Source organism: Lygodium microphyllum, chromosome 11 (assembly GCF_053477565.2).
Source record: "Lygodium microphyllum isolate KBCC chromosome 11, Lygodium_microphyllum_v1.1.10, whole genome shotgun sequence".
Taxonomy (NCBI): domain Eukaryota; kingdom Viridiplantae; phylum Streptophyta; class Polypodiopsida; order Schizaeales; family Lygodiaceae; genus Lygodium; species Lygodium microphyllum.
Genome location: NC_141145.1, coordinates 161,672,527 through 161,744,615, shown reverse-complemented (window position 1 = coordinate 161,744,615; position 72,089 = coordinate 161,672,527).

Below are 72,089 nucleotides of genomic sequence, written 5' to 3'. Positions count from 1 at the left end.
GGTAGTAGATGATCCCATTTCTGACTTCATACATTCCCCATGGAGTGGAGCCTGCTTCAATGTCCTTCAGAAGTTGCTGTGCTTCTTCATTCCCATCCATTTTCTCCCGCACCTGGGCCCCAAATCTGCCTTCGGCGACGGTGATAGCCTGTAGTTCAGCTTGTCGACTCAAAGCATCCGGCATTTTATTGGAAGAGCCGGGCTTGTGGATAATCTGTATGTCAAATTCTGCCAAAAAATCCTGCCATCGGGCCTGCTTTGGTAATAGCTTTGGTTGAGTTTGGAAATACTTGAGGGAAATATTATCTGTATAGACCTTCGTTGGCTTGTCCTGCACATAATGCCGCCACTTCCTCAAGCAATGCACTACTGCATACATCTCTTTCTCATGAGTAGCCCACCTTCTCTCCATTGGGTCGAGCTTCTTTGATTCATAACATACTGGATGACCGTCCTGCATGAGCACACCACCTATGGCATAACTTGACGCATCAGTATGGACCTCAAAAGGTCGTGAGAAATCTGCCATCTTTAAAACTGGGGCTTGGATCATCATACTCTTTAGCTGCTCAAAAGCTTGCTGCTCCCGATCCGTCCACTAAAAAGTAGTTGTGTTAGAGGTCAGATCTGTCAGCGGGGCAGTAATCTTACTATATCCTTGAATGAATCTTCGACAGAAGACTGTAAATCCCAAAAATTCCCGCACCTGACTTACCTTGCGGGGAGCCTCCCAATTCTTCACTACCTGAACCTTCTTCGGATCTATAGCAATACCATTTTCTTTGACTAAATAGCCCAAAAATTTTATCTCTTGTATAGCAAACTCACACTTTTCTGGCTTCACGAACAATTGATTCTCCCGGAGTCGGGTAAAGACCTTCTCCAGGTGCTGTACATGATCTTCCAGGGTTCTACTGTAAATTAACACATCATCAATATAGATGATCACAAAATCATCAAGATAGTCGATGAAGATCTTGTCCATGAGCTCACAAAAGGTAGCTGGTGCATTAGTGAGCCCTTCTGGTATGACCAACCATTCATAGCTCCCGTATCGGCTTCTGAACGCCGTCTTCACCTCGTCCCCTTCTGCTATTCTAATTTGGTGATACCCTGACCTCAAGTCGATTCTGCTGAAGTAGCGTGCTCCTTGCAGCCGATCCAGCAGTTCATCTACCACTGGCACAGGGTACCTGTTCCTCACTGTAGCTTTATTGAGAGCTCTATAGTCTGTACACAGACGAAGAGACCCATCCTTTTTCTTGACAAATAGGACTGGAGCTCCGTAGGGTGATCTACTAGGCTGAATGTGGCCTGACGCCTCCATTTCTCCTAGTTGTTTCTTCAATTCCACTAGCTCTGTTCCCGTCATCCTCTAAGCTGGCCTGGCTGGTGGTTGCACTCCTGGTAAGAGCTTGATTCGGTGATCAACACTCCTGCGAGGTGGCAACCCGATAGGCAGCTTGTCGAGCATGACATCTTGGAACTTGTCCAGAACTTCCCTGACCCTTTCATCACCTATTGTCCAGATGATTTGTTGAATCACTGGTTCTTCTTCAATGAGCCTCATCATACATAGCCTCAACTGTCCCCCATGCTTCAGTTCTTTTTCTAGCTGCTTGGTAGTAATCTCCATAGGTCCTGGGGCTCCCTCTTGTGTTCCTGGACTCTTTTCTATGGCTTGTTCTGCCACTGTTTCCATTCCCTTTGCTCTCTCCGATTGTACTTCTTCTGGTTGCTCCTTTGTTGATGCTTTTTGTACCCACACCTTTGCAGGACTCTCTTTCTCTGAGCTATTTGCATTCTGCACCTTAGTCACCACCAATCTAGCGTCCACTGCGTTTCCAGCCGGTGACTTGTTGTGACTCTTGCTTTTAGTGTGAAAGTATGGCACCCAGACCACCGACTGCGGTGCCTGCAAGTAAATTTTATTCTTTTTCATGCCCAGTATTTGCACAACATGGTTGTCTATCCAATCCATGCCTAAGATACCTTCAAAGTCGTCCATAGGCACCACTATAAAATCCAGATTTGCCTGCCATTGCCCAATTTGAACTGGGACGCCTTTGGCTAACTCGCAGTACTTGTACTTTCCTTGCACAAATGATACCTCAAGACCTTCGGCTCTTACTGGCTTCACACCTAGCCGAGATGCTACTTGAGGAGATATGAAGTTATGAGTGGCTCCTATGTCCACCATCATCACCTGGGGATGGTTCCCCAACTCAGCCTGAACAAACATGTTGCAGATGCTAGGAATAAAGGTTGGCATAGTTGCTAGAGGCTTGGCCCCCACTGCTCCTGCCTTTGCCTTAGATTCCCACTCCTTCTCTTCCTCTTCTATCTCAGTTATCTGGACTGTCGATCTCGATCCTTCTGCTTCCGCTTGAGCATACGCAAATCTGGAGCCACTTGAAGAAGCTGCTCCCCTCGGACAATCCCTTGCGAAGTGAGGACCTCCGCAATTATGACAAGCTAAAGGGCCTCCTCTCCCTTGCCCTATTCTACCTCCTCCTCCGTATCCTCCTCTATTTGAGTTGTTCCCTCGGCCGACCCCAGACATGGTTGGTCTGGAACTAGCAGAACTATTGGCTGAGGTTGTCTCGGACCGAGTCTCCGTGTACTGCAGTCGGAGGGGTTGCTTGCCACTCCATCCACTGTTCCCTTGCGTGTTGTTCTGGTAAGATCCCTGGTTTTGCCTATTTCCCCATGTCGAGTTGGATTGAGCGGTGTTGCCTCCTTGCGAAGCCATAGTCATAGCCTCCAGCACACTTCCCGGTTCCTGCTTTTCTATTTCTCTTCTAGCCCATGGTTGCATTCCATACAGAAAACCATGCAGTTTGGTGGTTACATCCATGTCGGGTAGCTACAGCATTAGAGACCTATATTTTTGCACATAGTCTCTCATTCGGCCCGCATTCTGCCTCAAGTTTCTCCATTTGTCTCTGACTTTGAATGGTTCATTCTTTGGCACGAAGTATTCCTTCATGCTTCTCTGCAACTCCTCCCATGTCAGTTTCCTGCCAAACTGCTCTTCCTCATACATCAGCCACTTCGAGGCATCACCCTCTAGTAACTGTGCTACCACCAATCCTCTTCTTTTGCTTGACACCTTGAGTAACTTCATGTAGCCGTCCACCTCTCTTATCCATCGGTTTAGGCTGACTGAGTCCCTCTCACCTTTATATTTCTCTGGTGCTTGAGGCTTGTACTTTCCCATATCATCGGATGAGGAGTCATCCCATTCCTTCTTTTCTTTCCTTCTGCGTCTCCGATGAATCTCTCCATCATTGTCCATCTCGACTTGAGCCTTCCCTAGTGCTTTGGGTAGCATGGTAGCCAGCAAGTCCTTCATCATTTCTCGCATGGCATCCATTGGGTCAGGTTCGTGCCGTGGCTCCTCTTCTTCGTGCATAGCAGCATCTATTTCATTCTCATGCTCTGTTGCGTATCCTTCCCCAATCACCAGTTGAGGTCTACTTGCTCCGATTCCAAGGGCCACTGAGATTTCGTCTCGGTCATCTCGAATTCCACTCTTGTTCTTGTTGCGTCCACCCATGTTGATGAACCGCAACTTTGCTAGCTTTCCAAAATCGCCCTCACACCTGTTGAAGGACTAGCCCTCGCGTGAGTTGAGCTTTGATACCAAGTGTGATGCACAATGCGTGCGTAGCATGCAACTCCCAACTTTGCGTTCGTCACCCACGGTTCTCACTGTGATCCCCCGCGGTCTTTCCCACCTTTAGCTTACAAGAAGGCACTTTGCTTAGCAAGAAAGTAGATTGCAAGAAGACTTTGCGATTGCAAGAAATAACACTCGTGTTATGTTGGCGCAAGGCCCGGGTGGAGGGGGAACACCCAGGCAATGCGAGAAGAAAATGTTGGTTACAATGGTTTGTGCGCTTATCCCCACTCATAGGTGTTTTCGGCTCCAACGGCAAGGCATACCTACAAAGCCCGAAATTTCTTTGTGGGGGGAGGGGGTGGCGCGTCGCGATATGGCGTGTTGAGGGGGGAAGGGGGGGCCGAATTTTGAAGGGGGGGGGGGGATTTTGAAGCGGGGGGGGGGCAGAAGGGGGGAGGGGGGGGGATTTTGAAGCGGGGGGGGGGCCGAATTTTGAAGGGGGGGTGGGGGGGGGGGGCGAATTTTGAAGGGCGGGTGGGGGGGGAGGGGGGGGGGGGGGGGGGGGGGGGGTGCTGCACGTCGCGACATGGTGTGGTGTGTGTGGAGGGGGGAAGGGGGGGTTGGGGCGGCACGTCGCGACATGGTGTGGTGTGTGTGGCGGGGGGAAGGGGGGGCGCGTCGCGTCGTGTCGTGTCATGGGGGCTGGGGGGGTGCGTCACGTCATGTCGTGTCATGGGTGGGGGGTGGTGGGGTGGGGATGTCATGGGGGGGGGGGGGGGGGGGAGGGGGGGCGGCACGTCGCGACATGGTGTGGTGTGTGTGGAGGGGGGAGGGGGGGCGCGTCGTGTCGTGTCATGGGCGTTGGGAGGGGCACATCACGTCGTGTCCTATCATGGGTGGGGGGGTGGGGTGGGGATGTCATGGTGAGGGGGGGGCGGCACATCGCGACATGGTGTGGTGTGTATTGAGGGGGGGAAGGCGGGGGCCGAATTTTGGAGGTGGGGGGGAGGGCGCGTCGCGACATGGTGTGGTGTGTGTTGGGGGGGGGGGGGGGGGGGGGGGGTCGCGACATGTTGTGGTGTGTGTTGAGGGGGGGAGGGCGTGTCATGTCATGGGGTGGGATGTCATGCGGGGGGGGGGGGGGGGGGAGGAAGAATTTTTGAGGGGGCATCACGGTGGGTGTGTGTGTGTGTTAAGGGGAGGGGAGCACATTGCGTCGTGTCATGTCATGGGGCGGGGGAGAGGGGGGCATCGCGACATCGTGTGGTGTGTGTTGGGGGGGGGGGGGGGGGGGGTCATGGTGGGTGGATGTGTGTGTTAAGGGGAGGGGGGCACGTCGCGTCGTGTAATGTCATGGGGGGGCGGGGAGGGGGGGATGCCATTGGGGGGGGGGGGGGGGGCGCATCGCGTCGTGTTGTGTCATGGGGGTTGGGGGGGCGCGTCACGTTGTGTTGTGTCATGGGGGTTGGGGGGGCGCGTCACGTCGTGTCGTATCATGGGTGGGGGGGTGGGGTGGGGATGTCATGGTGAGGGGAGGGGGGGCACGTCGCGACATGGTGTGGTGTGTATTGAGGGGGGAAAGGGGGGGGCGGAATTTTGGAGGTGGGGGGGAGGGCGCATCGCGACATGGTGTGGTGTGTGTTGGGGGGGGGGGGGGGGGAGGGGTGTCATGGTGGGTCGATGTGTGTGTTAACGGGAGGGGGGCACGTCGCGTCGTGTCATGTCATGGGGGGGCGGGGAGGGGGGGATGTCATTGGGGGGGGGGGGGGCACATCGCGACATGGTGTGGTGTGTGTGGAGGGGGGAAGGGGGGGGTGGGGCGGCACGTCGCGACATGGTGTGGTGTGTGTGGCTGGGGGAAGGGGGGCGCGTCGCGTCATGTCGTGTCATGGGGGCTGGGGGGGTGCGTCACGTCGTGTCGTGTCATGGGTGGGGGGTGGTGGGGTGGGGATGTCATGGGGGGGGGGGGGAGGGGGGGGCGGCACGTCGCGACATGGTGTGGTGTGTGTGGAGGGGGGAGGGGGGGCACGTCGCGTCGTGTCGTGTCATGGGCGTTGGGAGGGGCGCGTCACGTCGTGTCCTGTCATGGGTGGGGGGGTGGGGTGGGGATGTCATGGTGAGGGGGGGGAGGCACATAGCGACATGGTGTGGTGTGTATTGAGGGGGGGAAAGGGGGGGCCGAATTTTGGAGGTGGGGGGGAGGGCGCGTCGCGACATGGTGTGGTGTGTGTTGGGGGGGGGAGGGCGTGTCATGTCATGGGGTGGGATGTCATGGGGGGGGGGGGGGGGGGGGGGAATTTTTGAGGGGGCGTCATGGTGGGTGGGTGTGTGGGTTAAGGGGACGGGAGCACATTGCGTCGCGTCATGTCATGGGGCGGGGGGCATCGCGACATCGTGTGGTGTGTGTTGGGGGGGGGGGGGGGGCGTCGCGTCATGTCGTGTCATTGGGGGGGGGGGCGCATCGCGTCGTGTCGTGTCATTTGGGGGGGGGGGGGGGGGGGGTGGCGCATCGCGTCGTGTCATGTCATGGGGGTTAGGAGGGCGCGTCACGTCATGTCGTGTCATGGGGGGGGAGATGTCATGGTGGGGGGGGGTGGGAGCGGCACGTCGCGACATGGTGTGGTGTGTGTGGAAGGGGGGGCGGCGCGTCGCGTCGTGTCGTGTCATGGGGGTTAGGGGGGCACGTCACGTCGTGTCGTGTCATGGGTGGGGGGTGGGGTGGGGATGTCATGGTGGGGGGGGGGGGGGGGGGGGGGGGGGGCACGTCGCAACATGGTGTGGTGTGTATTGAGGGGGGGGCCGAATTTTGGAGGTGGGGGGGAGGGCGCATCGCGACATGGTGTGGTGTGTGTTGGGGGGGGGGGGGGGGGGGGTGGGGGGGCGTCGCGTCGTGTCGTGTCATGTCAGGGGGGGGGGGTCGCGACATATTGTGGTGTGTGTTGAGGGGGGAAGGGGGGGGGAGGGCGTGTCACGTCATGGGGTGGGATGTCATGGGAGGGGGGGAGGGGGGTGTGTTGAGGGAGGGGGGGGGGAGGGGTGGTGTGGTGTGGTGTGTGTTTAGGGGGGGGGAGGGGGGGTAGAATTTTTGAGGGGGCGTCACGGTGGGTGGGTGTGTGTGTTGAGGGGAGGGGAGCACGTTGCGTCGTGTCATCTCATGGGGCGGGGGGGAGCATCATGGTGGGTGGGTGTGTGTGTTAAGGCGAGGGGGGCACCTCACGTCGTGTCATGTCATGGGGGAGCGGGGAGGGGGGGGATGCCATTGGGGGGGGGATGTCAGGGGGGGGGGGGGGGGGCAGGTCGCAACATGGTGTGGTGTGTGTGGAGGGGGGAAGCGGGGGGGCGCATTGCGTCGTGTCGTGTCATGAGGGTTGCGGGAGGCACGTTACGTCGTGTCGTGTCATGGGTGGGGGGGGAGGGGGGGACACGTTACGTCGTGTCGTGTCATGGGTGGGGGGGGAGGAGGGGCGGCACGTCACGACATGGTGTGGTGTGTGTGGAGTGGGGAGGGGGGCGTGTCGCATCGTGTCGTGTCATGGGGGTTGGGGGGGCGCATGACGTCGTGTCATGCCATGGGTGGGGGGTGGGGTGGGGATGTCATGTTGAGGGGGAGGGGGGGGGGGGGGGTCGCGACATGGTGTGGTGTGTGTGGAGGGGGGAGGGGGGGCGCGTCGCGTCGTGTCGTGTCGTGTCATGGGGGTTGGGGGGCGCATCACATCGTGTCGTGTCATGGGTGGGGGGTGGGGTGGGGATGTCATGGTGAGGGGGGGGTGGGGATGTCATGGTGTGGTGTGTATTGAGGGGGGGAAGGGGGGGGTCCAAATTTTGGAGGTGGGGGAGGGCGCGTCGCGACATGGTGTGGTGTGTGTTGGGGGGAGCGTCGCGTCGTGTCGTGTCGTGTCATGGGGGGGGCATCGCGTCGTGTCGTGTCGTGTCATGGGGGGGGCGTCGCGACATGTTGTGGTGTGTGTTGAGGGGGGAAGGGGGGGGGAGGGCGTGTCCTGTCATGGGGGGGAGGGGGAGGTGGTGGGGCACAATTTTTGAGGGGGCGTCACGGTGGGTGGGTGTGTGTGTTAAGGGGAGGGGAGCACGTTGCGTCGTGTCATGTCATGGGGCGGGGGTGTTGAGATATCGAACTCCACTCGTGATACGCCAGGGTGACCGTTGTATATTTATGTCACCGACTTGTCAGTTGCAGACGCGGTTGGTACACCGCCCATGAATAATAGCTACATGATAGCTATCCTTATCTACTCTAGTTCGTGGCTCAGTTAGTATGCCACCTTAGTTAGTTGAGTTTGGTTTGAGACCCATATATAGGGTTCTTCTATTTCTTTGTACTAGAGTTCTTTTGGCTTACACAACTAAGAAGAGGAAAACTGTTTTCAGCCTCCACCCTTGTGTGTCTTCCCCCATTGTGCAAGCAAGAAAGCTTCAAGCGAGACTCCTTCCTTCTCTCCCACAATCTTGACATGGTATCAGAGCCTTGTTCGTGGTAAGGAGCTCAAGAAAGCAAGCCAAGCTCGCGGTGGTCTGGTAAGAGGAGCAGTGTTGCTTTCATTTCCTGTTTTGGGAGCAGATCTCTGCAGGTAGCACAGCCGGAAATTGCAGGAGTGCATTGTCTCAGGTTGAGACGCCCTTCGCGGTGAAGCAAGAGGGCAGTATATGCTGCGGGTAAGGGCTTTAGCCCTTGGCGACCTTGTTTTTTTGATTTGAGGCCATTTCGGGGCCTGTTTTGCAGACGGAAGTTTTCTGCACGCACTCAGGAAAAGGCTCAGTTTTATGCTGTGCGACCACTGTTCTACAGGTCGGTGAAAAGTTACTGTAGAAATTGCATCGTATGCTTGTGCGCAGAGACATTGGGAGTTTCAGAATCATCCTTGGTCCTGTTTATGCAAAATCGTCACTAGGAAGTGACTGTGTGGTCAAATACCACTTTCGCCAGTTTTGCAGATTTGCCCTTGTGAGGGTGAAGCTGTGTTTTTTGCAGTGACAGAATTTCTTGCAGTATTCTGTAATGGCCTCTGATTCTCTTTCACAGATTGTCACTGAAAAGCTTGACAAGAACAACTTCCAGGCATGGAAGTTTAGAATGACGAATTTCCTTATGGGAAAAGGATATTGGGAATTTGTTGCAGGAAATGAAGAAGAACCAGTTCTTCCTAATGTTCCCAATCAACAACAAATGCAGGCATTTAAAACATGGCATGAGAGAGCCAGGAAAGTTATGTATTGGCTGTCTATCAGTATTTCAGACTCTATGATTGTGCATATTCAGGATGCAAGTACGCCAAAGGAGGCATGGGATACTTTGTCAAAAATGTATAGCACAAATACGCAAGCCAGGAAAATGCAGCTCAAGCAAGAGTTGCATAATGTGCAAAGAGAAAGTATGAGCATCAACGACTACCACATGAAGGTGAAGAAGATTGCAGATGCACTTGCTTCCATTGGGTCGCCAGTGGAAGATGATGATTTAGTTTCCGTGACCTTGAATGGTCTAGGAAAGGATTATGCACAGTTTCGGACATCCATTTCAGTTCGTGAAAGATTTCCTGATTTTGAGGAGTTGATTGCTCTTCTAATTTCTGAGGAACAGAGAAATGGTGGTGCATCTTCTTCAGGAGGAACTTCAAAAGAAGCTGTCTTCTACTCAAATGCTGGAAGAGGTAGAGGCAGAGGTAGAGGAGGCCGATTTGGAGGCCGTGGCAGAAATCAGAGTATGCAGCAAACTCAAGAAAACCAGTCCTATGGAGGAGGACGTGGTAACTCTAGAGGCAGGGGGAGCCAAAGAGGTCGTGGTGGATGGCAAAGAGGCCAAAATGCAAACAGTAATGTTGAATGCTACTACTGTGGTAAAATGGGTCATATGGCTAAAGACTGCTATAAAAAGCAGAATGACATCATGAATGGAAAACTGCAACAAGGGAATTATGCATCTTCTAGTAGACAGGGTGATGACAGAAATGAGCATTTGTTCATGGTGCAGCACATGAACAATTCTATGACAAGTGCAGAAGAAAGCAATGATGTATGGTATGTTGACTCAGGTGCATCAAACCACATGACAGGTCATGCAGAATGGATGGAGGATGCAAGGAAAATGGAAAAACCAGGATTTGTGGAGACTGGTGATGATACTGCACATCCTATTGCGCAGATTGGAAAAATTCCCTTGTCTATGCAGGGTGGGAAAAAGAAATACCTGTCCGATGTATTTCATGTCCCGAATATCACCAAGAATCTGGTTTCAGTTGGTCAAATGGTTGAACAGGGCTTGCAGGTCAGATTTAATCCTCATGGATGCTTTGTTGAGGATATGAAAAATAAAGGTCGCTTGATAGCAAAAGGAAAGAAGAAGGGCAGAATGTTTACATTGGATGCAGACATGTCTGAATTGAGTGCAGCAATGTTTGCACATGGGACCGGTGTAGTTGCAGATATTGATATCTGGCATAAACGCATTGGTCATGTTAATGTACAACGACTTAAATCAATGCAGGCCCAAAATATTGTTGCAGGATTGCCCAAATTCAAGGTTGCAGAAATGCATAAGGTATGTGAAGCCTGTCAGTTTGGAAAACAGGCAAGGAAACCATTTCCTAGACATGTTCAAGAGAGTGAGAAGCCATTGGAATTAATTCACTCTGATGTGTGGACAACTAAAGCTGCATCTCTTGGAGGCTGTCATTATTTTGTCAGTTTTATTGATGACTATAGCAGAAAAGTTTGGGTGTATTTTATGAAAAAGAAAAGTGAAGTTTTTGGGCATTTCAAAACTCTTAAAGCTATGGTTGAAAAAGAAACAGGCTTGCAGATAAAATGCCTAAGGTCAGATGGAGGGGGAGAGTACCTCTCAAATGAGTTTGCAAAGTTCTTGCAGGAGCATGGCATAAAGCAGCAATATTCATGCAGTTATACCCCACAACAAAATGGAATTGCAGAAAGGAAAAACAGGCATATTGGAGAGGTATCTCGTGCCATGCTCAATGAAAAAGACTTGCCAGATTTTTATTGGGCTGAAGCAGTTGCTACAACAGTCTACATAATGAACAGGACTCCCACTGCAGCAATACATGGAATGACTCCAGAGGAGAGGTATACTGGTAGGAAACCAGATATTTCTCATTTGAAAATTTTTGGTTGCATTGCCTATGTACATGTGCCAGATGAGCTGAGATCCAAGTTGGATCCAAAAGCTGAGAAGTGCATCTTTATTGGTTACTCTCTGCAGCAAAAAGGGTATAGATGCTATAACCCTTCTACTCGTAAGTTTACAGTGAGCAGAGATGTTGTTTTTGATGAGATGAGTAGCTGGTATAAACCAGTAAATGTGATTGATGATGAAGATGCACAAAATGGTAATGCTACACAGAATTCACAGCAGCAGTCACAAAATATTAGTGGACCTGGAGCGTCCTCTACCAGTGGTTCACATTCTTCGCCATGGACAGGCAGATTGAGATCAGGAGAATCTTCTCAAAGCAATGCAGATAGTGGTATGCAGGTATCACGAAAAGGAAAAGAGAAGGTTGATCAGCCCATGTTTGATGTGAATGCAGGTCACTCTTATGTGGATGGTGAATCCAGTGGCTCAGAACAGAGCATTGATGATGAGTTGGGTATTCCTTCTATTGTTACACCTGGAGTAAGGAAGACCAGGGATGTTTTGAGAGCACCTGGGAGTGAACCTACTTTGCGCAGGTCTACAAGAGCTAGGTATCCTGTGGATAGGCTGAAATATGATGGATTTACAGCCATTCACTATGCATATATGGTCAAAGTGATACAGGAACCAGAACCCACATCTTTTGAGCAAGCCATGGGAAAAGAAAAATGGGAGAAAGCCATGGATGAAGAAATGGATGCCTTGGAAGCAAATGCTACATGGGATTTAGTACCTTTGCCTAAAGGTAAGAATGCAATTGGCTGTAAGTGGGTTTATAAGGTGAAGCACAATGCTGATGGTTCTGTGAACAGATACAAGGCAAGATTAGTAGTCAAGGGGTATGCACAAACATATGGCATTGACTATGAAGAAACATTTAGTCCGGTTGCAAGGATGGCAACCGTAAGAGCAGTCATTGCTATGGCTGCATCAAAGGGATGGTCTTTACATCAGATGGATGTAAAGAATGCCTTCTTGCATGGTGATTTGCAAGAAGAGGTCTATATGGAGCAGCCACCAGGTTATGTGCATGCTGTTCATCCTGAGTTTGTTTGCAGGTTGAAGAAAGCCTTGTATGGCTTGAAGCAAGCACCTAGAGCATGGTCTGACAAGATAGGACAGTATCTTGTCACTATTGGCTTTCAGATTTCCAAGGCAGATTTCTCACTTTATGTGAGAAAAACAGAGAAAGGTATTATGCTACTTGTAATTTATGTTGATGATTTGATTATGACAGGTGACAGTGATGAAGATATCCTTCATGTGAAAATGCTATTGAAGCAGAAGTTTGAGATGAAGGATTTGGGAGAGCTGCGTTATTTCTTGGGCATTGAGGTGATTAGATCACCAAGTGGGATACAGCTCTTGCAGAGGCAGTATGGATTGGACATGCTGTCCAAATATGGGATGACAGGCTGTAAGCCTATTTCACTTCCTTTGGAGCAAAATGTGAAGCTGAGCACAGATGCAGGTGAGCTTCTAGAAGACCCTACTATGTACAGACGCATAGTAGGAAGTTTGATTTATATGACTATTACCAGGCCAGATTTGAGCTATGCTGTTGGATTGGTAAGTCAATTTATGCAGGCTCCAAGGAAACCACATTTGGATGCGGCTAGACGCATACTTAGGTATGTGAAGTCCACATTGCAGTATGGACTATTTTATGAGACTGGGGTTCAGATACAGTTGCATGGATACACTGATGCTGATTGGGCTGGTAGTATTTCTGATAGACGATCTACCAGTGGATATGTATTCTCTTTTGGGAGTGCTGCAGTCACTTGGAGCAGCAAGAAACAGCCTACAGTTGCCTTGTCGAGCACAGAGGCTGAGTACAGGGGTGCAGCAATGGCTGCATGTGAGGTAGCTTGGTTGCATAAGCTACTTTATGATATGCATCAGTCTACAGATGGGCCAGTTGTCATTTATTGTGACAACATGAGTAGTATACACTTGGCAAATAACCCAGTCTATCATGCTAGAACAAAGCACATTGAGGTGCATTATCACTATGTGCGAGAGAGGGTTTTACTAGGTCTTATTGATCTAGTTTATGTCAGCACAGAGGATCAGGTAGCTGACATATTCACGAAGGCATTGGGCGCAGAGAAGCTGCGCAAGTTCAGAGACCTGCTTGGTGTGCAGGAATTGGGATTGAGCTCGAGGGGGAGTGTTGAGATATCGAGCTCCACTCGTGATACGCCAGGGTGACCGTTGTATATTTATGTCACCGACTTGTCAGTTGCAGACGCGGTTGGTACACCGCCCATGAATAATAGCTACATGATAGCTATCCTTATCTACTCTAGTTCGTGGCTCAGTTAGTATGCCACCTTAGTTAGTTGAGTTTGGTTTGAGACCCATATATAGGGTTCTTCTATTTCTTTGTACTAGAGTTCTTTTGGCTTACACAACTAAGAAGAGGAAAACTGTTTTCAGCCTCCACCCTTGTGTGTCTTCCCCCATTGTGCAAGCAAGAAAGCTTCAAGCGAGACTCCTTCCTTCTCTCCCACAATCTTGACAGGGGGGGGGGAAGGGGGGCATCATGGTGGGTGGGTGTGTGTGATAAGGGGAGGGGGGCACGTCGCGTCGTGTCATGTCATGGGGGGGCGGGGAGCAGGGGGATGCCATGGGGGGGGGGGGGGGGGGGGGCACGTCGCAACATGGTGTGGTGTGTGTGGAGGGGGGAAGAGGGGGGGGGGGGCATTGCGTCGTGTCGTGTCATGGGGGTTGGGGGGCGCGTCACGTCGTGTCGTGTCATGGGTGGGGGGGGATGTCATGGTGAGGGGGGGGGGGGGGGGGGGGGGGGGGCAGCACGTCGCAACATGGTGTGGTGTGTGTGGAGGGGGGAGGTGGGGGGCGCGTCGCGTCGTGTCGTGTCATGGGGGTTGGGGGGCGCGTCACGTCGTGTCGTGTCATGGGTGGGGGGTGGGGTGGGGATGTCATGGTGAGGGGGGGGCGGCACGTCGCGACATGGTGTGGTGTGTATTGAGGGGGAGAAGGGGGGGGCCAAATTTTGGAGGTGGGGGGGAGGGCGCATCGCGACATGGTGTGGTGTCTGTTGGGGGGGGGAGTCGCGTCGTGTCATGTCATGTCATGGGGGGGGTCGTCGCAACATGTTGTGGTTTGTGTTGAGGGGGGAAGGGGGGGGAGGGCGTGTCATGTCATGGGGTGGGATGTCATGGGGGGGGGGGGGGGGGGGGGGGGGGGGGCGTCGCGACATGGTGTGGTGTCATGTCATGGGGCGGGGGGAGGGAGATGTCATGGGGGAGGGGGGGGTGCATCGCCTCGTGTCGTGTCATGGGGGGGGGGGGGGGGGGGGGAGGAGGGGGGGTTGGCCGGCGGCGGCGTGTCGCGACATGGGGTGGTGTGTGTCCAGGGGTCATCGTGTCATGTCATGGGGCGGGGGGGATGTCATGGGGGGGCGCGTCGCGTCGTGTCGTGTCATGGGGGGGTGCGTCGTGTCGCATCGTGTCGTGTCATGGGGGGTGGGGGGGAATTTTGAAGGGGGGGACGAATTTTGGAGGGGGTGGGGGGGGGGGGAGAAGGGGGGAGGGGGGGGGCGAATTTTGAAGGGGGGGTGGGGGCCGAATTTTGGAGGGGGGGGGGAGTGGGGCGGTGGTGTGTGTTGGGGGGGGAGGGTCGGGTGGTGTGTGTTGAGGGGGGAAGCGGGGGGGGTGGAGGGGTGGTGTGTGTTGAGGGGGGAGGGGGGGTGGTATGTGTTGAGGGGGGAAGGGGGGGGGTGGAATTTTTGAGGGGGCATCCTGGTGGGGGGGGGGAGGGGGGCGGGGGGGCGAAATTTTTGAGGGGGCGTCATGGTGGGTGGGTGTGTGGGGGAGGGGTGGGGTGGTGTGTGTTTGGGGGGGCCGGGGGGGGGGGGGGGGGGGGGGGGGCAGAATTTTTGAGGGGGTGTCATGGTGGGTGGGTGGGTGTGTTCAGGGGAGGGGAGCACGTGGCGTCGTGTCATGTCATGGGGAGGGGGGGGCGTCGCGACATGGTGTGGTGTGTGTTGGGGGGCGGGGGGGGGGGTCATGGTGGGTGGATGTGTGTGTTAAGGGGAGGGGGGCACGTTGAGTCGTGTCATGTCATGGGGGGGCGGGGAGAGGGGGATGCCATTTGGGGGGGGGATGTCATGGGGAGGGGGGGGCGGCACGTCGCGACATGGTGTGGCGTGTGTGGAGGGGGGAAGGGGGGGGTTGGGGATGTCATAGGGAGGGGGGGGAGGCGCGTCGCGTCATGTCGTGCGGGAGGGGGGTGGGGCGGCACGTCGCGACATGGTGTGGTGTGTGTGGAGGGGGGAAGGGGGGGGCGCGTCACGTCGTGTAGTGTCGTGGGGGTTGGGGGGGCGCATCACGTCGTGTCGTATCATGGGTGGGGGGTGGGGTGGGGATGTCATGGGGGGGGGGGGGCAACACGTCACGACATGGTGTGATGTGTGTGGAGGGGGGAAAGGGGGGGCGCATCGCGTCGTGTCGTGTCATGGGGGTTGGGGGGGCGCGTCACCTCGTGTCATGTCATGGGTGGGGGGTGGGGTGGGGATGTCATGGTGAGGAGGGGGGCGGCACATCGCAACATGGTGTGGTGTGTATTGAGGGGGGGAAGGGGGGGGCCAAATTTTGGAGGTGGGGGGGAGGGCGCACCGCGACATGGTGTGGTGTGTGTTGGGGGGAAGGGGGGCGCGTCGCGTCGTGTCGTGTCATGGGGGTTGGGGGGGGCGCGTCACGTCGTGTCGTGTCATGGGTGGGGGTGGGGTGGTGATGTCATGGTGAGGGGGGAGCGGCACGTCGCGACATGGTGTGGTGTGTGTGGAAAGTAAGAAGAAACAACAAACAAGAAGAGAATAAATTAAACAACAACAACAACTATTATCACTACCACTACCACTACTACTACTACGACTACCACAATAACAACAAATAATAAAATAAGAAATTAAACAACAACTACCACTACCACTACCACTACCACTACTACCACTACCACAACAACAATAAATAAGAAAAAAAGAAAATAATAAATAAAATAACAACAACAATAACAACCACCTCTTCCTCCCTCTCTCTCTCCCCGGTGCACAGATCGAATGCTGTATGCGCACGTAGTGAGCGTCGGAAGGTCCCCAAGAACAAAATAACTCTACTTTTGCACAAAAAACAAGAGAGAAAGCTTGCACTACATGAAGCAAAATACTCATTGGGTACAATCTCCACCCATGCCTTGTGTGAGCACTCCACAAAGCATGTATTTGATATATTATTGATCTCCAAGATCAAAAAATAGCCCAATTTACAATTAGTATGCTTTAGCTTTTGTGTTTACTTTTGTCCCACTAAAGAATTAAAGCTATTGGGTGTCTAAAGAGTCGGGCAGTGCCCAAATACAATGTCCAATACAAATATTTAAATCGTGCCCCTATGGGTATACAAAATAATAAATAAATATCAAGCACTTCAATAAATAAGCGCGTCAAAATAAATATTGGTGCCACGCCTAAGATGGGCGCCCATAAAAAATGATAATAACTTGAATACACACTATCGCCAGTGCTTCCCAATGCCACCGCTGCCTGCTCTACACATCAACCGAAGCATTCACAATTGTTAGAAAATAATACAATTAAATCGACAAAAGTGAATACCTAGCAGTCTTCAGCTACAAAATAAATAAATTGGTTAGAACTCAATCCTAACCTTAATTTATTACGAGTGCGCACTCTAGACTCATAAACGTCCATTAATTTAAATATGTATTTTGTGGAATCACCCGTTATGGAATCACCCACTTGCACATTAAATTAACAAGACGTCTGAAAAGGACAGGCGTCCCCATCGACTTTTCGCACAAGGAATCCACCTTGTGTATGAGTCCCGGTAATATATAAAATCTTACGGAATCCACCGCAAAACCTTACGGAATTCACCGTGGAATATGCCTCCTGGCATCATACCCCCGGGGTGGGATAGCAATTGTCCTCAATTGCTATTAGCTCAATGAACACCATATTGGGGAATATGGGAATCACGTGGTCAAATCTTTGGATTTGTCATAACTTGAACACTATAACTCCAAATTGAGCACTGAGTTCAATAGATTCCATTTTTCAAGCACTTTCCAATGATAGGTCACATCATATGGTTTTGAGAAATTTATGGACATGTTATCCAGGTGCCACCTTTTGAGTATTCAAAAAATGGGAATTGGGAGATTCCCAAACTCACTAATATTGTGTTAATGTGGAGCTAACAGTGAGGGGTAAGCAGTTAGGTCTCGAGTGTGCATCCATTGGGCCTCTTCAACATGATGATTTTTACTTAACCAAATAGCTAGAATATCTACGGCCAGTTCTAGTGGTCATAAAGTCAGTATCTAGAATAGTTTCAGGTTCAAGGATTTCAATTTCTTCTGCTAGCAAAGGAGGGTTTTTGCAGGTGTACAGGTAATTGGCCTCTAAATGGTCATAATAAAATTTTATGAAAAGTGTTGTGGATTTTTCAGTGTTGTGGTAATTCTAGTTTAAATGCATTGTCATTGATATTGTGAATGATCTTGAAAGGTCCATAAAATCTAGGGGTAACTTTACAACAAGGTGTTTGTCAACACTTTGTAATCTTCGCTTTTCAATTCGTAACCAAACATAATCATCAACTTTGAAACTCATAGCTTTTGTTTTCTTGTTGGCTTGTTTTGTGTATGATTGCTAGGCTTTGGCAATCATATCTTTATCTTCATCATAAATAGTAGCATGCATGTTAGCAATATCATCAGCAGCTTGAACTTTGTTTGACAATGATGTGCCAGGTGTAGGTAATCTATATTCATAAATAGATTTCAAACGGTGCTTTCTGTGTAGCTGTATGTGGTGTGTTATTGTATGCAAACTGAAGTAAATGTAAATGTGTGTCCCATTTTTGTGGTTTTGAAATTGTGTATGCACACAAAAGATCTAAAATGGTTTTGTTAGTAGCTTTTGTTTGTCCATTTGTTTCGGGATGAAATGCAGATAAAAAATCAATCTTTGTGCCTAAATTAGCAAATAAAGTAATCCAAAAATTATTGCAAAATCTAGAATCATGGTCAGAAATAATAACTTTTGGCAAACCATGATTAGTGAAAACAATTTTAAAAAACAATTGAGCAGCTTGGGATGCAGTTAACGTCTTCTTACATAGAATGAAATATTCTTGTTTGCTAAACCTATCGACAATAGTCCAAATCATGTCATGATTATTTTTAGTGCTAGGCAAACCAGTGATAAAATCCATTGAGATCTGTTCCCATGGTCATTCTGGAATTGGTAAAGGCATTAACAAACCATATTGTTTACCATGGTGTCATTTAACTCTTTGGCAAATTAAACATTCAGATACAAAGTTAGATACATCAGATTCCATGTGTGGCCAATAAAAATTTTCAATCAGTGTATGCAAAGTAGAAATAATTCCTCTATGGCCTTGGTATGGGGGACAATGAATTTCATGCAAAACAAATGATCGAAATGGAATAGTTACACATAATCTTTTTTCATAAAATATAAATCCATCAGTGTAAGAGAATGAATCAATGGGAATCCATTTATTTGCAACTAATTTATTCCAATCAGCTTGAAAAGTAGGGTCTTAGTTATAAGTATCTTTCATAGGGAGAATAGAGTCAAAAGATATCACAGAAATATTATGAATAGTCGGTCTTCTACTTAAAGCATCCGTAACAACATTCTCTTTTTCGAGTCAAATTTTAATGAGTGGATGAAAACTTTGAATAAAAGCAGCCCATTTAATGTGTCGGTCGGATATTTGTGGTTGACTAAGGAGATGCTTAATGCTTTGTTGGTTAGTTTTGATCATGAATTCAAATCCCATTAAATAGTGTTTCCATTGACGTAAAGCTTGTACTACAACTAGCAATTCCTTATTATTGGTAGAATACTTAAGTTCAAAGGGTTTGAGTTTGCAGCTAGAGTAGACTATGGGATGAGAATCTTGCATAAGGACTACTCCTATTCTAGATCCACTAGCATTAGTGACTACTAAGAAAAATGGTCTATTGAAGTCAGGTAATTGCAATACAAGAGCATGAGTTAAAGCATGTTTCAGTAAATCAAAGGACTTTTGTTGATTGTCGAACCAATGATACACAATGCCTTTCTTTAATAATTTTATCAAAGGTAATGCAAGCAATGAAAAATTTCTCACAAATTTTCTATAAAAGCTAGCAAGACCTAAGAAAGAACGTAATTCATACACATTTTTAGGTATCGGCCACTTTAAAATTGCTTCTATCTTGTTAGGGTCAACTTTAATACCTTCAGATGAAACAATATGTCCTAGGTATTCAATTTGTGTTTGGAAAAATTTACTCTTTTCTGGATTAGCATATAATTGATTCTCTTTCAATAATTTGAAAACCAAAGATAAATGTTCATAATGCTCGTTCTCATTCTTATTGAAAACCAATATGTTGTCAAAGAAAACAATGACACAATGCTGATGCTTCAAAAATATGTGATTCATCATACAACTGAATGTGGCTGGTACATTAGTTAAACCAAAAGGAATAACAAGGAATTCATAGTGTCCAAATTGTGTTCTAAATGCAGTTTTGAATATATTAGATGTATCCAATCTTACTTGATGGTATCCAGATTTAAGATCTATCTTGGTAAATATTGCAGATCCTTGTAGCTTGTCCATAAGATCATCTACCCTAGGAATCGGATATCTATTCTTAACATTGATTTTATTTAGGGCATGATAATCAATGCACATGCAATAAGTATTGTTTTTCTTTTTCACTAATAGGACAGGTACACCAAATGGAGAACTACTAGGTCTAATGAGTCCTCAAGCTAACAATTCTTCAATTTGGGCTTGAATTTCTTTCTGTTCAATTTGATTATATCTATATGGTGCTTTACATGGTGGTTGTCATCCAAGAATTAGGTCTATTTTGTGATCTTTGGGACGTACAGGTGGTAAGCCAGGTGGTAAGTTAGCAGTAAAACAATCTTGAAATTGTGAAAGAAATTGTGAGTGCCTAGGATGCATTTGATTTTCTTTAGCTTCAATTTTATTCACCCATATTAAATAGGATTTGCTACCTTTTCATAATGCATGTTTAGCCTGTGTATGACTAAGCAATGGAGAATTATCGAAAGTGCGCATACCATGCAATGTGATTTGTTTCCCATTAGAATGAATCTTCATTGATTGCATGGAATAATCTATATCAGGATTGTACTGATGACACCAAGGCATTCCTAAGATAATGTCACTAGACTGCAAAGGCACAACTAAGAAATTTCTACATTCGACATAATCACCAATTTTAATTTCTAAGTCATGCACTTCTTGTGTTCCATTATATCTAGTGCCTAAGAATGTAGCCTTAATGCGATAATGTGTAGAAACAGTGTGTAAATTCAATTATTTGACCAATTTTGCAGAAATAAAATCGTGTGTGCTCCCATCATCATGTAAAACAATCTTTTCTTTACCATGCACAAGACATTTCATCGTTAATAAAGAATGGAAAATTGGCATACCTGATAAAGTATCTGAAGTAGTATCGATATCGTCATCGTCTTCCATGAAATCTGGCATTTCTTCATGTTCTTCATCTTCTGTCGCTCCCAAATAAATAAAATGAACAGTTGGATTTTTGGGGCTGACAATTTGCCACTATATGTCCAGGTTGATGACATTTGTAACAGATTATGGATTTGGCTTTAGATACATTATTGGTAATAGCAGGAAGTTTAGGAATGTTGGGATTTGGCTGGTGGAGAGATGGCTTAGGGTTTGGATTTGTGTTTGATGGTAAAGCAGGTGGTCGTGTCCAAGATTTACGGAATGAAGATAGAAGGAAACAACTTTGATTGAATCTTGGAAAATTTGAATTGAATTGTTTTGAACCAAAGTTACCATTAGTTTGAAATTGTTGTGGTCGCTTCTCTCGTTCTCGAATTTTGTCTTTAGTGTCATGGGCCAAGGAAATTGCATCTTCGAGAGTCATTGGCTTGAACATGTTGACCTCTGCATAAAAATGTCCAAGTAAGCTAGACATAAACTTGTGTTTATGGGTTGCCTCAGGTACATCTTCAAGCATTCGTAGTTGCAATAAAGCATTCTAGAAACGCTCAGTAAATTGTGAAATAGGCTCACGATCCCTTTGTTGCAGAAGATCCCATTGTTTGATTGCTTTTTCATGGAATTGGGGTGAAAAGAAATTCTGCAAAAATTTCTTTTGGAAAGTCTCCCAAGTAGTAGGACAATCAATGCTCTTGCGAACAATAAGGATGCTCTGTCCACTAGATGATTAGTGACATACTTAATTTTGTCTTTCTCAGCATACTGTTCTTCATGGAAATAATCATCAAATTGACTGATAAAAGCAAGTACAGTCTTTCCATCACATGACCCATTGAAAGTATGAAATTTGAAATTTATTTTACTTATCTTTGTTTCTTTTCAAATAGATTGTGCTTCAAGTGTTGCATCGATCATACACCGTATAAGATCTTTAGATTGCGGTCCATCTTGGTCGGCGGTAGATCGTTGCAGATTGGCCATTTGAGCTTGCAAGGTTTGACATGCTCTTTCTTCCTCTTGAAGCTCCATCATAATCAAATCTAGTTTTTGCTCCATTGTTGGTTCGGGTAGGTCATCTTCAGCCATAAAATCTTCCATGGTTTGATCAGACATCCTGCAAAATTCCAAAAGACCTCACACACTCGAAATCTTGTTAGTGGGATAAGCGTAGCTCAAAGTCAGGTTTACAAGGTTTATTCCTTTTTTTTCTGTTATGGCTTTTTGTAGTATTTCTTCTTGCGGATGTAGAATTTGATATTACGGTTGTCTTCCAAGAAGATAATCTTGTGTGTAGACTGCATGTTGCAAAATGTTTGCTGGAATCTGACTCTGTCAGTCCACAGGTGTGAAGAGGGCTTCCAGAGAGTTGAAGATAGGTTCGTATTTAGTCCAGTGGGAACTGCCGCTATGGAAGAGAGTTGAATCTTGATCTTTGTGACTTAGTAAGTTGGAACTTAAGAAACTTAAAGCTTTAAGCTTTAGTCTAGTCTTTTTTTTTTTGAAATTAGGACGTGGATATGTCCTGAACGACATCGATGTCCTTCATGGCATCCTTCCGCTACAAATTAATTAAGCTTAAGCTTTTATTTAAGCTTAAAGCTAATATTAATGAAGTTTCTTACTATTTTTCCTTGAGAGAAAAAAATTCTTAATGAAGGAGCTTCCCGCATGGTTCTCTGCTCTGCAGAGGCTAGTCCTTCGCAATCTGAGTGCATAGCAAGGGGTTCTTGACTACTAGGAACACGCTGGTATTGATGGATTGCCACGAGACTGACTGTAGAGCTTGATCATTCCAGGAGCTCTGCCTTCGTGCGACATGGTAAGTGATTGGAAGCTCTCGATCTCAGCTTCGCTCTGATACCAGTGGTGCACAGATTGAATGATGTATGCGCGCATAGTGAGCATCGGAAGGTACCCAAGAACAAAATAACTCTATTTTTGTAGAAAAACAAGAGAGAAAGCTTGCACGACATGAAGTAAAAGACTTATTGGGTACAATCTCCCCCTATGCCTTGTGTGAGCACTCCACAAAGCATGTATTTGATATATTATTGATCTCCAAGCTCAAAAAATAGCCCAATTTACAATTAGCATGCTTTAGCTTTTGTGTTTGCTTTTATCCCACTAAAGAATTAAAGCTATTGGATGCCCAAGGAGTCGGGCGGTGCCCAAATACAATGCCCAATACAAATATTTAAATTGTGCGTCCATGCTCATACAAAATAATAAATAAATATCAGACGCTTCAATAAATAAGTGCATCAAAATAAATATTGGTGCCACGCCTAAGATGTGCACCCATAAAAAATGATAATAACTTGAATACACACTATTGCCCAGTGCTTCCCAACGCCACCACTGCCTGCTCTACACATCAAATGAAGCATTCACAATTGTTAGAAAATAATAAAATTAAACCAACAAAGGTGAATACCTAGCAGTCTTCAACTACAAAATAAATAAATTGGTTAGAACTCAATCCTAACCTTAATTTATTACGAGTGCACACTCTAAACTCATAAACATCCATTAACTTAAATATGTATTTTGCGGAATCACCCACTTGCACATTAAATTAAAAAGATGCCCGAAAAGGACAGGTGTCCCTATTGACTTTTCGCACAAGGAATCCACCTTGTGTATGAGCCCTGGCAATAAATAAAATTTTACGGAATCCACCGCAAAATCTCACGGAATCCACCATGGAATATGCCTCATGGCATCACTCCCTCCCTCCCTCTCCCTCTCTTTCTCTCTTTCCCTATTATGTTTAATGTTTTCTCCCTCTCTCTCTCGTTCCTTATTTCCTTTTCTCTCTTCCTCTCCCTCTCTCAATATACATGATTTTTAATAAAAACAAGTAAAAGAAAAGGATAAAAAATAAAAACAAAGCAAGAAGGAACAATGCACTCACCGCAAAGGCCCGAGGATGGATTCAACAGCTCCTCTTCGCGACGGCGGCTCCTCTTTGCCCCCCATACACTTCCTTCTTTTCTTCGCAAACGGCGGTGGTGGTGGTGAGAAGCTTTCCTTCTCCCTCTTTCTCTCCCTCTCCCTCTCAAATGCAAGATGGAGTTCACTCTCCCTTTTGCTCTCTCTTTTGTTCGTTTGCGCAAAATAACGCGCTCGGGTTTTGGCCCGTGTTTTTTCGTTTGAGCACCGTCGCTATTTGTGTCGCATTTGTGATGCAAATAGCGACAGAAATAGCGACTCTGCCATTTTGCATCGGAAAGCGCCGTCGCTATGCCTTCGTATCCTTGTAGTGCAAAAGGATCTCTTTGATAGTGATTGTCCCAAATAAGAATAAGAAACTTTTCATCCATGTGGATTACAAGAAGCTAAATGAAGCAACCATTCTGTATTCTTTTCCATTACCCTATTTGGATAGTATTTGGAATGAAGTGGCCAGTCATGAAATGTATTCTTTCTTGGTTAGGTTTAGTGGATACAACCAAGTTCAGCTTGCCCTAGAAGATCAATACAAAATAGCCTTTATTATATTGGCCTAGGGAGTGTTTGTTTGCACAATCATGTTGTTAAGCCCTCAAGAATGCCTTGGCTTCTTTTTAATGGGACATACATTAGATTTTTGGATCATACCTCATTCATTTTATGAGGGTCTCTGTTTAGATGACTTTAATGTGTTTTCCACTATGTGCTTACACCTCCATGATTTATGGCTTTGCCTTACCCAATGCTGGGGGGTTAGCCTTAGCCTTAACCAAATGAATAGTGTGTTTGTTGTGTGGGGAGGTGTTCTTTTGGGACATGTAATTTTAGGAGATGGAACTACTATTGATCCATGGAAGTGACAACATGACTGTAGGCAAAAGACCCAAACTCTCCCTCAATAGTTTTGCAATTTCAAGGGCAATCTCACTAGCACGAGTGGCATCTATGGGCTATTGGACTATGTTCCAAAATCTTCATTCTAGTGGAATGATACCACGGATTTGCCTTTCTATCAGCTTTGATTAATGCTACTCAAGGTTTTGATTCCCATTTCTCTAGAGATTGAAATAAGGAGTTTCATGTCTTTGTGGTGGATGCACCAAATTGTGCTATCGTAGTGTCCTAATACTAGCGGACTACAATGGCTAGTTTCAGCCTATTTACTATGCTAACAAACAATTTTTTGTGGTTGAGAAGGATTATTGGGAATGCTTAGGGACGATCTATTTGGTCAAAAATTTTGGACATTTCTCTCTGTCTTTCATGTGGATAATTCTAAATTGGTTTATCTAGTTAAGCAACAGAATGTTGAACTCTATTGCCAAGATGATCCACTCATTGGAGCTACCAAGAGTTTTGTAAGGTGCTCAATACCTTGAACTCCTAGCAGTAGAGTTGTTTCTCTTTAATGTTCCATGACCTATGCTATGAAATTGCATTGACTTGTAATTATAATATCATCACTTCAAATATCATCTGTTGTTGCCCTTACCTTGTCCACCTACTAGCCATCAAAGGGTCCAGGGCATTTTCCTCCTCTTCCTCCTCCTTTGGCTCCTCAAGTTATGATTCGGCCCACTTCCTACTACAGCTCAACCTCTTGGTCTGCATGTTCCTTTTTTGGCTCCCTTTAGTAGTAGGTTAGGATGTCTTGCTTAGGATGATCAAGACAACATTGACCAATTGACTCTAGATGGTGTCTACTATTAATGATGGTGACTACATGAAATCATGGATTGAAACAATCATTGGTCCACATATTTATGTCCATGAGGAGCACCAGTGGGTTTGAGTCCATTGATTCGTGTCAAATGTTGGGTGTTGGACCAAACATCGAGGAGTCAAGAGGCAAAATTGGAAAAGTCGAGTCATATTTGGAGTCATATCTATTGTCATCTATTGATTGAGCAAATTTTGTTTCTTGTATTATGATGTATTCTAGTATGACAATGATGATGACAATGACAATGATGATGATGTATTTTAGGAGCAATAGTAAAGTGTAATGAATCTTTTACTCTAAAGTCTATCTTTGCCCATATTTCCTTCTATTTTTTTATATGCAATGGAGTAATGTATCATCAATATGGAATTCCCTGTGTCAAGTTCAAGTATTGTGGCATTTTGTATTTGTTAAGTGTATATAAACCCAATTGCAACCATTCGGTCTTAGCAAATACAATCTTGCATGATCTCCATGTCAGCCTTCACCTCTTGCTCAATGAATGGCCTTTCAAGACCAAGCACTAATTCTACAAGGAGGGGGAATACTGTGTCTTTCAAAAAAAGCCTTAAGTTTGGATTAATAAGTTAGAAACTACCTCAAGCTCTTGGTGAACAATAATAGTGAGGTGTCCCTTGAAGGTTTATATAATATCATAATCATTCTTGACCATCTTCATCTTCGACAAAGATGATCACTGTACTATCTTCATCTTCAACCAACATGACTTTCTCCCTATCATGCTTGATCTTCAATAAATTAAAGAAGAATGGAGTTGGAGCATCCCCCACTAATTTCCAGTTGGCCTTCAACTACATGATTGAGGGGGTTGCACCTACAAGAAATCATTGATATGTTCAATGTTAGAGATCATGTCTATGTTATGCTTAATGCCTAATGCATTCACGTATACACAAGTTCTTTATTTATGTCTTAGGGCCCTTACTCTCAGAATCCTCACCTCTCAATGAATCATAAAACTCCACTCCATCCCCACACTCGCAAGCACTCTTGATGGAATAGTTGATCATTTAGAAAAGAACCCTAGCTTAAGTTGTTGCCAAGTAATGTCACGATGCTTACTTTGCCAAGTGAAGAACACATTAAATCCATGTGCAAGGTTATGAAACATATGCTTATAGACCATGCCTTCCCATGAAGACTCTCCTCCATGAGCATGCAACTGCTACCATGAAAATGATCACTTCTAGCATGCCTTATATTTGAATTAGTTTCTAGTAAATTCATTGTTAGCCCCAACAATCCTTTTTATTTGGCACTATTGTTTGGCACAAGGGGTGGGATATTTGCCATATAGACATAAATAATTTATGTCAAGATTGTGGGAGAGAAGGAAGGAGCCTCACTTGTAGCTTTCTTGCTTGCACAATGGGGGAATACACACAAGGGTGGAGGCTGAAAACAGTTTTCCTCTTCTTAGTTGTGTAACCCAAAAGAAGTCTCATACAAAGAAATAGAAGAACCCTATATATGGGTCTCAAACCAAACTCAACTAACTAAGGTGGCATACTAACTGAGCCACGAACTAGAGTAGATAAGGATAGCTGTCATGTAGCTACTATTCATGGGCGGTGTACCAACCGCGTCTGCAACTGACAAGTTGATGACATAAATACACAACGGTCACTCTGGCGTATCACAAGTGGAGCTCGATATCTTAACACTCCCCCTCGAGCTCAATCCCAATTCCTACACACCAAGCAGGTCTCTGAACTTGCGCAACTTCTCTGCGCCCAATGCCTTCGTGAATATATCAGCTACCTGATCCTCTGTGCTGACATAAACTAGATCAATAAGACCTAGTAAAACCCTCTCTCGCACATAGTGATAATGCACCTCAATGTGCTTTGTTCTAGCATGATAGACTGGGTTATTTGCCAAGTGTATACTACTCATGTTGTCACAATAAATGACAACTGGCCCATCTGTAGACTAATGTATATCATAAAGTAGCTTATGCAACCAAGCTACCTCACATGCAGCCATTGCTGCACCCCTGTACTTAGCCTCTGTGCTCGACAAGGCAACTGTAGGCTGTTTCTTGCTGCTCCAAGTGACTGCAACACTCCCAAAAGAGAACACATATCCACTGGTAGATCGTCTATTAGAAATACTACTAGCCCAATCAGCATCAGTGTATCCATGCAACTGTATCTGAACCCCAGTCTCATAAAATAGTCCATACTGCAATGTGGACTTCACATACCTGAGTATGCATCTAGCCGCATCCAAATGTGGTTTCCTTGGAGCGTGCATAAACTGACTTACCAATCCAGCAGCATAGCTCAAATCTGGCCTAGCAATAGTCATATAAATCAAACTTCCTACTATGCGTCTGTACATAGTAGGGTCTTCTAGAAGCCCACCTGCATCTCTGCTCAGCTTCACATTCTCCTCCAAAGGAACTGAAATAGGCTTACAGCCTGCCATCCCATATTTGGAGAGCATGTCCAATCCATACTGCCTCTGCAAGAGCTGTATCCCACTTGGTGATCTAATCACCTCAATGCCCAAGAAATAATGCAGCTCTCCCAAATCCTTCATCTCAAACTTCTGCTTCAATAGCATTTTCACATGAAGGATATCTTCATCACTATGACCTGTCATAATCAAATCATCAACATAAATGACAAGTAGCATAATACCTTTCTCTGTTTTTCTCACATAAAGTAAAAAATCTGCCTTGGAAATCTGAAAGCCAATAGTGACAAGATACTGTTCTATCTTGTCAGACCATGCTCTAGGTGCTTGCTTCAAGCCATACAAGGCTTTCTTCAACCTGCAAACAAACTCAGGATGAACAGCATGCACATAACCTGGTGGCCGCTCCATATAGACCTCTTCTTGCAAATCACCATGCAAGAAGGTATTCTTTACATCCATCTGATGTAAAGACCATCCCTTCGATACAGCCATAGCAATGACTGCTCTTACGGTTGCCATCCTTGCAACCGGACTGAATGTTTCTTTATAGTCAATGCCATATATTTGTGCATACCCCTTGACTACTAATCTTGCCTTGTATCTGTTCACAGAACCATCTGCATTGTGCTTCACCTTATAAACCCACTTACAACCAATTGCATTTTTACCTTTAGGCAAAGGTACCAATTCCCATGTAGCATTTGCTTCCAAGGCATCCATTTTTTCATCCATGGCTTTCTCCCATTTTTCTTTTTCCATGGCTTGCTCAAAAGAAGTGGGTTCTGGTTCATGTATCACTTTGACCATATATGCATAGTGAATGGCTGTAAATCCATCATATTTCAGCCTATCCACAGGATACCTAGCTCTCGTAGACCTGCGCAAAGTAGGTTCACTCCCAGGTGCTCTCAAAACATCCCTGGTCTTCCTTAATCTAGGTGTAACAATAGAAGGAATACCCAACTCATCATCAATGCTCTGTTCTGAGCCACTGGATTCACCATCCACATAAGAGTGACCTGCATTCACATCAAACATGGGCTGATCAACCTTCTCTTTTCCTTTTCGTGATACCTACATACCACTATCTGCATTACTTTGTCACAACTCTATAAAAACAGAATTTGTATCCTTTTTCATTAATTTATCTATATAATGATTTATTAAATTTATTTCCTTTGCACTAATTAGATATAAAGAAAAGTGCATTGGAGCTGGCCACTGATGAGTGGTCACAGGTTATGGTGGACCCACACGGTGGGTTAGAGAAAAGATAGTTCACACTTCCACCTATATGACCCGATTGGGCGCCTGTGACTAGAACTCACGCATATCAGGGTTAGACTCGCACACAGAAAGGATTGATGCCTTGAAGTGTGGGCTAGATCCACCAGAATAGACAGTTACAATCAACAAGATGGCATGATCATGAAATGCTTGTATAATGTGCATGTGTGGGCTGAAAGCTTGAAATGCACATTTCTTTGCATAGGAAAGTCACATGAAGATTCGGATACCATTTTTGCGATGTACACGGAAAAAGCTTTCATATGATACCCATATTGGGGGGGTCCCTAAATTCTAGGAGATCCCTAAATTTTAGGAGGTCCCTAAATTTTAGGAGCCTCGAATTAGCCTAAAAATGCTAGTCCTAAAAAATAGGGATGTCATTCTAAAAATAGTAAGTTCTGTACTCTGACTGTGCTTACTAAATTTGGTTGTTTCTATTCTTGACAGTATTCAACCCAAAAAGGAAGGCCATAAAGAAGAGACAAGTGTCAAGACACTTGTCACACAAGTTTCCAAGTGTCCCACCACTTGTCACATCTCATGACATGTGGCTGGACACTTGTCTTGTGCTACTCCACTTTCCCCTTTTGTACTAGCTCTCCCCTCTCCTATAAATAAGAGCTCGTTTTTCTTCATTGGGCATCATTTTTCTTTGCTATAAACTCATGTTCAGCACCCACAGATAGCCAGAAACTGGCCCCATCCATCCCCATTATCATCCCCCACTTCTCCATTATCAAATTCCTCCATATTCCCTCTTCTATCACTGTTGTTTTACAAGACAGCAAGCGTGTAAATTCATTACAGCACCTCCTTCTTGAGCTCTTTCTTCCATTTTAGCTACAAGAAGCAAGCTCTATCCCTGTACTGCTGATCAACGATGGAGAAAGGCTGAATTCCCCTTTTTCTTCTCTCATACTGTAAAGAAATCAGTTCTTATCATTGCATAATAGATAATGCATGTGTGTTTGTACATCTTTGCATGATCTTGTGAGAGTGAGAATTACTTCTTCTCACTCTCAGGTTGATTGTAACTGAGCTCTTCCCTAAGGGACTTGGGTTGAGCAGAAATACATTCCTTCGGGGGGGGTTGCCCATCTTCAACCCTCAATCTTGTCTCCATTACTTTTACATTTTTATGGCTGTAATTTTGTGAGTAATTTTCATTTTCAGCTTTAAGTGTTCATTCTCTTTTATATTAAATCTCGAAAACAAGCAAATATCATAATTGTTAAGCATACTACGTTGTTCGGGGCGTTTACAGTGGTATCAGAGCTTTGGCTCGGTCCTCACCCCCAACACTGGTAGTGCTTACAACTATAAGTTTGTTTGTTTTCAGTCCTTGCATTGAGTGCGTGAGCTTTTTTTTTTTTTCTTTAGTCTCAATGGATCAATCGAGTGCTATCCTTCAAGCCATTCAAAGTCTTAGAGAGGAGAATCAGCAAATTGGTGAGCAACTTCTCAAACTAGAAAAAGTTGAGAATCCCAAAGAATTCAAGGAAAGAAGCCCATCTACTTCAAGGAGACAAAGCCATACCAATGAAAGGAGCCGATCAAGAAGTCCAACTACTTCTAAGAGGCAGTCCCATTCTACTTCAAGACAAAGAAAGAGATCGCGTCGAAGCTCATCCTCTTCTTCAAAGTCATCTGGCGCCTATTCTGATGGATCCTCTTCTAGTAATGAAGAGTCACACCCTTCTCGTGGAAGACCTCATCATCGTCAAAGGCGTCGATATTCTTCACCCTCGTCTCCATCTTCATCCCCATCAAGCACTTCATCATCTTCAACCTCAATATCCGAGCATGGACGAAGGCATAAGAAGAAGAAGAAGACTAAGTCACTATCTCAACTTGAAAAGAAGATCAAGTTCAGTATGTATGATGGTTCCCGAAATCCTGATCTTCTTCTGAAGTTTATTCGTCAATTTCAAATTTTGTATGGTCGTGACAAGTATAAAGAAAAAGAAAAGATTAAGTTTGCAGCTTTACATTTAACCGACTTAGCCCATACGTGGTGGACGGGGTTGGAATATGATCATGCTGCCCCAAAATCATGGCGGTCCTTTGTTCGCCTGATACAAAGCCAATTTCTTCCTGTTCATTTCAAAAGAGATGTAAAAATGGAATGGGATCGGCTTTGGCAAAGGAAAAATGAGTCACTTGGTGACTATACCAAGAGATTTTGGGAGCTACTTTTGAAGGTCCAACATTTCAAGAAGATCAGCAGTTCGGAAAAGCTTAGGAAGTTTCAAGGAGGTTTGCATTTTAAACTTCGTACTGCTCTTAATCATTATCATTGTTCTAGTCTCAGGGAACTCATTGACCATGCTGAGACATGGGAAATGGAGCACAATGGCAACAAATCATTCCAAAAGAATGATAATAAGAGAGTAGCTGATGATGAGGAGTATTCAGCCCCAAATGAAGAACAAAAACAGTGGCAAAAGCAGCCATCAAATCAAAAGAAAATGAAGCCCTATGCACCTCCTAATGCTCCTCAATTTCGCTCCAATCTATACCCACAAGCAAAGCAATTTTTCGAAGAAGAAAGCAACGCTTCATGAAAGAAGGGAAGTGCTTTAAATGTGGACAAACAGGCCACATAGCGAAGCAATGTCCAAACAAGGGACAAAGCAAGGTTTCTGACAACAAGCCTAAGTCGCCAGTGAAAATCAATGCTATCAGTGATGTAGTTGCAAACACAACTCACACTCCAGAGACGCGCAAATTATTAAAAGCTTGGGGACAATTGCAAGGTAAGCAAGCACTATTCTTGATAGATCTTGGGGCGAATGAAAATATTATTTCCTTGCAATTAGCTAAAGAGCTTGGATTAAAGAATGAAGAGATGGACACTCCAGTAGAAGTTCGCCAAGCTTTAAATGTTGATGAAGGTGACACAATGAAGACTGTGATACCCTACATTGGCAAGCTCAAGTTTCAAATTCAAGGCTACAGTGACGAAGATACCTTCTGTATCGGAGACCTTGATGGTTGCGATGTGATTCTTGGCATGCCCTGGAATCATAGAATAGATTCAACCATCTTCTCTCAGAAAAAGAAGGTAGAACTCACCAACAAAGGCAAGAAGTACGAGATCCAAGCTGGAGTTTGTGGAGACACCATACATATGGTAAGCCATATGCAAGTCTCTAGAGCAATTAAGGATTGTGTTCAATGTTGTCTGCTTTATGTCACTGATGTAAAAGATAATATGAATGCTGAAAACCAAGAGCAACTTCAGCTCTTGGAAAAGTATAAAGATTGTTTTTTGGAAGATCTTCCTTATCAGCTTCCCCCAGAAAGGCCAGAAGACCATCATATTGATATTATCCCGGGCAGTTCTCCTCCTAATATAGCACCATACCGTGTGAGCCGTCCTCAACAAGAAGAAATCAGAAAGCAAGTCGAAGACCTACTCAACTGTGGGCTAATTAGGCCAAGTAGCTCACCATTTTGTTCACCGGTTCTTCTTGTTCAAAAGAAAGATGGCACATTCAGGATGTGCATTGATTATCGAGCCCTCAACAAAATCACCGTGAAGAATCGGTTTCCTATTCCCAGAATTGACGACATTTTGGATCGTCTAGGAGGCTCAAAGGTTTTCAGCCGCATTGATTTAAAGAGTGGTTATCATCAAATTAGGGTAATACCACAAGATGTACACAAAATTGCTTTCCGCACTTCATACGGTCTTTATGAATTCTTGGTGGTTCCTTTCGGATTAACCAATGCACCAGCCACCTTTAATCGAATGATGGAGCGCATCTTTAGAGAGCATCGACAATATGTCGGTACTTTCTTTGATGATATTCTTGTCTTTAGCAAGAATGAAGAGGAGCATCATCAACACTTGGAAATTGTTCTACAATTACTACAACAAAATCAACTCTTGGTAAATGGTAAAAAGAGTGAATTTTTCATGCATAAAATAAATTACCTTGGGCATGTCATCTCTTTTGAAGGGATTCAGATGGATCCTGAAAAGATCAGGATAATCCAAGAATGGCCTCATCTTCGTGATGTACATGAGGTGCGATCGTTTCTTGGCTTATGTTCTTATTACCGCCGCTTCATCAAGCATTTTGCACATATGGCTTCTCCACTTCATGACCTTACAAAGAAGAAGATCTCTTTCCAATGGAAGGAAAAAGAGAAGGCAGCCTTCACAAGGCTGAAAACAGCTCTTACTTCTGGACCTGTTCTTATCATTCCAGATCTGGTAAAACCATTTGTGGTGGAAGCAGATGCTTGCGGTGATTGTATTGGTGCAGTGCTAAATCAAGAAGGCCATGCCGTAGCCTTTGAAAGCCGCCGTCTAAATGATGTGGAGAAAAGGTATGACATTTATGAAAAGGAGCTCTTAGCAGTGGTTCATGCTTTAAAGATATGGAAACATTATCTTTTAGGCAATGAATTCCTTATTAAAACCGATCATCAAAGCTTGAAGTATTTCAAGACTCAAAAGCATTTGCAGGAGAAACATGCAAGATGGGAAAATTTCTTGTCTATGTTTCATTTTCAAATTATGTACACTCCAGGGAAACAAAATGTAGTTGCTGATGCACTTTCTAGAGTGCCTCGCATTGCAACTATTACAATGGCTCATCATGAAGATTTTCAAACGATGAAGAATACTTATGATGAAGATACTGATTTTGCAGCAATTTGGTCAAATTTACAGCAAGGAGGTTCTCATCCAGATTATTCCATCAAAGATGGTTACCTTCTCATGAACAATCGCCTTTGTGTCACTCTTCCTGTTCGACAAAAGGTGCTTAAAGAAAGTCATGAACCCCCTTATGCAGGGCATAGAGGGAGGGCAGCCACTCTAAGTGCAATTGAGCGCTACTTTTATTGGCCAACATTACGAAAAGATACACATAACTTCATTGAGGCTTGTCTGGTATGCCAAAAATCCAAATATGATAGGCAGAAGATTCCAGGATTGTTGCAACCTCTTCCAGTGCCCAAAGATCTATGGGAATCTATCACAATGGATTTCATCTCAGGTATTCCAAGAACACCTCAAGGTCATGATATGATTTGGGTCATAATTGATAGATTCAGCAAACAATCACATTTTATTCCATGTCATAAAACATTGAAATCCGCACAAGCTGCAAGACTTTTCATTCAACATATCTTCAGATTACATGGTATGCCTTCTGAGATCATTTCAGATAGAGACTCCAAATTCACAAGTAACTTTTGGCGTGCTTTATTTGAGAATTTGGGAACCACTTTAAAGTTCTCCTCAGCTTTTCATCCTCAAACTGACGGCCAAACAGAGGTGATGAATCTCACTCTTTTGGATATGTTGAAAGCTTATGTTAGTGAACATAAGTCACAATGGGAGAAATATCTTCCATTATTGGAGTTTGCTTACAACAATACAGTGCACTCATCCACAGGGAAAGCTCCAAATGAAATAGTACAGGGTAAAGTGATTCCTCCTCCAATTATTCGCACTAAAGATAAGATTTTTGCTGCTGATGAGTTTGCTTCAGATTTAAAAACAACAATGGATCAAGTTCGAGCCACTATCAAAGTTGCGCAAGAGCGACAAAAGAAGCAAGCAGATAAACGAAGAAGACCTTTGGCTTTTGAAAAATGTCAATATGTCTTGCTAAAGTTTGATAAAAGCAGGCTCAAACAAGGTTCTGGTCAAAATTCATCTTTTCCAAAGCTCTCCAGTAGATACTTTGGACCCTTCAAAGTGATTGAGAAAATAAATGAAGTTTCTTATCGACTTGAGCTTCCTACTCATTGGAAAATACACAATGCTTTTCATGTAAGTTTGCTAAAACCTTACATAGGACCAGAACCAAAGGAACCCATTACTGAAGATCCCCCAGAAGTTGAAGAAACAGAGCAACTCTTGGAACCTGAAAAGATTTTGTTTCTCAAGGATCGAACCACGAGAAGTGGCCTTGTGACACGAAAATTCTTGCTAAAATTCAAGAATCTACCCACCACAGATGCACAGTGGGTAGATGAAAAATTCATGAAGGATTACCCAAATATTCTACAACAATATCAAGAAGATTTTCAGCTGAGGACAGCTGAATAAAAGCCAGAGGGTTGTCACAACTCTATAGAAACAGAATTTGTATCCTTTTTCATTAATTTATCTATATAATGATTTATTAAATTTATTTCCTTTGCACTAATTAGATATAAAGAAAAGTGCATTGGAGCTGGCCACTGATGAGTGGTCACAGGTTATGGTGGACCCACACGGTGGGTTAGAGAAAAGATAGTTCACACTTCCACCTATATGACCCGATTGGGCGCCTGTGACTAGAACTCGCACATATCAGGGTTAGACTCGCACACAGAAAGGATTGATGCCTTGAAGTGTGGGCTAGATCCACCAGAACAGACAGTTACAATCAACAAGATGGCATGATCATGAAATGCTTGTATAATGTGCATGTGTGGGCTGAAAGCTTGAAATGCACATTTCTTTGCATAGGAAAGTCACATGAAGATTCGGATACCATTTTTGCGATGTACACGGAAAAAGCTTTCATATGATACCCATATTGGGGGGGTCCCTAAATTCTAGGAGATCCCTAAATTTTAGGAGGTCCCTAAATTTTAGGAGCCTCGAATTAGCCTAAAAATGCTAGTCCTAAAAAATAGGGATGTCATTCTAAAAATAGTAAGTTCTGTACTCTGACTGTGCTTACTAAATTTGGTTGTTTCTATTCTTGACAGTATTCAACCCAAAAAGGAAGGCCATAAAGAAGAGACAAGTGTCAAGACACTTGTCACACAAGTTTCCAAGTGTCCCACCACTTGTCACATCTCATGACATGTGGCTGGACACTTGTCTTGTGCTACTCCACTTTCCCCTTTTGTACTAGCTCTCCCCTCTCCTATAAATAAGAGCTCGTTTTTCTTCATTGGGCATCATTTTTCTTTGCTATAAACTCATGTTCAGCACCCACAGATAGCCAGAAACTGGCCCCATCCATCCCCATTATCATCCCCCACTTCTCCATTATCAAATTCCTCCATATTCCCTCTTCTATCACTGTTGTTTTACAAGACAGCAAGCCTGTAAATTCATTACAGCACCTCCTTCTTGAGCTCTTTCTTCCATTTTAGCTACAAGAAGCAAGCTCTATCCCTGTACTGCTGATCAACGATGGAGAAAGGCTGAATTCCCCTTTTTCTTCTCTCATACTGTAAAGAAATCAGTTCTTATCATTGCATAATAGATAATGCATGTGTGTTTGTACATCTTTGCATGATCTTGTGAGAGTGAGAATTACTTCTTCTCACTCTCAGGTTGATTGTAATTGAGCTCTTCCCTAAGGGACTTGGGTTGAGCAGAAATACATTCCTTCGGGGGGGGTTGCCCATCTTCAACCCTCAATCTTGTCTCCATTACTTTTACATTTTTATGGCTGTAATTTTGTGAGTAATTTTCATTTTCAGCTTTAAGTGTTCATTCTCTTTTATATTAAATCTCGAAAACAAGCAAATATCATAATTGTTAAGCATACTACGTTGTTCGGGGCGTTTACAGTGGTATCAGAGCTTTGGCTCGGTCCTCACCCCCAACACTGGTAGTGCTTACAACTATAAGTTTGTTTGTTTTCAGTCCTTGCATTGAGTGCGTGAGCTTTTTTTTTTTTTTCTTTAGTCTCAATGGATCAATCGAGTGCTATCCTTCAAGCCATTCAAAGTCTTAGAGAGGAGAATCAGCAAATTGGTGAGCAACTTCTCAAACTAGAAAAAGTTGAGAATCCCAAAGAATTCAAGGAAAGAAGCCCATCTACTTCAAGGAGACAAAGCCATACCAATGAAAGGAGCCGATCAAGAAGTCCAACTACTTCTAAGAGGCAGTCCCATTCTACTTCAAGACAAAGAAAGAGATCGCGTCGAAGCTCATCCTCTTCTTCAAAGTCATCTGGCGCCTATTCTGATGGATCCTCTTCTAGTAATGAAGAGTCACACCCTTCTCGTGGAAGACCTCATCATCGTCAAAGGCGTCGATATTCTTCACCCTCGTCTCCATCTTCATCCCCATCAAGCACTTCATCATCTTCAACCTCAATATCCGAGCATGGACGAAGGCATAAGAAGAAGAAGAAGACTAAGTCACTATCTCAACTTGAAAAGAAGATCAAGTTCAGTATGTATGATGGTTCCCGAAATCCTGATCTTCTTCTGAAGTTTATTCGTCAATTTCAAATTTTGTATGGTCGTGACAAGTATAAAGAAAAAGAAAAGATTAAGTTTGCAGCTTTACATTTAACCGACTTAGCCCATACGTGGTGGACGGGGTTGGAATATGATCATGCTGCCCCAAAATCATGGCGGTCCTTTGTTCGCCTGATACAAAGCCAATTTCTTCCTGTTCATTTCAAAAGAGATGTAAAAATGGAATGGGATCGGCTTTGGCAAAGGAAAAATGAGTCACTTGGTGACTATACCAAGAGATTTTGGGAGCTACTTTTGAAGGTCCAACATTTCAAGAAGATCAGCAGTTCGGAAAAGCTTAGGAAGTTTCAAGGAGGTTTGCATTTTAAACTTCGTACTGCTCTTAATCATTATCATTGTTCTAGTCTCAGGGAACTCATTGACCATGCTGAGACATGGGAAATGGAGCACAATGGCAACAAATCATTCCAAAAGAATGATAATAAGAGAGTAGCTGATGATGAGGAGTATTCAGCCCCAAATGAAGAACAAAAACAGTGGCAAAAGCAGCCATCAAATCAAAAGAAAATGAAGCCCTATGCACCTCCTAATGCTCCTCAATTTCGCTCCAATCTATACCCACAAGCAAAGCAATTTTTCGAAGAAGAAAGCAACGCTTCATGAAAGAAGGGAAGTGCTTTAAATGTGGACAAACAGGCCACATAGCGAAGCAATGTCCAAACAAGGGACAAAGCAAGGTTTCTGACAACAAGCCTAAGTCGCCAGTGAAAATCAATGCTATCAGTGATGTAGTTGCAAACACAACTCACACTCCAGAGACGCGCAAATTATTAAAAGCTTGGGGACAATTGCAAGGTAAGCAAGCACTATTCTTGATAGATCTTGGGGCGAATGAAAATATTATTTCCTTGCAATTAGCTAAAGAGCTTGGATTAAAGAATGAAGAGATGGACACTCCAGTAGAAGTTCGCCAAGCTTTAAATGTTGATGAAGGTGACACAATGAAGACTGTGATACCCTACATTGGCAAGCTCAAGTTTCAAATTCAAGGCTACAGTGACGAAGATACCTTCTGTATCGGAGACCTTGATGGTTGCGATGTGATTCTTGGCATGCCCTGGAATCATAGAATAGATTCAACCATCTTCTCTCAGAAAAAGAAGGTAGAACTCACCAACAAAGGCAAGAAGTACGAGATCCAAGCTGGAGTTTGTGGAGACACCATACATATGGTAAGCCATATGCAAGTCTCTAGAGCAATTAAGGATTGTGTTCAATGTTGTCTGCTTTATGTCACTGATGTAAAAGATAATATGAATGCTGAAAACCAAGAGCAACTTCAGCTCTTGGAAAAGTATAAAGATTGTTTTTTGGAAGATCTTCCTTATCAGCTTCCCCCAGAAAGGCCAGAAGACCATCATATTGATATTATCCCGGGCAGTTCTCCTCCTAATATAGCACCATACCGTGTGAGCCGTCCTCAACAAGAAGAAATCAGAAAGCAAGTCGAAGACCTACTCAACTGTGGGCTAATTAGGCCAAGTAGCTCACCATTTTGTTCACCGGTTCTTCTTGTTCAAAAGAAAGATGGCACATTCAGGATGTGCATTGATTATCGAGCCCTCAACAAAATCACCGTGAAGAATCGGTTTCCTATTCCCAGAATTGACGACATTTTGGATCGTCTAGGAGGCTCAAAGGTTTTCAGCCGCATTGATTTAAAGAGTGGTTATCATCAAATTAGGGTAATACCACAAGATGTACACAAAACTGCTTTCCGCACTTCATACGGTCTTTATGAATTCTTGGTGGTTCCTTTCGGATTAACCAATGCACCAGCCACCTTTAATCGAATGATGGAGCGCATCTTTAGAGAGCATCGACAATATGTCGGTACTTTCTTTGATGATATTCTTGTCTTTAGCAAGAATGAAGAGGAGCATCATCAACACTTGGAAATTGTTCTACAATTACTACAACAAAATCAACTCTTGGTAAATGGTAAAAAGAGTGAATTTTTCATGCATAAAATAAATTACCTTGGGCATGTCATCTCTTTTGAAGGGATTCAGATGGATCCTGAAAAGATCAGGATAATCCAAGAATGGCCTCATCTTCGTGATGTACATGAGGTGCGATCGTTTCTTGGCTTATGTTCTTATTACCGCCGCTTCATCAAGCATTTTGCACATATGGCTTCTCCACTTCATGACCTTACAAAGAAGAAGATCTCTTTCCAATGGAAGGAAAAAGAGAAGGCAGCCTTCACAAGGCTGAAAACAGCTCTTACTTCTGGACCTGTTCTTATCATTCCAGATCTGGTTAAACCATTTGTGGTGGCATGCCGTAGCCTTTGAAAGCCGCCGTCTAAATGATGTGGAGAAAAGGTATGACATTTATGAAAAGGAGCTCTTAGCAGTGGTTCATGCTTTAAAGATATGGAAACATTATCTTTTAGGCAATGAATTCCTTATTAAAACCGATCATCAAAGCTTGAAGTATTTCAAGACTCAAAAGCATTTGCAGGAGAAACATGCAAGATGGGAAAATTTCTTGTCTATGTTTCATTTTCAAATTATGTACACTCCAGGGAAACAAAATGTAGTTGCTGATGCACTTTCTAGAGTGCCTCGCATTGCAACTATTACAATGGCTCATCATGAAGATTTTCAAACGATGAAGAATACTTATGATGAAGATACTGATTTTGCAGCAATTTGGTCAAATTTACAGCAAGGAGGTTCTCATCCAGATTATTCCATCAAAGATGGTTACCTTCTCATGAACAATCGCCTTTGTGTCACTCTTCCTGTTCGACAAAAGGTGCTTAAAGAAAGTCATGAACCCCCTTATGCAGGGCATAGAGGGAGGGCAGCCACTCTAAGTGCAATTGAGCGCTACTTTTATTGGCCAACATTACGAAAAGATACACATAACTTCATTGAGGCTTGTCTGGTATGCCAAAAATCCAAATATGATAGGCAGAAGATTCCAGGATTGTTGCAACCTCTTCCAGTGCCCAAAGATCTATGGGAATCTATCACAATGGATTTCATCTCAGGTATTCCAAGAACACCTCAAGGTCATGATATGATTTGGGTCATAATTGATAGATTCAGCAAACAATCACATTTTATTCCATGTCATAAAACATTGAAATCCGCACAAGCTGCAAGACTTTTCATTCAACATATCTTCAGATTACATGGTATGCCTTCTGAGATCATTTCAGATAGAGACTCCAAATTCACAAGTAACTTTTGGCGTGCTTTATTTGAGAATTTGGGAACCACTTTAAAGTTCTCCTCAGCTTTTCATCCTCAAACTGACGGCCAAACAGAGGTGATGAATCTCACTCTTTTGGATATGTTGAAAGCTTATGTTAGTGAACATAAGTCACAATGGGAGAAATATCTTCCATTATTGGAGTTTGCTTACAACAATACAGTGCACTCATCCACAGGGAAAGCTCCAAATGAAATAGTACAGGGTAAAGTGATTCCTCCTCCAATTATTCGCACTAAAGATAAGATTTTTGCTGCTGATGAGTTTGCTTCAGATTTAAAAACAACAATGGATCAAGTTCGAGCCACTATCAAAGTTGCGCAAGAGCGACAAAAGAAGCAAGCAGATAAACGAAGAAGACCTTTGGCTTTTGAAAAATGTCAATATGTCTTGCTAAAGTTTGATAAAAGCAGGCTCAAACAAGGTTCTGGTCAAAATTCATCTTTTCCAAAGCTCTCCAGTAGATACTTTGGACCCTTCAAAGTGATTGAGAAAATAAATGAAGTTTCTTATCGACTTGAGCTTCCTACTCATTGGAAAATACACAATGCTTTTCATGTAAGTTTGCTAAAACCTTACATAGGACCAGAACCAAAGGAACCCATTACTGAAGATCCCCCAGAAGTTGAAGAAACAGAGCAACTCTTGGAACCTGAAAAGATTTTGTTTCTCAAGGATCGAACCACGAGAAGTGGCCTTGTGACACGAAAATTCTTGCTAAAATTCAAGAATCTACCCACCACAGATGCACAGTGGGTAGATGAAAAATTCATGAAGGATTACCCAAATATTCTACAACAATATCAAGAAGATTTTCAGCTGAGGACAGCTGAATAAAAGCCAGAGGGTTGTCACAACTCTATAGAAACAGAATTTGTATCCTTTTTCATTAATTTATCTATATAATGATTTATTAAATTTATTTCCTTTGCACTAATTAGATATAAAGAAAAGTGCATTGGAGTTGGCCACTGATGAGTGGTCACAGGTTATGGTGGACCCACACGGTGGGTTAGAGAAAAGATAGTTCACACTTCCACCTATATGACCCGATTGGGCGCCTGTGACTAGAACTCGCACATATCAGGGTTAGACTCGCACACAGAAAGGATTGATGCCTTGAAGTGTGGGCTAGATCCACCAGAACAGACAGTTACAATCAACAAGATGGCATGATCATGAAATGCTTGTATAATGTGCATGTGTGGGCTGAAAGCTTGAAATGCACATTTCTTTGCATAGGAAAGTCACATGAAGATTCGGATACCATTTTTGCGATGTACACGGAAAAAGCTTTCATATGATACCCATATTGGGGGGGTCCCTAAATTCTAGGAGATCCCTAAATTTTAGGAGGTCCCTAAATTTTAGGAGCCTCGAATTAGCCTAAAAATGCTAGTCCTAAAAAATAGGGATGTCATTCTAAAAATAGTAAGTTCTGTACTCTGACTGTGCTTACTAAATTTGGTTGTTTCTATTCTTGACAGTATTCAACCCAAAAAGGAAGGCCATAAAGAAGAGACAAGTGTCAAGACACTTGTCACACAAGTTTCCAAGTGTCCCACCACTTGTCACATCTCATGACATGTGGCTGGACACTTGTCTTGTGCTACTCCACTTTCCCCTTTTGTACTAGCTCTCCCCTCTCCTATAAATAAGAGCTCGTTTTTCTTCATTGGGCATCATTTTTCTTTGCTATAAACTCATGTTCAACACCCACAGATAGCCAGAAACTGGCCCCATCCATCCCCATTATCATCCCCCACTTCTCCATTATCAAATTCCTCCATATTCCCTCTTCTATCACTGTTGTTTTACAAGACAGCAAGCCTGTAAATTCATTACAGCACCTCCTTCTTGAGCTCTTTCTTCCATTTTAGCTACAAGAAGCAAGCTCTATCCCTGTACTGCTGATCAACGATGGAGAAAGGCTGAATTCCCCTTTTTCTTCTCTCATACTGTAAAGAAATCAGTTCTTATCATTGCATAATAGATAATGCATGTGTGTTTGTACATCTTTGCATGATCTTGTGAGAGTGAGAATTACTTCTTCTCACTCTCAGGTTGATTGTAATTGAGCTCTTCCCTAAGGGACTTGGGTTGAGCAGAAATACATTCCTTCGGGGGGGGTTGCCCATCTTCAACCCTCAATCTTGTCTCCATTACTTTTACATTTTTATGGCTGTAATTTTGTGAGTAATTTTCATTTTCAGCTTTAAGTGTTCATTCTCTTTTATATTAAATCTCGAAAACAAGCAAATATCATAATTGTTAAGCATACTACGTTGTTCGGGGCGTTTACAGTGGTATCAGAGCTTTGGCTCGGTCCTCACCCCCAACACTGGTAGTGCTTACAACTATAAGTTTGTTTGTTTTCAGTCCTTGCATTGAGTGCGTGAGCTTTTTTTTTTTTTTCTTTAGTCTCAATGGATCAATCGAGTGCTATCCTTCAAGCCATTCAAAGTCTTAGAGAGGAGAATCAGCAAATTGGTGAGCAACTTCTCAAACTAGAAAAAGTTGAGAATCCCAAAGAATTCAAGGAAAGAAGCCCATCTACTTCAAGGAGACAAAGCCATACCAATGAAAGGAGCCGATCAAGAAGTCCAACTACTTCTAAGAGGCAGTCCCATTCTACTTCAAGACAAAGAAAGAGATCGCGTCGAAGCTCATCCTCTTCTTCAAAGTCATCTGGCGCCTATTCTGATGGATCCTCTTCTAGTAATGAAGAGTCACACCCTTCTCGTGGAAGACCTCATCATCGTCAAAGGCGTCGATATTCTTCACCCTCGTCTCCATCTTCATCCCCATCAAGCACTTCATCATCTTCAACCTCAATATCCGAGCATGGACGAAGGCATAAGAAGAAGAAGAAGACTAAGTCACTATCTCAACTTGAAAAGAAGATCAAGTTCAGTATGTATGATGGTTCCCGAAATCCTGATCTTCTTCTGAAGTTTATTCGTCAATTTCAAATTTTGTATGGTCGTGACAAGTATAAAGAAAAAGAAAAGATTAAGTTTGCAGCTTTACATTTAACCGACTTAGCCCATACGTGGTGGACGGGGTTGGAATATGATCATGCTGCCCCAAAATCATGGCGGTCCTTTGTTCGCCTGATACAAAGCCAATTTCTTCCTGTTCATTTCAAAAGAGATGTAAAAATGGAATGGGATCGGCTTTGGCAAAGGAAAAATGAGTCACTTGGTGACTATACCAAGAGATTTTGGGAGCTACTTTTGAAGGTCCAACATTTCAAGAAGATCAGCAGTTCGGAAAAGCTTAGGAAGTTTCAAGGAGGTTTGCATTTTAAACTTCGTACTGCTCTTAATCATTATCATTGTTCTAGTCTCAGGGAACTCATTGACCATGCTGAGACATGGGAAATGGAGCACAATGGCAACAAATCATTCCAAAAGAATGATAATAAGAGAGTAGCTGATGATGAGGAGTATTCAGCCCCAAATGAAGAACAAAAACAGTGGCAAAAGCAGCCATCAAATCAAAAGAAAATGAAGCCCTATGCACCTCCTAATGCTCCTCAATTTCGCTCCAATCTATACCCACAAGCAAAGCAATTTTTCGAAGAAGAAAGCAACGCTTCATGAAAGAAGGGAAGTGCTTTAAATGTGGACAAACAGGCCACATAGCGAAGCAATGTCCAAACAAGGGACAAAGCAAGGTTTCTGACAACAAGCCTAAGTCGCCAGTGAAAATCAATGCTATCAGTGATGTAGTTGCAAACACAACTCACACTCCAGAGACGCGCAAATTATTAAAAGCTTGGGGACAATTGCAAGGTAAGCAAGCACTATTCTTGATAGATCTTGGGGCGAATGAAAATATTATTTCCTTGCAATTAGCTAAAGAGCTTGGATTAAAGAATGAAGAGATGGACACTCCAGTAGAAGTTCGCCAAGCTTTAAATGTTGATGAAGGTGACACAATGAAGACTGTGATACCCTACATTGGCAAGCTCAAGTTTCAAATTCAAGGCTACAGTGACGAAGATACCTTCTGTATCGGAGACCTTGATGGTTGCGATGTGATTCTTGGCATGCCCTGGAATCATAGAATAGATTCAACCATCTTCTCTCAGAAAAAGAAGGTAGAACTCACCAACAAAGGCAAGAAGTACGAGATCCAAGCTGGAGTTTGTGGAGACACCATACATATGGTAAGCCATATGCAAGTCTCTAGAGCAATTAAGGATTGTGTTCAATGTTGTCTGCTTTATGTCACTGATGTAAAAGATAATATGAATGCTGAAAACCAAGAGCAACTTCAGCTCTTGGAAAAGTATAAAGATTGTTTTTTGGAAGATCTTCCTTATCAGCTTCCCCCAGAAAGGCCAGAAGACCATCATATTGATATTATCCCGGGCAGTTCTCCTCCTAATATAGCACCATACCGTGTGAGCCGTCCTCAACAAGAAGAAATCAGAAAGCAAGTCGAAGACCTACTCAACTGTGGGCTAATTAGGCCAAGTAGCTCACCATTTTGTTCACCGGTTCTTCTTGTTCAAAAGAAAGATGGCACATTCAGGATGTGCATTGATTATCGAGCCCTCAACAAAATCACCGTGAAGAATCGGTTTCCTATTCCCAGAATTGACGACATTTTGGATCGTCTAGGAGGCTCAAAGGTTTTCAGCCGCATTGATTTAAAGAGTGGTTATCATCAAATTAGGGTAATACCACAAGATGTACACAAAACTGCTTTCCGCACTTCATACGGTCTTTATGAATTCTTGGTGGTTCCTTTCGGATTAACCAATGCACCAGCCACCTTTAATCGAATGATGGAGCGCATCTTTAGAGAGCATCGACAATATGTCGGTACTTTCTTTGATGATATTCTTGTCTTTAGCAAGAATGAAGAGGAGCATCATCAACACTTGGAAATTGTTCTACAATTACTACAACAAAATCAACTCTTGGTAAATGGTAAAAAGAGTGAATTTTTCATGCATAAAATAAATTACCTTGGGCATGTCATCTCTTTTGAAGGGATTCAGATGGATCCTGAAAAGATCAGGATAATCCAAGAATGGCCTCATCTTCGTGATGTACATGAGGTGCGATCGTTTCTTGGCTTATGTTCTTATTACCGCCGCTTCATCAAGCATTTTGCACATATGGCTTCTCCACTTCATGACCTTACAAAGAAGAAGATCTCTTTCCAATGGAAGGAAAAAGAGAAGGCAGCCTTCACAAGGCTGAAAACAGCTCTTACTTCTGGACCTGTTCTTATCATTCCAGATCTGGTAAAACCATTTGTGGTGGAAGCAGATGCTTGCGGTGATTGTATTGGTGCAGTGCTAAATCAAGAAGGCCATGCCGTAGCCTTTGAAAGCCGCCGTCTAAATGATGTGGAGAAAAGGTATGACATTTATGAAAAGGAGCTCTTAGCAGTGGTTCATGCTTTAAAGATATGGAAACATTATCTTTTAGGCAATGAATTCCTTATTAAAACCGATCATCAAAGCTTGAAGTATTTCAAGACTCAAAAGCATTTGCAGGAGAAACATGCAAGATGGGAAAATTTCTTGTCTATGTTTCATTTTCAAATTATGTACACTCCAGGGAAACAAAATGTAGTTGCTGATGCACTTTCTAGAGTGCCTCGCATTGCAACTATTACAATGGCTCATCATGAAGATTTTCAAACGATGAAGAATACTTATGATGAAGATACTGATTTTGCAGCAATTTGGTCAAATTTACAGCAAGGAGGTTCTCATCCAGATTATTCCATCAAAGATGGTTACCTTCTCATGAACAATCGCCTTTGTGTCACTCTTCCTGTTCGACAAAAGGTGCTTAAAGAAAGTCATGAACCCCCTTATGCAGGGCATAGAGGGAGGGCAGCCACTCTAAGTGCAATTGAGCGCTACTTTTATTGGCCAACATTACGAAAAGATACACATAACTTCATTGAGGCTTGTCTGGTATGCCAAAAATCCAAATATGATAGGCAGAAGATTCCAGGATTGTTGCAACCTCTTCCAGTGCCCAAAGATCTATGGGAATCTATCACAATGGATTTCATCTCAGGTATTCCAAGAACACCTCAAGGTCATGATATGATTTGGGTCATAATTGATAGATTCAGCAAACAATCACATTTTATTCCATGTCATAAAACATTGAAATCCGCACAAGCTGCAAGACTTTTCATTCAACATATCTTCAGATTACATGGTATGCCTTCTGAGATCATTTCAGATAGAGACTCCAAATTCACAAGTAACTTTTGGCGTGCTTTATTTGAGAATTTGGGAACCACTTTAAAGTTCTCCTCAGCTTTTCATCCTCAAACTGACGGCCAAACAGAGGTGATGAATCTCACTCTTTTGGATATGTTGAAAGCTTATGTTAGTGAACATAAGTCACAATGGGAGAAATATCTTCCATTATTGGAGTTTGCTTACAACAATACAGTGCACTCATCCACAGGGAAAGCTCCAAATGAAATAGTACAGGGTAAAGTGATTCCTCCTCCAATTATTCGCACTAAAGATAAGATTTTTGCTGCTGATGAGTTTGCTTCAGATTTAAAAACAACAATGGATCAAGTTCGAGCCACTATCAAAGTTGCGCAAGAGCGACAAAAGAAGCAAGCAGATAAACGAAGAAGACCTTTGGCTTTTGAAAAATGTCAATATGTCTTGCTAAAGTTTGATAAAAGCAGGCTCAAACAAGGTTCTGGTCAAAATTCATCTTTTCCAAAGCTCTCCAGTAGATACTTTGGACCCTTCAAAGTGATTGAGAAAATAAATGAAGTTTCTTATCGACTTGAGCTTCCTACTCATTGGAAAATACACAATGCTTTTCATGTAAGTTTGCTAAAACCTTACATAGGACCAGAACCAAAGGAACCCATTACTGAAGATCCCCCAGAAGTTGAAGAAACAGAGCAACTCTTGGAACCTGAAAAGATTTTGTTTCTCAAGGATCGAACCACGAGAAGTGGCCTTGTGACACGAAAATTCTTGCTAAAATTCAAGAATCTACCCACCACAGATGCACAGTGGGTAGATGAAAAATTCATGAAGGATTACCCAAATATTCTACAACAATATCAAGAAGATTTTCAGCTGAGGACAGCTGAATAAAAGCCAGAGGGCTGTCACAACTCTATAGAAACAGAATTTGTATCCTTTTTCATTAATTTATCTATATAATGATTTATTAAATTTATTTCCTTTGCACTAATTAGATATAAAGAAAAGTGCATTGGAGCTGGCCACTGATGAGTGGTCACAGGTTATGGTGGACCCACACGGTGGGTTAGAGAAAAGATAGTTCACACTTCCACCTATATGACCCGATTGGGCGCCTGTGACTAGAACTCGCGCATATCAGGGTTAGACTCGCACACAGAAAGGATTGATGCCTTGAAGTGTGGGCTAGATCCACCAGAACAGACAGTTACAATCAACAAGATGGCATGATCATGAAATGCTTGTATAATGTGCATGTGTGGGCTGAAAGCTTGAAATGCACATTTCTTTGCATAGGAAAGTCACATGAAGATTCGGATACCATTTTTGCGATGTACACGGAAAAAGCTTTCATATGATACCCATATTGGGGGAGTCCCTAAATTCTAGGAGATCCCTAAATTTTAGGAGCCTCGAATTAGCCTAAAAATGCTAGTCCTAAAAAATAGGGATGTCATTCTAAAAATAGTAAGTTCTGTACTCTGACTGTGCTTACTAAATTTGGTTGTTTCTATTCTTGACAGTATTCAACCCAAAAAGGAAGGCCATAAAGAAGAGACAAGTGTCAAGACACTTGTCACACAAGTTTCCAAGTGTCCCACCACTTGTCACATCTCATGACATGTGGCTGGACACTTGTCTTGTGCTACTCCACTTTCCCCTTTTGTACTAGCTCTCCCCTCTCCTATAAATAAGAGCTCGTTTTTCTTCATTGGGCATCATTTTTCTTTGCTATAAACTCATGTTCAGCACCCACAGATAGCCAGAATCTGGCCCCATCCATCCCCATTATCATCCCCCACTTCTCCATTATCAAATTCCTCCATATTCCCTCTTCTATCACTGTTGTTTTACAAGACAGCAAGCGTGTAAATTCATTACAGCACCTCCTTCTTGAGCTCTTTCTTCCATTTTAGCTACAAGAAGCAAGCTCTATCCCTGTACTGCTGATCAACGATGGAGAAAGGCTGAATTCCCCTTTTTCTTCTCTCATACTGTAAAGAAATCAGTTCTTATCATTGCATAATAGATAATGCATGTGTGTTTGTACATCTTTGCATGATCTTGTGAGAGTGAGAATTACTTCTTCTCACTCTCAGGTTGATTGTAATTGAGCTCTTCCCTAAGGGACTTGGGTTGAGCAGAAATACATTCCTTCGGGGGGGGTTGCCCATCTTCAACCCTCAATCTTGTCTCCATTACTTTTACATTTTTATGGCTGTAATTTTGTGAGTAATTTTCATTTTCAGCTTTAAGTGTTCATTCTCTTTTATATTAAATCTCGAAAACAAGCAAATATCATAATTGTTAAGCATACTACGTTGTTCGGGGCGTTTACAGTGGTATCAGAGCTTTGGCTCGGTCCTCACCCCCAACACTGGTAGTGCTTACAACTATAAGTTTGTTTGTTTTCAGTCCTTGCATTGAGTGCGTGAGCTTTTTTTTTTTTTCTTTAGTCTCAATGGATCAATCGAGTGCTATCCTTCAAGCCATTCAAAGTCTTAGAGAGGAGAATCAGCAAATTGGTGAGCAACTTCTCAAACTAGAAAAAGTTGAGAATCCCAAAGAATTCAAGGAAAGAAGCCCATCTACTTCAAGGAGACAAAGCCATACCAATGAAAGGAGCCGATCAAGAAGTCCAACTACTTCTAAGAGGCAGTCCCATTCTACTTCAAGACAAAGAAAGAGATCGCGTCGAAGCTCATCCTCTTCTTCAAAGTCATCTGGCGCCTATTCTGATGGATCCTCTTCTAGTAATGAAGAGTCACACCCTTCTCGTGGAAGACCTCATCATCGTCAAAGGCGTCGATATTCTTCACCCTCGTCTCCATCTTCATCCCCATCAAGCACTTCATCATCTTCAACCTCAATATCCGAGCATGGACGAAGGCATAAGAAGAAGAAGAAGACTAAGTCACTATCTCAACTTGAAAAGAAGATCAAGTTCAGTATGTATGATGGTTCCCGAAATCCTGATCTTCTTCTGAAGTTTATTCGTCAATTTCAAATTTTGTATGGTCGTGACAAGTATAAAGAAAAAGAAAAGATTAAGTTTGCAGCTTTACATTTAACCGACTTAGCCCATACGTGGTGGACGGGGTTGGAATATGATCATGCTGCCCCAAAATCATGGCGGTCCTTTGTTCGCCTGATACAAAGCCAATTTCTTCCTGTTCATTTCAAAAGAGATGTAAAAATGGAATGGGATCGGCTTTGGCAAAGGAAAAATGAGTCACTTGGTGACTATACCAAGAGATTTTGGGAGCTACTTTTGAAGGTCCAACATTTCAAGAAGATCAGCAGTTCGGAAAAGCTTAGGAAGTTTCAAGGAGGTTTGCATTTTAAACTTCGTACTGCTCTTAATCATTATCATTGTTCTAGTCTCAGGGAACTCATTGACCATGCTGAGACATGGGAAATGGAGCACAATGGCAACAAATCATTCCAAAAGAATGATAATAAGAGAGTAGCTGATGATGAGGAGTATTCAGCCCCAAATGAAGAACAAAAACAGTGGCAAAAGCAGCCATCAAATCAAAAGAAAATGAAGCCCTATGCACCTCCTAATGCTCCTCAATTTCGCTCCAATCTATACCCACAAGCAAAGCAATTTTTCGAAGAAGAAAGCAACGCTTCATGAAAGAAGGGAAGTGCTTTAAATGTGGACAAACAGGCCACATAGCGAAGCAATGTCCAAACAAGGGACAAAGCAAGGTTTCTGACAACAAGCCTAAGTCGCCAGTGAAAATCAATGCTATCAGTGATGTAGTTGCAAACACAACTCACACTCCAGAGACGCGCAAATTATTAAAAGCTTGGGGACAATTGCAAGGTAAGCAAGCACTATTCTTGATAGATCTTGGGGCGAATGAAAATATTATTTCCTTGCAATTAGCTAAAGAGCTTGGATTAAAGAATGAAGAGATGGACACTCCAGTAGAAGTTCGCCAAGCTTTAAATGTTGATGAAGGTGACACAATGAAGACTGTGATACCCTACATTGGCAAGCTCAAGTTTCAAATTCAAGGCTACAGTGACGAAGATACCTTCTGTATCGGAGACCTTGATGGTTGCGATGTGATTCTTGGCATGCCCTGGAATCATAGAATAGATTCAACCATCTTCTCTCAGAAAAAGAAGGTAGAACTCACCAACAAAGGCAAGAAGTACGAGATCCAAGCTGGAGTTTGTGGAGACACCATACATATGGTAAGCCATATGCAAGTCTCTAGAGCAATTAAGGATTGTGTTCAATGTTGTCTGCTTTATGTCACTGATGTAAAAGATAATATGAATGCTGAAAACCAAGAGCAACTTCAGCTCTTGGAAAAGTATAAAGATTGTTTTTTGGAAGATCTTCCTTATCAGCTTCCCCCAGAAAGGCCAGAAGACCATCATATTGATATTATCCCGGGCAGTTCTCCTCCTAATATAGCACCATACCGTGTGAGCCGTCCTCAACAAGAAGAAATCAGAAAGCAAGTCGAAGACCTACTCAACTGTGGGCTAATTAGGCCAAGTAGCTCACCATTTTGTTCACCGGTTCTTCTTGTTCAAAAGAAAGATGGCACATTCAGGATGTGCATTGATTATCGAGCCCTCAACAAAATCACCGTGAAGAATCGGTTTCCTATTCCCAGAATTGACGACATTTTGGATCGTCTAGGAGGCTCAAAGGTTTTCAGCCGCATTGATTTAAAGAGTGGTTATCATCAAATTAGGGTAATACCACAAGATGTACACAAAACTGCTTTCCGCACTTCATACGGTCTTTATGAATTCTTGGTGGTTCCTTTCGGATTAACCAATGCACCAGCCACCTTTAATCGAATGATGGAGCGCATCTTTAGAGAGCATCGACAATATGTCGGTACTTTCTTTGATGATATTCTTGTCTTTAGCAAGAATGAAGAGGAGCATCATCAACACTTGGAAATTGTTCTACAATTACTACAACAAAATCAACTCTTGGTAAATGGTAAAAAGAGTGAATTTTTCATGCATAAAATAAATTACCTTGGGCATGTCATCTCTTTTGAAGGGATTCAGATGGATCCTGAAAAGATCAGGATAATCCAAGAATGGCCTCATCTTCGTGATGTACATGAGGTGCGATCGTTTCTTGGCTTATGTTCTTATTACCGCCGCTTCATCAAGCATTTTGCACATATGGCTTCTCCACTTCATGACCTTACAAAGAAGAAGATCTCTTTCCAATGGAAGGAAAAAGAGAAGGCAGCCTTCACAAGGCTGAAAACAGCTCTTACTTCTGGACCTGTTCTTATCATTCCAGATCTGGTTAAACCATTTGTGGTGGAAGCAGATGCTTGCGGTGATTGTATTGGTGCAATGCTAAATCAAGAAGGCCATGCCGTAGCCTTTGAAAGCCGCCGTCTAAATGATGTGGAGAAAAGGTATGACATTTATGAAAAGGAGCTCTTAGCAGTGGTTCATGCTTTAAAGATATGGAAACATTATCTTTTAGGCAATGAATTCCTTATTAAAACCGATCATCAAAGCTTGAAGTATTTCAAGACTCAAAAGCATTTGCAGGAGAAACATGCAAGATGGGAAAATTTCTTGTCTATGTTTCATTTTCAAATTATGTACACTCCAGGGAAACAAAATGTAGTTGCTGATGCACTTTCTAGAGTGCCTCGCATTGCAACTATTACAATGGCTCATCATGAAGATTTTCAAACGATGAAGAATACTTATGATGAAGATACTGATTTTGCAGCAATTTGGTCAAATTTACAGCAAGGAGGTTCTCATCCAGATTATTCCATCAAAGATGGTTACCTTCTCATGAACAATCGCCTTTGTGTCACTCTTCCTGTTCGACAAAAGGTGCTTAAAGAAAGTCATGAACCCCCTTATGCAGGGCATAGAGGGAGGGCAGCCACTCTAAGTGCAATTGAGCGCTACTTTTATTGGCCAACATTACGAAAAGATACACATAACTTCATTGAGGCTTGTCTGGTATGCCAAAAATCCAAATATGATAGGCAGAAGATTCCAGGATTGTTGCAACCTCTTCCAGTGCCCAAAGATCTATGGGAATCTATCACAATGGATTTCATCTCAGGTATTCCAAGAACACCTCAAGGTCATGATATGATTTGGGTCATAATTGATAGATTCAGCAAACAATCACATTTTATTCCATGTCATAAAACATTGAAATCCGCACAAGCTGCAAGACTTTTCATTCAACATATCTTCAGATTACATGGTATGCCTTCTGAGATCATTTCAGATAGAGACTCCAAATTCACAAGTAACTTTTGGCGTGCTTTATTTGAGAATTTGGAAACCACTTTAAAGTTCTCCTCAGCTTTTCATCCTCAAACTGACGGCCAAACAGAGGTGATGAATCTCACTCTTTTGGATATGTTGAAAGCTTATGTTAGTGAACATAAGTCACAATGGGAGAAATATCTTCCATTATTGGAGTTTGCTTACAACAATACAGTGCACTCATCCACAGGGAAAGCTCCAAATGAAATAGTACAGGGTAAAGTGATTCCTCCTCCAATTATTCGCACTAAAGATAAGATTTTTGCTGCTGATGAGTTTGCTTCAGATTTAAAAACAACAATGGATCAAGTTCGAGCCACTATCAAAGTTGCGCAAGAGCGACAAAAGAAGCAAGCAGATAAACGAAGAAGACCTTTGGCTTTTGAAAAATGTCAATATGTCTTGCTAAAGTTTGATAAAAGCAGGCTCAAACAAGGTTCTGGTCAAAATTCATCTTTTCCAAAGCTCTCCAGTAGATACTTTGGACCCTTCAAAGTGATTGAGAAAATAAATGAAGTTTCTTATCGACTTGAGCTTCCTACTCATTGGAAAATACACAATGCTTTTCATGTAAGTTTGCTAAAACCTTACATAGGACCAGAACCAAAGGAACCCATTACTGAAGATCCCCCAGAAGTTGAAGAAACAGAGCAACTCTTGGAACCTGAAAAGATTTTGTTTCTCAAGGATCGAACCACGAGAAGTGGCCTTGTGACACGAAAATTCTTGCTAAAATTCAAGAATCTACCCACCACAGATGCACAGTGGGTAGATGAAAAATTCATGAAGGATTACCCAAATATTCTACAACAATATCAAGAAGATTTTCAGCTGAGGACAGCTGAATAAAAGCCAGAGGGCTGTCACAACTCTATAGAAACAGAATTTGTATCCTTTTTCATTAATTTATCTATATAATGATTTATTAAATTTATTTCCTTTGCACTAATTAGATATAAAGAAAAGTGCATTGGAGCTGGCCACTGATGAGTGGTCACAGGTTATGGTGGACCCACACGGTGGGTTAGAGAAAAGATAGTTCACACTTCCACCTATATGACCCGATTGGGCGCCTGTGACTCGAACTCGCGCATATCAGGGTTAGACTCGCACACAGAAAGGATTGATGCCTTGAAGTGTGGGCTAGATCCACCAGAACAGACAGTTACAATCAACAAGATGGCATGATCATGAAATGCTTGTATAATGTGCATGTGTGGGCTGAAAGCTTGAAATGCACATTTCTTTGCATAGGAAAGTCACATGAAGATTCGGATACCATTTTTGCGATGTACACGGAAAAAGCTTTCATATGATACCCATATTGGGGGGGTCCCTAAATTCTAGGAGATCCCTAAATTTTAGGAGGTCCCTAAATTTTAGGATCCTCGAATTAGCCTAAAAATGCTAGTCCTAAAAAATAGGGATGTCATTCTAAAAATAGTAAGTTCTGTACTCTGACTGTGCTTACTAAATTTGGTTGTTTCTATTCTTGACAGTATTCAACCCAAAAAGGAAGGCCATAAAGAAGAGACAAGTGTCAAGACACTTGTCACACAAGTTTCCAAGTGTCCCACCACTTGTCACATCTCATGACATGTGGCTGGACACTTGTCTTGTGCTACTCCACTTTCCCCTTTTGTACTAGCTCTCCCCTCTCCTATAAATAAGAGCTCGTTTTTCTTCATTGGGCATCATTTTTCTTTGCTGTAAACTCATGTACAGCACCCACAGATAGCCAGAAACTGGCCCCATCCATCCCCATCATCATCCCCCACTTCTCCATTATCAAATTCCTCCATATTCCCTCTTCTATCACTGTTGTTTTACAAGACAGCAAGCCTGTAAATTCATTACAGCACCTCCTTCTTGAGCTCTTTCTTCCATTTTAGCTACAAGAAGCAAGCTCTATCCCTGTACTGCTGATCAACGATGGAGAAAGGCTGAATTCCCCTTTTTCTTCTCTCATACTGTAAAGAAATCAGTTCTTATCATTGCATAATAGATAATGCATGTGTGTTTGTACATCTTTGCATGATCTTGTGAGAGTGAGAATTACTTCTTCTCACTCTCAGGTTGATTGTAACTGAGCTCTTCCCTAAGGGACTTGGGTTGAGCAGAAGTACATTCCTTCGGGGGGGGTTGCCCATCTTCAACCCTCAATCTTGTCTCCATTACTTTTACATTTTTATGGCTGTAATTTTGTGAGTAATTTTCATTTTCAGCTTTAAGTGTTCATTCTCTTTTATATTAAATCTCGAAAACAAGCAAATATCATAATTGTTAAGCATACTACGTTGTTCGGGGCGTTTACATACTTTGAGAAGATTCTCCTGATCTCAATCTGCATGTCCATGGCGGAGAATGTGAACCACTGCTAGAGGACGCTCCAGGTCCACTAATATTTTGTGACTGCTACTGTGAATTCTATGCAGCATTACCATTTTGTGCATCTACATCATCAATCACATTTACTGGTTTATACCAGCTACTCATCTCATCAAAAACAACATCTCTGCTCATTGTAAACTTACGAGTAGAAGGGTTATAGCATCTATACCCTTTTTGCTCTGCAAAGAGTAACCAATAAAGATGCACTTCTCAGCTTTTGGATCCAACTTGGATCTCAACTCATATGGCACATGTACATAGGCAATGCAACCAAAAAATTTCAAATGAGAAATATCTGGTTTCCTACCAGTATACCTCTCCTCTGGAGTCATTCCATGTATTGCTGCAGTGGGAGTCATGTTCATTATGTAGACTGTTGTAGCAACTGCTTCAGCCCAATAAAAATCTGGCAAGTCTTTTTCATTGAGCATGGCACGAGGTACCTCTCCAATATGCCTGTTTTTCCTTTCTGCAATTCCATTTTGTTGTGGGGTATGACTGCATGAATATTGCTGCTTTATGCCATGCTCCTATAGGAACCTTGCAAACTCATTTGAGAGGTACTCTCCCCCTCCATCTGACCTTAGGCATTTTATCTGCATGCCTGTTTCTTTTTCAACCATAGCTTTAAGAGTTTTGAAGTGCCCAAAAACTTCACTTTTCTTTTTCATAAAATACACCCAAACTTTTCTGCTATAGTCATCAATAAAAGTGACAAAATAATGACAGCCTCCAAGAGATGCAGCTTTAGTAGTCCACACATCAGAGTGGATTAATTCCAATGGCTTCTCACTCTCTTGAACATGTCTAGGAAATGGTTTCCTTGCCTGTTTTCCAAACTGACAGGCTTCACATACCTTATGCATTTCTGCAACCTTGAATTTGGGCAATCCTGCAACAATATTTTGGGCCTGCATTGATTTAAGTCGTTGTACATTAACATGAGCAATGCGTTTATGCCAGATATCAATATCTGCAACTACACCGGTCCCATGTGCAAACATTGCTGCACTCAATTCAGGCATGTCTGCATCCAACGTAAACATTCTGCCCTTCTTCTTTCCTTTTACTATCAAGCGACCTTTATTTTTCATATCCTCAACAAAGCATCCATGAGGATTAAATCTGACCTGCAAGCCCTGCTCAACCATTTGACCAACAGAAACTAGATTCTTGGTGATATTTGGGACATGAAATACATCGGACAGGTATTTCTTTTTCCCATCCTGCATAGACAAAGGAATTTTTCCAATCTGCACAATAGAATGTGCAGTATCATCACCAGTCTCCACAAATCCTGGTTTTTCCATTTTCCTTGCATCCTCCATCCATTCTGCATGACCTATCATGTGGTTTGATGCACCTGAGTCAACATACCATACATCATTGCTTTCTTCTGCACTTGTCACAAAATTGTTCATGTACTGCACCATAAACAAATGCTCATTTCTGTCATCACCCTGTCTACTAGAAGATGCATAATTCCCTTGTTGCAGTTTTCCATTCATGATGTCATTCTGCTTTTTATAGCAGTCTTTAGCCATATGACCCATTTTACCACAGTAGTAGCATTCAACATTACTGTTTGCATTTTGGCCTCTTTGCCATCCACCACGACCTCTTTGGCTCCCCCTGCCTCTAGAATTACCACGTCCTCCTCCATAGGACTGGTTTTCTTGAGTTTGCTGCATATTCTGATTTCTACCATGGCCTCCATATCGGCCTCCTCTACCTCTGCCTCTACCTCTTCCAACATTTGAGTAGAAGACAGCTTCTTTTGAAGTTCCTCCTGAAGAAGATACACCACCATTTCTCTGCTCCTCAGAAATTAGAAGAGCAATCAACTCCTCAAAATCAGGAAATCTTTCACAGACGGAAATGGATATTCGGAACTGTACATAGTCCTTTCCTAGACCATTCAAGGTCACTGAGACTAAATCATCATCTTCCACTGGCGACCCAATGGAAGCAAGTGCATCTGCAATCTTCTTCACCTTCATGTGGTAGTCATTGATGCTCATACTTTCTCTTTGCACATTGTGCAACTCTTGCTTGAGTTGCATTTTCCTGGCTTGCGTATTTGTGCTATACATTTTTGACAAAGTATCCCATGCCTCCTTTGGCGTACTTGCATCTTGAATATGCACAATCATAGAGTCTGAAATGCTGATAGACAGCCAGTACATAACTTTCTTGGCTCTCTCATGCCTGCATTTGTTGTTGATTGGGAACATCAGGAAGAACTGGTTCTTCTTCATTTCTTGCAACAAATTCCCAATATCCTTTTCCCATAAGGAAATTCGTCATTCTAAACTTCCATGCTTGGAAGTTGTTCTTGTCAAGCTTTTCAGTGACAATCTGTGAGAGAGAATCAGACGCCATTACAGAACACTGCAAAAAATTATGTCACTGCAAAGAACACAGCTTCAGCCTCACAAAGGCAAATCTGCAAAACTGACGAGAGTGGTATTTGACCACACAGTCACTTCCTAGTGACGATTTTGCATCAACAGGCAATAGGGATGATTCTATAACTCCCAATGTCTTTGCATACAAGCATACGATGCAATTTCTACAGTAACTTTTCACTGACTTGTAGAACAGTGGCTGCACAGCATAAAACTGGGCCTTTTCCTGAGTGTGTGCAGAAAACTTCCGCCTCCAAAGCAGGCCCCGAAATGGCCTCAAATCAAAAAAACAAGGTCGCCAAGGGCTAAAGCCATCTCCCGCAGCATATACTGCCCTCTTGCTTCACCGCGAAGGGCGTCTCAACCTGAGACAATGCACTCCTGCACTTTCCGGTTGTGCTACCTGCAGAGATTTGCTCCCAAAACAAAAAATGAAAGCAACACTGCTCCTCTTACCAGAACACCGCGAGCTTGGCTTGCTTTCTTGAGCTCCTTACCACGAACAAGGCTCTGATACCATGTCAAGATTGTGGGAGAGAAGGAAGGAGTCTCACTTGTAGCTTTCTTACTTGCACAATGGGGGAATACACACAAGGGTGGAGGTTGAAAACAGTTTTCCTCTTCTTAGTTGTGTAAGCCAAAAGAAGTCTCATACAAAGAAATAGAAGAACCCTATATATGGGTCTCAAACCAAACTCAACTAACTAAGGTGGCATACTAACTGAGCCACGAACTAGAGTAGATAAGGATAGCTGTCATGTAGCTATTATTCATGGGCGGTGTACCAACCGCGTCTGCAACTGACAAGTCGGTGACATAAATACACAACGGTCACCCTGGCGTATCACGAGTGGAGCTCGATATCTCAACAATTTAAACTTGCTCATTCTCTATCACAGTATTTTCCATAACACAAAATATATTAATAAATTTCCATGCTAGTTTGTGTTTCAAAATCCCTTGAGTGGCAAATAGCATACCTTCCTTCCCACACCTACATGTTTAAAATATTGACACAGAGAGAGAGAGAGAGAGAGAGAGAGAGAGAGCTCTTGCAATACACATAGCAAAAACACACAAGATAGGAGGTTGAAATTCTTATTCTTCCTCTCCTTCTTCTTCATCACAACAATAACAATCTCGTAAAGATGAGAGGAAAATATAACATATCTAATAATGTATAAGTAGTCCAAAAATTTAAGATGTTAACTAGTTTGAGGTGGCTAGAGAACTATGCCATAGCTCAATAGATAGACTAACTAATATCCTAGATGTAAAGTATTTATGGAGGCACATGGTGAAAGCATACAAAGGTGGCCTAGAAAGTAATGTCCAAGGGATTGCTTTTTGGCACTTAAAAGTAGCCATTTAAAAGTACCTAAAATTTCAATGAGAATATCAATAGTTAAATTGAATAAAATATGCAACTAATAACTTAGACTTATCAAAAAGTTGTTTCTCCATTTAATTGAAATGGAGAAACAAGTCAAGCACATGTTTGCAAACTCATAGCTTGCAACATGCTAAGAAACCACATGTATGTGCGCACGCACGTGCACACAAGCCCACACACGCACACACACACGCTAAGAAACCACATGTATGTGCACATGCATGTGCACACACACACACACACACACACATGCACGTGCATACACACATGCACACACACACGCACATGCACACGCACACGCACACGCACACACACACACACACACACACACTCTCTCTCTCTCTCTCTCTCTCTCTCTCTCTCTCTCTCTCTCTCTCTCTCTCTCTCTCTCTCTCTCTCTCTCTCTCTCTCTCTCTCTCTCTCTCTCTCTCTCTCTCTCTCTCTCTCTCTCTCTCTCTCTCTCTCTCTCTCTCTCTAAGATCCCACATACTCTCTTTGAGAGTTTTCCAATACACACACATACTCTATGTGTGTATATGTATGTATATATGTGTATTCTCAAAGGCTTTTGTAGATGTAGTGTAATGAAGTAAGCATGGGGTGTTATTACTTGTTATCGCATTGGCATAAGTATAAAAGATGTGAGAGATTGTTGTATAGAGCATCATTGATCAAGAATACGAGTCTCTTTCATATTCTTCACCCTTCCTTGCATAACTTTTATGGCCATCCTTTCACTTTCTTTCTCTCTCTTCTTATTGTCTTTCTCTCTCCTTTTCACTCTCTTCTCCTATTTTCTATCTCCTATTAGGCCTTTCGCATATATGTGGTATCAAAGCTTTAGTCTTTGGTACATTTTTCCTATTTTTCTCTTGATGATCTATGGTAGCACATGTACAACAAGTACATGCCATAAATAGACTATTCCAATGACAAGAAGTCCCCAAATAGCAAATTAGCATTCTCGAAGATTTGACATGAGGTTTGGACTATTCGGTGGTATCAAGATCATTTTAGCATGTTGTCACTCTGTTCTAGACATTTTTGACAGCCATTTTGAAGAAAGGGGCATTATTGTAGTGAAAGAAGACTTAGTTAAAGTCACTTTTCAAAGAGTAGTCTTCTTTTTCAACTTTCCAAAACTCTTCTTAAGGTTTCATGGCAAACCTATGCTTGAAAATCCGTACTTCTTCAAGATCTTTATCTTCTATCTACAAAGAACAATAGGAGGACCTTCTTGGAATCATATAGAAAAGATTGAGCACCATTGTTAAGGCAAATGACTTAGGATCTAGGACAACTAGTTCAACATAGTGTAAAATGAAAGTTGAATGCTTTTAGGCAAAAATTGCAAGCAATCTTCAGTTTATTGACATGGTGAGAGTTGGAAATTTTGTAGCTAAGAAGATTCCATTTTCCTAGAAATGACCCCATTTATAATTAGACTAGCACTAATAGCCTCTACTAATTTTGTGAGATGAAGAAGAGCTCTTACAGTAATGCAAATTGACTAAATGGAATGAGAATCAATTCATGTCAAAGTCCTATGATTTTATATTAGCTAGTTCAACTATTGAGTGGCCAAGAAGAACTTCAATTAGTTAATTGAATGAAGATGCCCAGGCTTCACCAATATGGCTTGATCGGGCTTTATAAAACAAATATATGCTTTGACCTTGAAGTGTCTAGGCTTATCTTCTCCAACATTAGGCTTGATTACCTCTAAGATGAACTTTTTTTCTACATAGAGAAATCAGGCACTACTTTGCGCACCTCCTTGAGGAAGTTTTGTAGTTGTAGTAGCCAATTGAGTATATTTGACATCCTTGTTGAACCATGATCTCAATTTTTGAGCTTCTTTAATATTAGGATTGACTACTTTGCATTGTTGAAAGTGAGACACTCTGGAAGCCAAACTCTCATAGTCCTTTGACTTGAGCAGTATGAGTGAGACAAGAGGATAAACCCTTTGAGCTATTCCCATTCTTGTAGCAAGACATCAGGTAATTGGAAAAAGCATTGCTTGTCATTTGCAATCCAACTAGCCTCACTAACAAAATTAATTGCTTGTGGAAACTTAGCTTGCAATAGCTTGATCATTGCATCTTTGCTGACAATATCTATCCCCATACTAACAATATATGGAAATTATTTTGCTCTTTTCTCATCCAATCCTAAAATTTTGGCACCTATGAATGTTTGTAGCCCTTTTCTCATCCATTAGAAGTGCTATTGTAAAGTCTACATTTGTCTCTTTATCAACATGGATTAACTTTTGGTAGCCCAATGATATATGATATCTTACCAAGATAAGGAACATGACTTGCGATTCCTCAAAAAGCCATAGTACTAATGGATAGCATTTTCAACCTTTTTAGCAACAAGCTCTCCAAACTTGCACTTTATCAATTCATGATGTTCTAATGGAAGTTTAATTTTGACAACATAAAGTTGAAATTTCTCTAATGAGGATGACTTGCTATTAGCATGTATGACCTTCATATTAGCAAGCTACATATGGTGAATCACTTGATCTATCTTCTGGGAAGACATTGCTCATTATCCTTATTACATATTAATAGGTTTTGGAAGTAGATTTTCCGTGTGAACACTGCCACCTACATGCTTGATTTTTTCTATTGTCCAATAGTCAAGCATCTCAATACTCATTGCTTTATTAAGAATCTTCTACTTAGCAATTGCACATGCCTATTTTGAACAACCATAAACCTAATGCTATAGTATTTTTTGTCTCAATTCTAACAAGGAGCTTGACTGCTCATCTCAAAGAGGGCTTTGTGCCCTTTGATTTGAGCTAAGAAAATGCAACAATCTAACTGTAATGTACCCACCTTTATTACGTGATGGGTAACGTTTTAGTAGTCGCCCAGAGTTTACCTTCTAGTCGTTGCTATCCGTACTCTAACCATAATGATCGGATTTTGTCTAGCTCTATAACCCTAGGTCTATCCCACAGGGGAAGCGTCCTACCATTACCCATGGAGGACTGACCTAAAGGTTCCTAATTGAACTAATAATCACCTATCAACAACTAGCTCACATCCGAAGGTGTCCTTCGAGAGGCTTCTTGTCTAAAAGGAGCGACTACCATTACCCTTGGTTCATGGAGTACAATGCTTTTTTCTAGTAGCAAACTAATGATTTATGAAATCCCTCATAATGCTCTATCATAACCACCATACCTTTCCCCTAAGATAATTTGTAAATCGGGTTCTCAGACCAAACCCTAGGTAAGTCAGCAAATCGGTCCTTCCTAGAGTTTCTTCCTAACGTTAGTTTTTGGGGAAACCTCTCGGCTAACCAAGACCACCTTGCTATAGGGATAGATTCTTCCATCCACCCACTTCCCTCTATGGAAGTTCTTAGTTATCTAATTACCTACCACATTACATGAAACATATAAAAACAACTTCATTAATTAAAAAGAATCCTTTTATGCACAGTTGTTTGTTTGCGTAGTTTACTCACAGACATACAATCATAATAAAACAAATTCATTGATTATGTTCCATAATGTGTGTTCTCCCACCTATATAGGAGAAAAATTACAATTTCACATGCTGCCTCATCCGGTGCATCTACACGTCACCAAGATCAAATCCACCTATACCTAGCATTTTTAGGTGTCCCAAGTAGAACTTGGGCCATATAGGGGACCAAGTAGTTCCTATGTGCGTAAAGGATTTACTAGCGAAAGTCCCCCTGGCAACCTAACCACCTCCTACTTAGTGCGATCCTTGTTGGGAGACCTCTTGCCAGCGGAGCCGGTCCATGCTTTCGCGGCGGTAAAAACATCCCTTCTTGGTATGGGGATTCAAAAGCTACCCTTGGGGGAGGTATAGGGCTTCTCAATTTTTATATGTTCCAATACTTAATTCAATCAAGATCTAACCTAGAAAATCACAAACAAGATTGATGTCTTCAAGTAGTTATGACTTCAATCAATCATGCAACTTTCAAGTGATGATTAATCTAGTAGCAATCGATACTTGAATTTCACATAATGAACTCTTCCTCTTGGAATTTAACTAAGGGTATCTAGATTTTGGGGTCTCTAACTTCCTAGCTTAATGTTTATTCTTGTAACCAATTTTCTTGGCCTTAAGTCAGTTTCTTTAACTTAGAGATATTTCCAATCTTAAAATCTTCTAGATTAAACTATATCCTTAACTAATTTCTTTAGGGTTCATTCTTAATAAATCTGTCTTGAAAATTTTCTCATGATTTCTCTTGAGATCTAGAATTTCATAGTTTTCCTAATAGTTTCTAGCTTATAAGATGTTCTAATAATTTACCAAGTGAGAGCCAAGTGAAACTCTAAGACCGCAGTATTTCTCAAGAGACTTATCTTATTTCTAATGAATTTGGATATAAAATTTTAAAAAAACCTATGGTATCGCGATTAGTAAAGGGTTGTTATCTGAGCCCATGACTCCGTTAGTGACTCTTGTGCTTGCAACTCCAAGTTGCTTCCACATTAGTAGGTCGGTCATTCACGATTTCTACTTTTGAATTCTTTTTCTTTAGGGCCATGATGGAAATATGATTCATAGAAGAAGAAGAACACGACAGTAATACCAATTGGCAAGGGTGTAAGACTCTCGATGATGATGATGGTTATTACGGGATTCAATGATGTAGGAAGTAATTCTTTTTCTTTGGGGCCATGATGGAAATATGATTCATAGAAGAAGAAGAACATGATAGTAATATGGGTTGGCAAGGGTGTAAGACTCTCGATGATGATGATGGTTATTACAGGATTCAATGATGTAGGCCTCGCTGATGGTTCTTCTTGCCTCGTGGAGAGTAATACTTCTCTCTCTCTAGTAGATGGAATAGGGATGAGAGTAGAGGTATGACTTCTAACTGGATTGATAGAATAGGATAAAGTTCTTTAGTGTCTTCTCTTCTCAGATTAGAGTAGAAGAGGATGAGAGACCTTTTAGGTATCCCCTTCCTTGGGTTGAATGGAATGATGTCTCTTCGTCTTGCAGAATAGAGTCTCCTCCTTCTCGATCAACATCTTGTCCTTGTCAAGATTACTCTTGTTCTCCCTTCCTTGTCATCCCCAAGCCCCCAATTTAAAGTTTTGTAGGGGGTAAAAGAGAGGACACTTGCTTTTTAGCGTTTTTTCGATGACAAAGAGAGAACACTTTTTTTTAGCACTTTTGATGAGAGGGAGCTCCATTTTTGTAGTGCGAATATAAAAATTTATGAATCTATGGGCGAGCACCATGTGGCGCGTCATCGGGTGACCGTTACTCCAAGGCTTACAACTAAGGCGGAGACCAAGGCATAGACATTGGCATCTTGGCCTTGGCATACTTGGAAATGGGCTATGAAGGCTTCATTGGCGTCGTTGGCTGCATGCAAGAAGCTCCCACTAGCTTGTAGGAAAATCTTCTCTGGAGGTCACCCATCCCTGCAGTGTCGTCACCCAAGTGCACTTAACTGCCAAGTGATTATCCACTAGGCTAGTTCTTATTTGTTATTCTATACTACAAATATAGTTTTAATAAGCTAGTGTTGGGAGGGTCTCCCAATTCTGTCTTCTATGAACTCATTAATAATAATTATTATCTTCATAATGAGAGTCAGTTTCATAATTAGAGCTAGCTTTTTTTTTTAAATGTGCAACATGTCAAAGATGAATCAACTAGTCTCAATTGGATCATGAACAATGGACTTCATTGACAAGATAAAGAAAAACACTGTAGAATTGAGCTCCTATATTGACCATTGTTTAGCAATTCTTTGGGTTGAGCATGAGAGTAGGGTAAGATCTCAAGTAGCTATTGATGAAAACACATCATTTTAGCTACCTTCAACTTTATTTCAACCACCATTTCCTCAACCACTTTATCCTAAAAAAGGTATTGTTAATCAATATGATCAATAGTATGAGTAGCATGAGTATTGTCATGGGCATGAGTAGTATGAGCACTATCATGGGCATGAGAAACATAAGCATTATCATAGGAATTCATAGTAGTAGAAGCATGATGATCAATGGTATGAGTAGCACAAGCACTGTTATGGGGATAAATAGCATGAGCGTGAATAACATAGGCATTTTTATGAACATGATGAGCATTGGCACATCCATTCTAATGAAGTATTTCATCCATTCAATCAATTTTTCCACTTTAGCCATTTAAAGAGTAGTCAATCCAACCATCACATATTAGCATGGATGCATATGGGATGGGAGAATTGCCTCAATGCAAAGATTATGTGCAAGCACTATTATGGGGATGAGTAGTATGAGCATGAACAAAATGGACATTGTTACAAACACAATGGGCATCGGCATGACCATTGTAATGAAATATTTCACCCATTCATTAGTCAATTCAGCCACTTTGGCCATTCAAAGAGTAGTCAATCTAGCCACCACATGTTAGGATGGATGCATATAGGATGGAAGAATCTCCTCAATGCAAAGATTATGTAGTGACATGTACAAAGAAGCCTTTTGGCTATTAATAGATTGCAGTTTGTTACTTAGCCTACTATTCAGCAACAATCATTTGGGAAGCCAGGGATTATTGCATAACAAGGGCCATTTGGGGAGCCTTTAGGATGAAAAACTCTTTCAATAAGCATGCCAAGTGTTCATTCATACTTTCCCTCCAATGCCACATGACAAAAAGTTAATTTAGGGCCTCAAAATGATACTAAACTAGTGAATAAACAAGCTTAACTAAAATCAACATTGATTACTACTCTTACTCTAAGGGATGAGAAGGATACTTCAATGGGATGTTGTATATAGAAGGACATTCATTTGAAATGCGAAGTGGATATTAAGCAAGGCCAAGAGATAATGTAGGATTATGAATTCCAATGCACCAATGAGGAGGTAGTAGTCAAGAGTATGATGATTATGGACATGGAAGTCATTGGGGATGTTGTAGTGAATGTGGTGATAAGTTTAGCTATATATATCTCATCCACACATGGTATGATGGTCCTTAAGGATGAGAAAATGAATTATACTATGTTGATCATTAAAGATTCAATGTATGGGATAGTCATAATTTCAGCTCCAGTTAACCATGACCTTGTGGATGATGATTTGATGGATGGTAGCTATGACAACTTTCCTTTCAGTCCTAGAGGATAGATGATTAATTTTGAAAAATAAACCTATATTTTGATTGATGCTTACCTTAGAAGCACTTACACATCTTCAAGGGATCATTTGGAGGAAAAGTACATAAGATTATGTCAATTCACGAGCTTTGTTTTGTTGCAATCTTTTTATAAACATCTCTTTGTTTTTGGATAGATTTGATTCTACTTTAGTGATAAGGATGCACAACTTATATTCTAAATGTGCTTGAAGAAAGCTTTGTTTAGAGCTATAGTATGCTTAATTTGGTTTAGTGAATCAAAATTTAATGTAGATTTAGTGTAGCAAGGTTTGCAGTAGATAGCACAATGTCTAGATCTAAAAGGAGTTCTTAATTGAAGAATTTGTGGCCAAGATTTTATCTTTAGGGTTTAGTATGGATATATATGACATTCTTGAAGATTAGGAATTTTTTAATTCCCTCTAAACAAAGTGCTTTGCCCCTTTCTACCATTTGGGGAATTGTATTGTAATAAGTTGCGGATGGATTATAGTGAAGTAAATTTGGAGCGTCATTCTATTAATACTTATTGTAACATTAACATAAGTATAAAAGGTGTAAGAGATTGTTATAAAAAATTTCATTGATCATCATTAATACAAGTCTCTTTCATCTTCTTCACCTTCCTTCCATAGCTTTTATGGCTATCCTTTCTTTCTCTTACATTTCACTTTATTTCCCTCTCTTATTCGTGTCTTTCTCTCACATGTTTCAATCTTTCTCTCCTTCCACAACTTTCATGGCTATTCTTTGTTTCTCTCACTTTTCACTCCCTTTCTCTCTCTTCTTCCTATCTTTCTCTCACATGTTCTAGTATTTCCCTCTCCTCTTTCTCTCTATTTCTTTCTCTTCTCCTATTTTCCCTCTCCTATTTTCCGTCCCTCTTCCATGTAGAAGTAATATCCTTTACTATTTGAGCTTTCTCTCTGAAGACATTCTATCAAATGTGTTTTTGAGCTCCCTCTCACGGGTCTCTCTCTCTTTGGTGGAAGCAGCCTGTCAAAGCATCACAAGTGACACGTTGTTGTCGCGTTAATGGTTGAAGGTCTACCACTGGGGCTTTAGTGCAAAAGAGGAGTTTAGGATTCAAGGTTCAGGAAGGGAAAATAGTTTGGGGTTTAATAAGATCCGGGATTTAGAAATGATTTAGGTACGGAAGAAGAGTTCAAGCTTTTTCACTATGTACTTAGCATACATGAACGGAAGAAATAAGTCTATCTTGATTCAATCAAATGCCTCTGGATACATACATCATATCATAAAGGATATTTTCAGATTCTCAATTCAATTATGAATATCAAATGCAAGATCTAATGTCATTTATTTCATGTACATAGATGGATTTCAACCCTTTGGAACAAGTATTTTGTTGACAGATTCAAATGCATTCAAGATTTGGGCCAAAGATACATGAAATGAATTGAAGAAGCATAATTTTAGCTTTAGCCCTGTTTTAAAACAGAAAATTCCAGCCCATAATCAAGCTCAAAATGAGTGCATAAACTCAAGAAGAAGCACTTCTGATCATTAATGAACAATGTCCTGATGAAAAGAGGTCATTTCCTTCCATTACAACCACATAAATCCCATGTTTGCTCATAAAAATGGACCATAACAGTGGGCTGCCCTGTTTATGACTGGTTATTTCAGCCCATAACAGCCCATATACTTTCAATATCCTCACCCTTTGCTTGCCCCAAAGTCACTCAAGTACTTGGGTACAAGTCAGGCTTCATTGGACCAAGAATAAGGTAGACAAAATGAGAGAAGTCGTGCATAAGAGCAGGCTGAATATTTTTCTCTCAGATTTCCCTCTTTTATAGACTGTTTCAGCATGCATTTTCGTCAGACCAAATGGGCAGAGAAGTGGAGCTCTCACCATGTTTACATCTTCAGTGTTTGGGCCTGTTGATCTTCAGTTTGCATGCTCCAAATCATGCACCATAGCTCCAGCTCTCTCCAGTTTGCTTCAGACTGTGCAGCCCGCATTTTGCGCCGAAAAATGCGGGCTGCTCCCTGCTCAACCCCTGGTCACTTTTTGACCTACTCAGGTCACTTGCTGGTCACTTAAGTCTATTACTTCAGGTCCCATGTGGACCTAGTGGACTTTTGGCAACTTTTGGCATTTTTCTTGGGTTCTGACCATATTTTTGCACCTAAATCAATGTGATTTATCCTACAAACTGTCAATTACTTCCAATTGACCAAGTTGTAGGTTCCCATAGACTTATTTTTCATAAATATACATGGTATAACTGAAAATTATATGCTAGATACAAAATAACTTGTGTAACTAAGTTGGTTATTGGATAACAATGTCTGAATTTTGTATGCAATTTCCTCATATAACTTCCAGTGAAGCTCTTCTGTGTTCATAAGAATCCCATGATTTATATTATGAACAGTAAACTCTTTGACAACGTACACTTCAATGTTATCCTTAGAAGTACTCTCTTAGTGTTAGCTAACTCTTGTATGCATAGCCAACACTTTTTGAAATCAATGCAAAAAGTGTCATATTTCAATCAAAATTAGAGTGTCTAGTCATGATCTATCTTATTTTTCTTCTTCAAAGACATTCATAATCAAGACTTTAGGTAGAATGAAAGATCTATCCTACATGGACAACCTTTGATATATATGCAATAGAATAGAACTTTAATTTTATCTACATATTCTTGACACTTTAGTACATTTTTTATGCTTCACAACTTGCTCCAAATTCTCTCAAAATGGTCACAATGCCCATTTTAAGCCAAATTCAAACATAGATTGGTTCTAACGTGTTTTCACGCTTGCCTCTTTTGCACGGCAAGAATACCGATTATCCTTCTCTAGGGTTCCTTCCCTTCCAAGGTATACCCTTCATAGAGTCTAAGGAGGACTCTTTCACGTGTTAGTTCTTCATCCTAATAATAATCTCAAAATACGATCTCAAAATGATTAATGATGATTCCTATAAGTAATGTGAAAATGCAATACCTACATGATGAATACTTATTCTTATAAACAATCACAAAATACACTATTCTAAAAACAAAGCTTTCACAACTTGAATCATGATTCCTATAAGCATGCTAGCAGTCCATAATATCTACATGATGCAAAGACTTCAAACATATATACAGCCACATATCTAATTAATGTAAGGTGTGCATAAGCAAGGGTCAAAAGGTTTGAGAACTAAAACAAAGGAGACTACCTCATGCTACAAATACAAGTTGCTTTGGCTAATAGAGAGCCACATAAAGAGAGAGAGAGAGGGAGAGAGAGAGAGAGAGATAGAGATTTATTTTAGATAATATTGTACACTTATTTAGTGCTATGTTAATGGCACCTAAAGTAACTAATAACCATCTTACACTTGTTTGTACTAGCATTTGAAATCCAAGCCTCTTTTTTAAATAAACTTGTATTTTGATAGACCACTATTTATAATATGTCAAAAGCCTAATTTATCCACTTTTTAAATCGAAAAAATAATCTACTCTATAGCACCAAAAGTAGGCCACCTATACATCCTTTCATCGCATACCCTGATCCAAACAAAGCATGCCAATGGTGTGAATGTAGAAATCAACAGTGACATATTCCCTTATCTCTGTCAAACATATTCCCTTGACATATTAGTAGTGACCCCTTAAAGAATGTAAAAATATTGAGCTTGACATATCAACAATGACCCCTTATCTCTGTCAAACATATTCCCTTAGGGATCTAGATCACCTCAATGCTAAGAAAGTACTTCAGCTCTCTCAAAAATTTCACGTCAAAGTTTTTCTTGAGAAGACTCTTACATTCTCCACCTCTTACATATTGTCATCCCCAATGAACATGTCATTCACATATAATGTAATCAAAACGATGCCCTTGTCACTCTAATGCACTAAAAGTGAGCGATCTACATTTGAAACATGAAAATCAATAGACAAAATATGCTATGCTATCTTGTCGTACCATAATCTTGGTGGTTGTTTCAGCCAAAGCTCTACACATATTATATATGTGATTGGGGTAGCACATACTCTCATAACCTTGTGGTTGCTCCATATAAACTTCTTCTTGCAAATCATCATGCAAGAATGCATTTGTTATATCCATTTGACTCACACCCAAACTATTTTTGCATCCACTATAATGAGGACTCTCATTATTGCTATTTTTTCCGTTGGAGCAAACATCTCCTAAGATCAATTTAGTACATTTGGCACTTAACTGCCATTTTCAAATCCATTCTTTCAAGGTAGCCCAGATTTTTACATACAATTATGCTTTATGGTATTATAACATCTACATCTTTAATAACCCAACAAGTTAAGGCTAGTAGAATCATACTCATTTAGAGGCTTGTTGCACTCTACAAGCTCAATGATGGAATGTTGGTGGACACCTACATTTTCATTCGTTCAATAGGCTCGATCCATGAAGAATTGTAGCCATCTCTCACATAGCCTTGTGTACGATCCATGAACACAAGGATTTACTTGTACAGGGAGCCTACTAGTCACTCCATTGAGTCATCATGATTTCACATGGCAAACTCCATGATCATGCTTGTGCCTTTTGATCCTCAACCCTCTATGGCCTCCACATGTATGAGAGGATCATGGATTTGGCAAGAGAGAATGTGGAGAGGAGATGAAAAGTTTCACTTGCTTGGTTCCTCACTCTCGCTCTCAAACTCTCCTTGTCAATCTCTCACTCTCTTCCTCACAAACTCTCTCACAATGGAAACAAGAAAGCAAGTACACCAAGTTGGCATACAAAAAAATTAACCTCTTCAATTATTTTTCATCCCTTAAATAGAAAAAGATAAGGGTAAGGTTTTTCCCATTCTCCTTGGGCATCTTGTCCTTTTTATGGTCTTTTCTAGATGGTCATAACCTTATTATATATGCAACTAAGTTGTTGACTTGTTGAAATAATAAACCACACATGGATAGGGCTACCATGTAAAATTTTCATAAGAAGGATCTTGGATCTCATAAAAGAATGACATCGAGTGTTAGAAAAATGATCGATATTATCCAAAATTTGTCAAATAACTAATGTCTTCTAACATTTGCATCAAAATTAATAGGCATGATGTTCTTTGTCTCGCATGATCTTCTTGTCTATCTTCTTATTAACTTGCTATCCTATTGTTATCATTTGGATGTGCAACTAGGAGATGGGTCGATATCAACACATAGTGAACTTGCTATCCATTATGTCATCTAGTATAATTGAACACAATAGGTTGCCAATAATAGGGTTTGGAGGTGAAGACGATCCATTCCTACTCAATGAATTCCAACATTGATGTTGAAGAAGAGTGGAAGCAACTTGTTTTCGTAAGGGGTTACTAGTTGATGAAGGAGCTTGATGAGGAGACGGAGGTAGTTACAAGTGGTTATGAAGGAGGGGTCTAGGCAATTAGCAAACTCCCTTGCAAAATTTACAAAGGAGGGGATTAGGTCAATAGCTTGGAAAAGGTAAGTTCTATTGACATGGATTGTTCTAATATTGGGGATCTTTGGAAAATTGTACCTAGCATGCTCCTTATCTAGATAATCTTAGCCATGCTTTCGTGGGTAGGGATAGAAAAGTCGATTGATAGAAATGTAATATCATATACATTATATAATAATTACTTTATATTCCGCGTGCACACACACATTACGTTCCAAATACTAGCTTGCATCTCCATAATTATTTAAAATTCAATTTTGCCATAGATTTCCCCAAGAAAATGGGGCAAGCTGAATGTAATATCCTAAGGCTTGAACAGTCTAATTTTTTTTTTTAAAAGTAACAAAGCTATAAGTCACCATCGGACTGCATCGCCATTACCAAATCAAGGTCATCATCCACTTTGTTCTCATCAATGATCGGTCCATATTCATCATCGGCCTCATCACACCATTCATATGGTCAAAACTGCGTGACAATTCTGTCACGAGCCGCCATACTTCATCGTCT